At 39.4% G+C, this 72089-nt stretch overlaps 3 protein-coding genes across 3 annotated transcripts; 1 reads left to right on the top strand and 2 right to left on the bottom strand.

The window, feature by feature from the left end:
• Positions 1-29959: 29959 nt before the first annotated feature.
• Positions 29960-34748, top strand: LOC141647656 (membrane magnesium transporter). Its single transcript, XM_074455937.1, has 4 exons — positions 29960-30308; positions 30408-30460; positions 30558-30658; positions 34345-34748. Exons 1-4 carry the CDS (start codon positions 30236-30238, stop codon positions 34436-34438), a joined length of 321 nt encoding a protein of 106 aa, XP_074312038.1. The 5' UTR covers positions 29960-30235; the 3' UTR covers positions 34439-34748.
• Positions 34749-35255: 507 nt separating this feature from the next.
• On the bottom strand, positions 35256-37083 carry LOC141646104 (transcription initiation factor TFIID subunit 8-like). The gene has a single exon (XM_074454160.1). It carries the CDS (start codon positions 36699-36701, stop codon positions 35700-35702), a length of 1002 nt encoding a protein of 333 aa, XP_074310261.1. The 5' UTR covers positions 36702-37083; the 3' UTR covers positions 35256-35699.
• A 6119-nt stretch (positions 37084-43202) lies between these two features.
• On the bottom strand, positions 43203-44048 carry LOC141649105 (uncharacterized). The gene has a single exon (XM_074457803.1). The coding sequence runs from the start codon at positions 44046-44048 to the stop codon at positions 43203-43205; it is 846 nt and encodes a 281-aa protein (XP_074313904.1).
• Between the last annotated feature and the right edge of the window lie 28041 nt (positions 44049-72089).

Below are 72089 nucleotides of genomic sequence, written 5' to 3'. Positions count from 1 at the left end.
CGAAGTTCCCTGAGACAAAAGAAAGAAAGACTAAAATTAAAAACAACTAAAAATTAGCGCTGCCTCCCCGGCAACGGCGCCAAAATTTGATACCCGTCGTAAGGTGTCAAAAATAATATTTATATTCCGAACTAAAACTATAGATAGTGATAGTAAGGGTCGAACCACAGGGAGGTAGGGAATTATTAGTTGCTTTCTATTTCAGTCTAAGGGTAACAATGAGGGGGGTTTTGATTGATTTATAATTAAACTAAATGCAAATAAATAAAAAGGCAAATGAAACGACGATGTAAAACGATGATAAAAAGGATGCTAAGACGATCGGTTCATTGTAGCTACGACGACGCAAGTCCTAGGTAAATCTGAAATAATCACGTAAGGTGGGAAAATAAGAAGTCCTCTCGAGACCAACTTAACAAGTAGCGCCGCTCGACTAAGCTACTAGTCCCTAGGTCTCACTAATACTAGCTCACGCCCCGAAAAGTGATTCCTAATGCCTAAATTTTACTTATCTTACGATCTTAGTATAATTTAGTCGTTCAATTGGTAGTCTATTGCCCTCCCCTCTCTTTCGATCTATTGGGTCGGTCAATTCCTAAGAATTTAACAAATAGCCTCTCGGTCTTTTATCAAAAATTGCAATTAAATCAATTGAACAATGCTAATTCTTACGCGATGCGATCGATCAACTAGTCAAGCGATCGATCGACCAGGTTTTCGATCGATCGACTATTGACATCGATCGATCGATCAACCCCGAAAAAGGTCTACCTATTCTACGTCGTCTACGCCACAAATTCCCTCACATCTTAGCAAAGGGTGATTACCTACGCATATTAAAATTGATAACAACAACGAAATTGAAATAAACGATATGGGAAAACATAATTTGAATGATTAAAGCAATAAAACGCAATAAAGAGGCTAGGGTTCGGGATTCTAATCTATCAATTCTATGCTAATGACAAAATAAAGTAAAAACTGAGATTAAGGGCAAAATAATACCGAAGTAGAGGGCAAGAATTGAATTCGAAAGCAAGCAAGGAACTTTATTGAGAAATTAATGTAAACTAAAGAACCCTAAATTTTTGATGATGAAAACTGAATGATAAAACTGAAAGCTAAAGCTACGTTATATAGGAATATCACGCAACTCTTATTCCTAAACCTAATATACAATGGGCTTAAGCTAAATCTCGTCTTTAAATTCTCGTCAGACTCGTGGAGTGGTCGATCGACCACTTGGACAAGTCGATCGACCAACGGCGCTGTACAGAATTGCATTCTGACGATTCCTGCAGCGCGCACCGATCTTAAAACAGCTGCCATTTATTTGTTACTTGGTCAAATCAGGTATTCTACGCGGCGTTGGAAAGCTAAGAGGATAAGCTTTCACCTCCAATTGGAATCACTCGATTATCTGCTCTATAACTCGAGATATAGCCATCTGAAGCAGCCTGCAATGTCGTGAGGTGCTTCTTTGCTTGTTAAACTCGTACGCACCCATGCTTTTGCTATCTTCAGGCCTTGAAACGCACACCAAGCTCATTCCTCGAGTCAATACCTCATGTCAAATCCTATGCTAAACACTTTGGGACAGATTTGGCTCATTATCTACTCAATTCCGCAATAATCTGCAATATTACATAAAAAGGCGGAAGTCGACGAAAAGGGGCAAATAGTAGAATAAACTACTAATAAAAGACATAAAATGCATGGAAATAAAGATGTAAAACATCATATTATAGACACGCATCAATTGGTCGAAAGGGTTGGGTTGGGTTGGCCTAAGAAGGCCGAATAAAACGACCTAAGAAGGTCGAGTAATGAAAACCGACAATTGTCTCATATAAACTATTCCCTAACCTTGTTCAAGTTTCACCCTGGGTAACACGTAAGTGGATGATCCCCAGCGGAGTCGCCAAACTGTGGACACAGGGGCGCTTGGGACAAGCGTTTGCATTTGTGGAGTCGCCACGAATTTTTGTGGGAAATCGAAACCGTTCGAATACCTCGTGTCATGTCAAGACACAAAGTAGTGACATGAATACTAAGAACTCGTTACCCTTAGCATTCTATGTCTAGAATGACTCTCGTGGATGCCAATGAACACGGATGTTCACAAAGATCTGGAGTAAGAGGTGAGGGTACCTATTAGGAAGTCCTTTTACTAAACACCTAATCCTGCCCGCCTCGATAGCGGCCTCTACTAATGATTAGGGAAATCGTTCGTATTTGATATGTTGTCGATTATATGCATGCAATGCAACATCCAACGTTTTGATCCTAACATGTGAGAATTAACTATGTCGGTGAACAAATAATTAGCACTTATTAATGTCGAATTTAGAGTTTAGAATTGATTACATGTGAAAAACGAATAAACATCCATAATAAATACAAGAAATAAATAGCGATAATTACAAAGAATTACAATGAATTAATTGATTTATGTCAAAAATATACTTAAGACGGACGATTTGAGGAAAATAAAGGAAAACAAATAAGGTTGGAAAATACGGATAGATTAAGGGCGATATTACGGCTTATAGTCAATTAATTACGTGATTATAGGATTAAGTCAAAGAAAGAACGGAAATTCAGAGAAAGAACTCATCTCGGAACAGGCGCAGCATTGCTGCGTCCCTTGGAAGAGGCGCAGCTATCACTGCATCTGTTCTTGGGTTGAGTTCTGGCTGTGAAGTCAGAACTGCGGGTAGTTAATATTCGTTGGTATGTTTAATGATTGATTATCGATATTTGACTCAAGTGAAAGTGATTTAACATATTAATTACATATGAAACCGTCATAAAAGCGATAAACACAAGTTAAAACGGATTAAAACGAGTTAAAGACGAATTAAAACGGGTTAAAACTAATTAGGTTTAATTAAAGACGGAAATGATTTTGAAATTCGTAATAAACTGAAAATAAACAATGAAAATATGTACAAAGGTCGAATTCCAGAAACTTGATATGAACGAATCGAGTCTCAAAAATCCGGGTTTGATTTAATGACGAAAACCCGCAAATATTGATTATTAGGGATTTAAGTCGAAATAAAACGTGATAATTATTAAGAATGTATTAAAATTTTATGTATGAAGAAAGAAAAGAAAATAAGAAAGCTAAAACAAAAGAAACAAAATCAACAGAAAAACCGAGGAAGAAGAAGAAGAGCAGAAACAGCAGCAGCCTCTGGAAGAGGCACAGTAGATGTTGCGACTCTTCGAAGAGGCGCAGCTGTTGCTGCGTTTCTTCTCGACGTCTGTTTGCTGTTGATCCGTAAAAACGGTTTGATAATAGGGTTTTAGAAGTAAACATACTTTTGACGTAAATCTTACAATAATTAGTACAAAAAAATAAAATACAATAAAAGATGGGATTTACACTCTCAGACTTACATGTTTGACGAAACGAGATTAACTAAGTTAACGTTTAGTGATTGCTCGACTCGAATGTATGTATAAAGTGCCCTCGTTAGAGGATTTAGATTAAATTGATTGATGTGTAGTGGTCAAATTGGTCGGTCATGCAATGTGACTGGAACTCAAAATGATCTGAGCTTACGTGGTCGATTGATCAAGCACGTAGGCGTCGAAATCTTAGAGCACGGTCATAGAATGCAAAGGGAGAAGAGAAGGGCGGACACTCGCGTGAAAAATATGTGGAACGAAGGTCCCTATTTATACTAAAAAATATGAAGAGTTATGGAATGACTCAAACTTTGGAAACAAATCATGAAAAAAATCTGAAAACAGACAGAAACGAGCTGGGGAAAGGGTGCAGCAGCTGCTGCGATCTTTCCAAGAGGCGCAACAGATGCTGCGTCATTTCCCCAGTGGTTTCCTCCTGCGGAAGAAAGAATTCCGCGTTTCTTTTAGGGAATTGCGGTATATCTCTACTTCCTTATTTCGTAAAATAAAATTTATGGGATATATTTTACCAAAAGATATAAAATTAATTTATGTATTAAATATCCGGAATATTCTATGACATTCCGACTCGGCATTTTAAACGATTTCTTAGAAAATGAAGCGGTTTTTGACCCGGACTCCAAAAGAACTCTAATTACTGTCAAAATGACCGTATCGGCGCATAGATGAGGACCAAGGAGTAGACATAAGTATTTGAGCTATCACTTGACGATAAACTTACGGACTGTCATAAATCGTTCCGCGTACCAAACATGCGGTCCAATCATCACTGGGTGGTTGGTAGAAGGTGTAGAAATGAGGTATCTACACTCTACTACATTTTATAGAGACCGGTTGGTTTTATTTTTGATAGGGTTGCGACAGCCGTGTCAAATTTTGGCGCCGTTGCCGGGGAGGCGGTGTTATTTTATTTGCTTTATATTAAGTTTGTCTCTAGTCTCAAGGAATTTATTCCTTGAGACAGTTCTCATATTTCTCTCTAGTGTTATCGTTGTTTTGCAGGTGATCCGTCTTAGAAGAGGGCATTGAAATATCTGTTATTCTTACAATTTCATTTGCTAAAATGCCTAACATCGCTAGTCACTCGGAACCTACTGTAGATTCTTTACCCAAGGGTTTCCTACTTCCTACTACAGATGCTGGTACCTTTGGAATTCATCCATCTTACATTCAGTTGGCTGAGAAGAATCTCTTCAGGGGAGTAGTTAGTGAGGATCCAGGCAAGCATATGGAATTGTTCACTGATTACTACTCCACCATTCCTTTAGTTGCTGGGGTGACACAAGATAGGGTCAAAGAAATTCTTTTTCCATTTTCTTTGACTGATGACGCCCGGGATTGGTTGAGAGATATGGATAGGAAAGCTGCTGGTGTGACTAACTGGAATTCTCTAGCATTAGCCTTCTACAGAAGGTACTTTCCTCCACGGTGCACCAACGCATTAAGAGGCCAAATCACTAATTTCACACAATTGGCCACTGAAGATTTGAGTGAAGCTTGGACTAGGTTCAAGAAGCTAGTTCGTTCTGTACCTCATCATGGCTTCCAATAATGGTTCCTTTGCAACCAATTTTACAATGGGTTGTATGACGATCGAAGAGTCATGCTGGATGTTGCAGCTAAAGAAAGATTTCAGAAAAATATTGAAGACAATATGGGATGGTATCTTATTGAAGACATGGCCATTTATGTAGCTGAGTATGGGAATCGCAGAGGAGGTAGGCGAATGAGCGGAAGAGATAGTGATACCCTTGCGGCTGAATTAGAAGTTCTTAATGCCAGGTGTGACAAGTTAGAGAGTCCGCCAATTTTGGGTGATCAACAGCAGGTCCATGCTATGATTGAGCAAGAGGTGTTTTGTGGTAGATGTGGCGCGGAAGGACATGATCCTATTACTTGTATGGCGGAAATAGAGCGAGTCCATGCTTACCAACAATATAAGCGAGGAATTCCATTCTCCAAATTTTATGAAGATGTAGCCATATCAAGTATTTCTAGTCCTATTAATTCAATGCCGCAGCAAGATAATTCTTCTTCTACAAATACAGAGATAGCGGAGCTTAAATCTTGGTGCTATCTTTGGCACTTCAATTCCAGAAAAATGTGCAAGACAATGAGAATTCTGTGAAGAAGTTGGAGGATCAATTCACACAATTTGCATACGAGCATATGAATCAAGCAAATCGATCACCTTCTTGTGACCCGATTAATGCAATTAATCTCTGAAACGGTCTTACTTACGACGGACTAAAAATGCTGGAAAATGCCGATTTACCTGTTGATGGAAATCCAGAAACTGTTTTGGAAGAGCTATTTGATGTTGACGCTGCTGAACCTCGTCAAAGTGCTCGATCGAGTGATTTAGATGCTCGATCGAGCAGTTCTCCCTCTGAAAGTACTTGATCGAACACCCCCGAAAATGATGAATTCGATCGAGCAGGTTGTGTCCCTCGATCGACCAGATCCCGTGAGCAAAGTGCTCGATCGAGTGTTAAAGTTACTCGATCGAACGCACGCGGTGGCGAAGACACTGTTTTGAGGTCTAAACACGCTGGTGGGTCATCTTCCTCTGTTGCGGAGATGCCAAGTTTAGTCAAAGGTAAAGAGAAAGTCGCAGAACCGCTCATTGTTACCAGAATTCCTTATTCGGGACGACTTAAGGATGCTAAGGTTGAGCGACAGTTCGGTAAGTTTGTGGAGGTGGTCAAGAACCTTCAGGTGACTGTTCTTTTTACCGAGCTAATTACCCAGGTACCTTCTTATGCGAAATTTATGGAAGATATTTTTACACGTAAGAGAGAACTTAGTGAATTTGAGACTGTTGCTTTCATGGAAGAGTCTAGCATTTTAATTCTAAATAAGGCTCCACCCAAACTGAAAGACCCGGGTAGTTTTTCTATTACCTGTATAATAGGAAATGAAGTGATAGAAAAGGCTCTTTATGATCTAGGAGCTAGTGTCAGTGTCATGCCTTACTCTGTTTGCAAGAAACTTAATATGGGTCACCTTAAAATGACTAATATCACCCTCCAGATGGCTGATAGATCGGTTAGACGACCCTTAGGTATCCTAAAAGACGTGCCTGTCAAGGTCGGCAAGTTCTTTATTCCAGTAGATTTTATTGTCTTAGACATATCTGAGGATGCCCGAACCCCGATTATATTGGGAAGACCATTCTTGTGTACAACTGGAGTTATTATAGATGTCAAACAAGGGAGTTTGACTCTTGCGGTGGGGACGATGCTATCACTTTCAGTTTGCCTGGTACACTTGCTAGACCAATGATAGAAGATACTTGTTATTCAGTTGATATCATTGATGAGTCTGTTTATGAGGTCTGGTCGGATTCCTTGATAAGGGATCTACTGGAAGCTTTGATGTTGCTAGATGAGTGTGCAGATAACTCGGAGAACAATGACGATGTGTTGGATCTGCTTGAAGCTGTAATAGATGAGCGTGAACTCACCAACGATGAAGGAGAGAAGGTAAAACAGCTGGTAAACACTTCTTGCGCTATTGAGGTAAAGGTACCTGAGCGTAAGCCTCTTCCTTCTCATCTTAAATATGCATTTTTAGATGATACTGAGCAGTATCCAGTCATTATTAGTGCTAAGCTTAATGATAACCAGCTAACTGCTTTGTTAGCTGTTCTTAAGAAAAACAGGAAAGCCATGGGTTATTTTTTGGATGATATTAAGGGCATCAGCCCTAATATTTGCATGCACGGGATTGAGCTAGAGGAAGATCACAAGCCTTGCAGACAAGGTCGGCGCGGGCTGAATCAGAAGATGCAGGATGTTGTGATGGCTGAGGTAATGAAGCTACATGATGCAGGAATTATCTATTCTGTTGGTCATTCTAAATGGGTGAGTCTAGTTCAGGTAGTTCCAAAGAAAGGAGGAACTACCGTGGTTCAGAATGATAAAAATGAGTTAATTCCTACTAGAGTTGTGACTGGTTGGCGGATGTGCATAGACTATAGACAATTGAATGCTGCCACAAAGAAAGATCATTCCCCCCTTCCTTTTATTGATCAGATGGTATAAAGGTTAGCCTCTCATAAGTTTTTCTATTATTTAGATGGATACTCAGGGTTCTTTCAGATCCCTATTCATTCGGATGATCAGGAAAAGACTACTTTTACTTGCCCTCAAGGTATTTTTGTTTATCGTAGAATGCCTTTTGGTTTGTGCAATGCTCCGGCTACCTTTCAAAGGTGCATGATGGGGATATTTTTCGAGTATATAGAGTCTATTATGGAGGTCTTTATGGACGATTTCAACGTCTATGGGAGTGATTTTGATAACTGTTTGTCTAACCTTGATAAAGTGTTACAGCGCTGCATTAAGATTAATCTTGTGTTTAACTGGAAAAAGTGTCACTTTATGGTCAACGAGGGAGTTATTTTAGGGAACTTAGTCTCTGATAGGGGCATCGAGGTCGATAAAGCAAAAGTGAAAGTGATTAAGCAATTACCTCCTCCTCTTAATGTTAAACGAGTGAGGAGTTTCCTTGGACATGCTGGCTTTTACCGCCAGTTCATCAAGGATTTTTCAAAAATTGCTAAACCACTTACACAGTTGTTACTAAAGGATGCCCCATTTGTATTTACTGATGAGTGTCTTTCTGCTTTCAACAAGTTGAAACATGCCTTAATTTCAGCACCGATTATCCAGCCTCCCGGCTGGGAGCTTCCATTTGAGATTATGTGTGATGCTACTGATTATGCACTAGGAGCGGTGTTGGGCCAACGGAAAGACAAAGCTTTGAGTGTGATTTACTATGCAAGCTGAACTCTGGATGAGGCTCAAGTGAAATATGCTACCACTGAGAAAGAGTTGTTAGTTGTGGTTTATGCGCTGGAGAAGTTTCGATCTTATTTGATAGGCTCGAAAGTTACTGTTTTTACTGACCATGCAGCGCTGAAACACCTTCTTGCTTAGAAGGAAGCTAAGCCACGATTGCTAAGGTGGATACTCTTCCTCTAGGAGTTTGATCTGGAAATCAAAGACAAGAAGGGCGTCGAGAATGTAGTAGCTGGTCACCTATCGCGATTACCGCAGCAGGAGGGAGAGGATCCTTTACCTATTGATGATACTTTATTAGCGATTACTACTAACACAAGTGTTGATCCGTAGTATGCATATTTTGCTAACTACGTTATAGGTGGTGAGCTGCCACCTAACATGTCTTATCAGCAGAGGAAGCGATTTCTTCATGATGTGAAGCGATATTTCTGGGATGATCCTTATTTATTTAAGGAGTGTGCTTACGGTCTTTACAGACGGTATATTCCGCAGTGGGAGACCAGAGTAATCCTAGAGGGATGTCATTATTCCTCTTATGGCGGTCACCACGGTCCGTCGCGAACCGTGGCAAAGGTACTTCAGTCTGTTTTTTTCTGGCCTACTTTATTTGCAGATGCTAAAGTGTTTGTTTCAGCTAGTGATACTTGCCAGCGCTCGGGAAATATTTCTAGGAGACATGAGATGCTCCAAAATGGCATTCCAGAGGTCGAGGTTTTTTATGTCTGGGGCATTGATTTCCAAGGACATTTTCCGTCTACTAAAGGTAACAGGTATATTCTAGTAGCTGTAGACTATGTGTCTAAGTGGGTAGAGGTTGTTGCTTCACCTAACTGTGATGCCAAGACCGTGATTAAACTGTTTAAAAAGATTATTTTCTCCCGATTTTGTGTCCTTAGGGTCGTCATTAGTGATGGGGGCATGCATTTTAAAGAAAAGCAACTTACAGCTTTATTGTCTAAATTCGGTGTCCAACATCGGAGACTTATGGGGTATCATCCCCAAACTAGTGGGCAGGTTGAGGTCTCTAATAGGGAACTAAAAGAGATTTTGGCTAAATTTGCTTCTAAATCACGGAAGGATTGGAGCTTAAAATTAGATGACACATTATGAGCATATCGGACTGCCTTTAAAACACCGATTGGTGCATCACCATATCAGTTTGTTTATGGGAAGTCTTGTCATTTACCTGTTGAACTAGAATATAAGGCTTGGTGGGCCATACGTGCATTGAATTATGACTCTAAGTTGTGTGGTGAGAAACGTTTATTGCAGCTAGATGAGCTAGAAGAGTTTAGGCTAAATGCCTATGACAGCTCGCGCATCTACAAGGAGAAAACAAAGAGATGGCACGACAAAAGGATCATACCGCGAGAATTCCATGTCGCGCAGAAGGTGTTATTGTTTAATGCCCGACTGCGCTTGTTTCCTGGTAAGCTGAAGTCCAGGTGGAGTGGCCCTTATACAGTGACTAGTGTCACCAAGTTTGGGTCCGTTGAGTTAGAGAATTCCGAGGGCAGAAGATTTAAAGTGAATGGCCATCATATGAAGCATTACTATGAAGCAAATGATTTCGTTGGCAACGTTGAATTTTTCTACTTCAACCATTTAGATGAGCAAGATAATTAAAGCCAGAAGGTCGTGCGGGACCTCCTAAACCTGCGCTATCCGGGAGGCAACCCGGCTTGTAATTTATTATACTTTGCTTAAAACATTTAGTTAGTTTCGTGTACTTTAGTTTCTAGTTTTACAGGCGATAGACTGGAACGTTTAGACTTGTTTTATTAGTTCTGTGGGTCGTTTGTTGCGTGTTTACAAGTGCCACAATTGGTGCCTAGGAGTTCGTGCATAGGGGACTCTCGATCGAGCACCCTTAGAAGACGACCTCTCGATCGAGCACCCTTAGAAGACGGCCTCTCGATCGAGAACCCTTAGAAGACGACCTCTCAATCGAGTACTTTGATCTCTCGATCGAGCGCTTTCGCAATCCAATTATCCTCGATCGAGAGCCACCTGCATCGAGTTCGCTTGTCTTGGTTCGCGTCCAATGATGTTGTTATGAGGCTATTTGCGACCTCCCTTGTTGCTGGCTGGTTTGGGGAGGTCCTTACTTCGCGTTATCTTGTAAGTTTTCTGAGGCTACACTCTTCTTTTTAGTTTGCATTTCCTTTCCTTATATTTGGGTACAAAGAGGGCATTGTACGGTTTGGTTTGGGGAGGGTATATGCATCCATATCCTTGTGTCTGCATATTGTTATAATTATATAAAAATCAAAATCAAAATAAATAAATAAAAAATCATGAAAAATTTCAAAATAATCACGTTTTTTTAGCATATAGGTTGAGTCGGAACGGTGAACATTTTATGCTACATTGAGTCTTTTTACCTTTGCCCTGCAATTTTTAACATTTTACTGGGATAGTTATTTGCATAATCTACGAGTTTTTGTTTAAATTTAGCTGAATGAATAGACTTGACTTTAATATTGGCAAACTACATATACATTCTAAGATTTAGAGCTCGATAAACTGGTGACATTCATGACCGGTTTCATCTAGGATGTGAGTAGTACTCCTTATAAGACATGTAATGTCAAATTGCACAAACATAACACTCTTTTCTTAGTACCTGTATGCATTCGGGTTTGTAACAGTGACACATGTGAAGAGGTAACTTACGACTCCTTTCATTTCTACCCATGAGCCTCACATAGCCAAATTGACATGTTTTGACCCATTATTTAACTACGATCCCAAATTTAGCCTACCCTAGTCAAGCTAGTTTAGCAATTATTTTAGGTATGTTGTGATTATCAATTTGGTATTTTATCTTGAATTAAGAAGATGAGGAGAATGAAAAGGGAAAAAAAAAAAAGAAATGGAAAAGATTGAAAAAAAAAATGAAAAATGATGAAAGGAAGTTGAAAGAAGAAAAAATGAATCATATGAAAAAGATTGTCGAATATTACTCACATGCTTATTATTATACTTTATGGGGAGTCTTTTGATGGTGTGAGTGATATTTTGCCACAGTGGCACTATTTTATATTTTGTATATTGAGTAGTGAAGCGGAATGGTTTATTATTTGGTTGCAGCATTATTAGCTTGGCTTTACCTCCACATATCCAAATTGTTTTGCCCCTTCTGACCCAATTACCTCACCTCACATTATATGTAAGTCCTCGGTATGTGTCTTGGTCCTGTTTGGTTGGAATGCATATGTACGGTCGGTAGAAATCGGTTTCATATTAGGTTACATGCATGTTCTTATAGGTCAAAGTTAGGTGAGCGGCTTTATTTCTTTCTATCTCACAAAATTATACTCACCTTGTGCTTGAACTATGTGATAAGCGACCCGTGAGAGTCCAATATATATGAGTCTTGCAAGGTCGACGGTTCAGTAGTTTTAAAACATTGATTTAACTCGTTTGCATTTGACCCATTGCTACTTTGTTAATTGGTTGCATTAAATTGGTTTAGGTAGACAATTTGTAGCTGGCTTAAGTTGGTCATGTTCTACTAGTTGTTTTTAGTTGCATTTATAGTTTGCTTGGGGACAAGAAAAGGTTTGGTTTGGGGAGGTTTGATGCGTGCATTTTATATAGCGTTTTTATCCTATATTTACACGCATTTGTAAGCTATTTTTGTAGCATCTAGCTACAATTGCCCCCGAATAGTCTACTTTGTTTTGTTTGGCGTCATTTGCAGGGTTGGACCTGAAGTGAGCTAAATCAAACTTGAACCTGTCCCGTTTGCATGCATTTTGGATATAGAAGAATTGGAGCCTAGAATTTGTCACCTAGGGATGCGTGAAGTGGTTTCGGAAGGTGTTTTGAGTTCACCCGTGCTGACACGGTGGTAGCTGACTCGATCGATTAAGTTGACTGACTAAAACTGGTCGATCGAATACCTTTTGTGCCGAGAACTCTCGATCGAGAGGGGTGTATGATGAGTTCCTCGATCGAGTACCTGCTTTGCTCGATCGAGGGGTTTGACCTTTATATTGCTCGATCGAGTAGTTAGCTTTTACTCGATCGAGAGGTTTTGACGCTAGAGTATTTTGACGCAATCTTTAAGATTTACCTATCTTGTATTTTAATTTTATCTTGGGAATAAAATAGAATAGGGTAGAGAGGATTTGGGAGGATTCACAATATTTTTGAACGGACGGCAGGAAGAGAACTCTCCTCTCCCTGGCTCTTGACTTCTTAGATCTAAAACTCTAGTTATTTTCCAATTCATGGTATTGGGTATTTTCCATCCTTAATTTCGATGATTAGTTATTGCAATTGTTCTTATTTTCCCTCTCTTCCCTCTATTACTTTAGTTCTTATTTTCTTTAGTAATTAATTTCTAGTATTAGGGTTCATAATTTATCACATTATTAACATGTTCAATTTAATTGTTTCATTTATTATTCTTAATTTCTCAATTTTCATTATGTATAGCTAATCTCCTAATGCTAGGACTTAGGGGAGCCATGTAATTAAGAAGGTTAAAATTAGGTGATTAGGCTTGGCTAGAACTAGGTTTGTGTTGTTAATTACTGCAATTAATAGCAATTAGCTGCTTGAGTCGACGCATTTAGCTAGTTGATTTGGTACACCTTGACCTAGATCGGAAGATTAGGAGGGGTGAGACCTGCAGTGAACTTTAGGACATTCTAATGAGGGCGGAAGCTAAGTTAGTAGTGTTTTACGGCGAATAGCGGACCGGAAGGAACTTTTCATTACCCTGTAGACTGAGTTTATGCCGACCTTTGAGCCTAGGTTAGATCTCTAGAAAAACCATGGTGAACCGACTGTCCTAGTTGTATCTCTTTATCCGGTAATTTCTTTAGAACTTGTTGCTTATTTCTTTACTGTTCCTTTTCTCTAGATCTCTGTAGTTTAGAATCAAACAATCGACCCCCAAGAAACGGTTACCTAGGCAGACTTAGCTTAGCATACAGAATTCCCATCTCCCTGTGGATACGATACCCGACTGCTTCTACTACATTTTATAGAGACTGGATGGTTTTCTTTTTTATAGGGTTGCGACAGGCGTGTCAAGACTGTCGATTAGTATTTCATCAACATCTTATTATATGATTTAATTACACCAACTCCCAACTACCAAACTCCAACTCAGATCTATTATCAATTTATCATTACCGTTTTCGACGCCTCCATCGTTCTCTGACATCTTTCTCCCTCGGCCTTTGTAATATTGTGGCATTTGTTGGGCTGCTGTGAACTCCTTCGACATCATTCTCCTGGTCGTCGTACTCATTGGAAAGTGGTGGTTGTGTGCCTCCTGGAGCGGTTCTTATACCGGTTCGTTAATGGTGATGCTGTTAGTGCTTGTTTGGGCGGTCGGCTTTGCTCGGTGGGATGGTGATGGTGGTGGTGATGATGATGACGTTAGGCCGGCGTTGTATTGAGTTTCTATATGGGGGAGTTCAAAGGGTGAAATTGTAAATAAGTTTATTTTTCATAAGATATAGGGAAAATGATATAGGAAAATAAAAAGATTGCTAAAATTATTAAATTAGTACTGTAATACTACGGTTTTATGAGTCTCTGGGTACTCTATCGAGTAGGCCTTACTCTGTCGAGTAAGGGTGTGTTGCATTTTAAAATAGTTTCTGACCTGTTGGGTACTCGATCGAGTAACGTAGATACTCGATCGAGTAAGGGGGCACTCGATTGAGTACCTTAGCTACTCGATCGAGTAGCCGGTTTACGGGGAATGATTTGACGGGTTTTGCTAATAACGCGAGTTTGATATAAAAGGTTTCCGTCAGTTTATTTAATCACTTTTAACCTTTCTAAACCCTTCAAAAGAAAAAGGAGTTACGTAGTTCTCTCTCGTCGCGTTGTTGGCAAATCCCCAAGGCTAGGAGTGTCGGATCATCTTGTTCTTTGCATCATAGTGTTCCTTGCATCAAGGGTAAGATCTACATACCAATTTTATACTGTTTCTTTGAGTTTGTTTAAAACCCTAATTGGGTAGATTTGGGGGTTTTGGGAGGGTTATGTTGATTGGGTGATAATTGTATGATTATGTGTATAGGAGAAGGGTTCGTAGAGGAAAGGTTTTGAGACAGCTGCTAGATCGTCTGATGTTTGTGTTGCATTCCAGGTAGGGTTTCCCTACTCAGTATTAATTACATAATGTGTGGTGATTGTGCTGTAGTTAGTGATTGTTGATTGATTCAGACGGTTGTGATTGTATATTGTTGATTGATTCAGACGGTTGTTGATGTTGTATTGTGATTGCTGATTGTTTGTCTCTGGTTCTCGAGATGATCGTTCTCGGTGAGTGGAGTCACTTGCGGGAGTGGCTTCACGCCCTAGTTTCGCCCTTCGTGGAACCCGCCACGGAAGGGGATGTGCACATTAATGGGACGGGGTTATCGCTCGGTATGATGAGCGGGGCTTAGGTGGGGCACGGCTGCGGTCCCCCACTCGCGTGGCGGTCCAAAGGACGATCGATGACGAGATTGATTGGAGTGGGTGTGATTGTGTGTGTGTGACTGTTTGAGCTATGTTGTTTGTTGTGTTATTGGATCATATAAATTGTGTGATTAGTACTCGACCCCGTTTAAATGTTTTAAAAACGTGGTGATCCATTCGGGGTGGTGAGCATTATTGAGCGTATGAGACGATGCGTATGGGATAGCCGGGATGAGTCACCACGTTGCGCTTTAGAAGTCTTCCGCGTGTCTGACGCTTGATAGTATTTTGATAGTAGATAGTTTTGAGAACTTGTATTTCCTTTTATCAGTTTTGGTTTTGAACATGTAATCACTTAAACTATAATTACTTTTAAAGTACGTTTCTTTATTGTCTTATGATATTCATTTCCTTGGGCAACCGAGATGGTAGTATCCTTATACCTGAGTGGTCCTGGTAAGGCACTTGGAGTATGGGGGTGTTACAAATGGTATCAGAGCGACGATCCTGAAACCTGTAACCAATGAACCCAATAAACATAGGGAGTCAAATAAAATGAACCCGGGGTAAAAGTTGTAGGAGCTAATGCAAAGACTTGGGAGACGTCCTAAAGTCGCGAACTCGCCCTACAATTTTGAACCGGTCACTATGAGATATGAGTCGGGATCGCTATGTGTTTACCTTGTGTATTGTGTACCTATGTAGTGATGTGTGGCATGAATCAGTGGATGTATGTAGGTTGAGAATGGGGAATGTGTAGAAAAGATGGTGATGATGTGATTTCGTAAGCTATTGATTGAAAGCATGATAGTTGTTTTACGATATGGCATTATAGAAATACGGAAAGAAAATTTGTTTGATTGGAGTTATACATAGAGTTATGTATACATATATGTTGTTGGTAGTGTTGTACGAGTTTATATAGCTGAAAGTTTGAGTAAGAGCATGAATACTTGGTGGAAAAAGATGATAATTGTTGCATGATAATATGTTATTTTTTTTATAACGCATGTTGTATGATAGAAGAGATTTTATAAGGTTGTTATGCTAGTAACATGTGAATATGATACTTGATGTCATATAATTGTGATTTTGTTTACGTAAAGTTATATAATAAAAAACATGTGGGTAATATGTGATTGGTAAGTTGAATGATATATGTGCATCGAGTTATTTGTTGCTTGACTTTTGAAGTTAGTAACATGTGGTTAGGGATACTGGTTTTATGAGCATCGAGTTGTTTTTGTTTACCATGTTGTCGTCTAAGTTGTTGGGAAGTAAAATCAAGTAGTTGTGTTTTCGATTATAGGGAGGTTGTCTTTAAACTATTATAACTTGAGATGCATAAATGATTTTAATGTGATTCCAATTGGAGGTGATAGCTTGTTCTTTTACGATTCTAACGATAGGTCACACGCCCAAAACGACCAAGAAATGAGTGAGTTATGACTGTTTTACGAAAACTGGACAGTGCTGAAAAATGCGTAGGTACTCGATCGAGTAGCCTTGGTACTCGATCGAGTAGGGGGTGACTCGATCGAGTACGTTAGTTACTCGATCGAGTAGCCCTGGTAATTTGTTTTACGTGCTTCTGATCTTCACCTACTCGATCGAGTAAGTCACTTACTCGATCGAGTGTCCTGTACTCGATCTAGTGACCCCTGTTTTGGGTCATATGCTTATCTTTTGAATTCGTTGCATATTATGTTTAATTCAAAGTTGTTATTTTGCTTCTTTATGCATTGTTTTACATGTACGTTGGTCTTGACGCGTAAGTTACCCAATCTTGTGGTGTAGTGAGTGGCACCCGTGGTGAGTATGAGTTCGGTGGGAGGACATGAGTTATACGTGGTTGTGATAGATAGTGGAAAAAGAAAAGGAAGATCGTTATGGTTTATTGAGACATAGAGCATGTTTTGTGAGATGAGATGAGCGATATGTTTGTATGTTGAGTAATGCAGAAGTAATTGAATGGGGCAAGGGATGATGTGAGTTTATGGAACGTGAGAATGAAAAGATTGAAATGAGGGACGCAAATGGTGGCAGCTTGAGATGTGTAAAGAATCATGGAGGGGGATGGTTAGGAGTCGTGTGGGTTAGGAATATACATAGTGAAAGTTCGTTTTAAAGGGGTTGAGAAGAGTAGTATATAGTGAACTTTGTGGAGACATGTCTCGAGGTGGATTTGTAGACAGTGAGTGAGGTTGGGAAATTTGGTTTATTAAGAGATGAAACTATTGTGTGATTTCCTTGGGCAATTAGCGGTATGAAAGGAATTTTGATTTCTAGGGATGTTAAAAAAAAAAAAATGCAATTGTTGAACAGTAAACGTTGATTCTATGGATGGATTAGTGGCAAGGGTGATTGATGACATAATAAGAGAATATTTGTGGTAAGAAAGAGTGATATGATATCGATATGAAATAATTAGATGTGAGTTTTGGAGCAGTGAGAAAGTAACCGGAACACTAAAGAGTTAGGTAGAAGTGATAAGGAGTTGAATGGTTAATTGATTTTGTAGAGTGTAAAAGAAAAGAATGAGGGGAATAAAACTAAGAAAATGTTGACCGGAGTTATGTGATATAGAGGTAAGGAGTCGTCGAGATGTGTGCTATCAATCATGAGGATGTTAGTTAATGGTTATAGAGGAGTTTCGGGACAACATGATTAGTCTTGAGTTTTGAGGAATTCAGGAAAGTAAGAAGTTGGTAGAATATCTGCATGATATGAGATTTTGGTGGAGATTTAGATGATGATACAGTTAAGAATGGTATTGGGAAGAATGTTGAAGTAATTTTGTTGATGGATTTGATGTTCGTTATTTGGGATGTTAACCAAAGATAGGAAAGAAATCGTGATATTTAGAGATGAGTGTAAGAGGTTTGATGTCCGGACAGTGGTAGTGTTATGGTTTATGACTAGTGGTTAAGGGTGATGGTATATTAGAAAGGTAACAATTAAGGCGGTTGATTTTGCAGAGACCAGGTTGATATGTATGGTTGTGAGAGAGTGTAAGATGTGGTTATATGAGGCGGTTGTTAGTAGTTGAGTATTAATAGTATGGTTACATTTGGCAGGGGGTGATGGATATGCGAATGAGAGAATATGTTATGAGGGGCATATGAGTTAAGCTCGGGCGACAGGTAACCTTTGTTGAGTGGTAACTTACGTGATCAGGATTGACTAGGTGGATGTGATTACGGGTCTATGATACGAGTAAATGTTTGTGTGAGGTTCTGACCTCACAAGAAGTGGTATGGTGTGATAATTATAAAGTTGTTATATGATTGTTTTGTAATTTATGTTGGGTACGGTATACTAATGGAATGAGGTTCAAAAGGTAATAATGTGATTGATCTGGCATGGATAGTTAAAATTGTATGTGTATGGATGATACTTGTTTATTCCGTGAAATGGTAAGGATGATGTTCATGAGATTATTATCTGTTTAATTCATATAACATGTTGTATTGTGATTTAGTAAAGTGGATTTGAGTAAGTTTTTCTTGTCCGAGAAGTTATGTTGAGTCAGTGTTTATGGGATTGTGTCTGTTGTGATGTCTATCGGTGTAGTTGTGGTGCCTCGGGTGATGATCCGGGCACGGTACCTAGTGTTGTGATGCGGGTATTTTCGCACTGCGGTGTGGCTGTTGGTGGTGGTGTTGCGATGTCGTCACCGGTTGTGGTGGAGTAGGCGGGATGATTATGATTCGAGTTTCGAAAGTACATACCAGTTACACATAAATTGTTGTTTTGTTTGATGTTACTTCCTGTGAGTTTCAGTTTGTACAGATAGACAGTTGTTTTGTTTATTGATGTTTCTTATCAGTTAAGTTTTGGTATGAGGGTAGAGTATGATATGAAAGAGAGTTGTATATGTTTTCGTTGTTGTCATGGTATAGTGACATTCTGTTGATGGGACACAGTTGTTAGAAGTTGTTACAAAGATTTTTGATCTTGTTTTAAGATGTGGCTTTAGACATAGTCATGGTAAGTGATTGGTGGAACATGTGTTGTATTGATCCGGGCCTGCAGTGGTTCATAATCGAGATTTTGGGACAAAGTGAGTGTAGGGTGTTGGGAATTAGTGTCATGTTAAGTTTTGTATGAGTTTTGCGGTAATAAAGAAAAGAACTTGAGGATCTAGTGTGAGTGTACGTAACGAGTGTAGATCGTGAGTTATGCTTTTGGGAGATATGTGCCTTACATAGAGAGGTATGTTGTTTTGCAGTAAGAATGGAGAGTTAGTATGGTGATTTTGCTACGAGTTTTATGGTATAGGTTAGGTGGTGTACCGTATGAGTTGAGGTATGAGAAATGTTTAAGTAAGAGAGCCTTGGATATGTGCATGGCGAGTGTTTAGGTTATAGGTGGTTATCTTTGACATGCGGTGGTGATGAGGATAATGAAAAGATATATCTAGGATTTAGTATTAGTGAGTTACGAGGACGTAACATTTATCTTAAGAGGAGTAGGATGCGATAAAAGAGATTTTGATGGTTGTACATATGGTAGTATATTTGGAAGTAGAGTGTTGGTGTAGCATAAGGTATGGATTTGTATATGTTGTGGTTGATAGTGTTAAAAGGTCATGGACGTGCTTGTAGTAGTTCGATGTTCAGGAATGCGAGAATACTTCGATAGTGTTGACAGTTGGATGATGAGGTTATGAGTGTGAGTAAACTTCGAGGACGAAGTTCCTTTTAAGGGTGGTAGAATGTAACATTCCGTTTGATGTTTATGTAGTTGGTTATGTATGGAGTTAGTGTCGGGAGAGTTTAGGATGTAGTTGATACGACATCGTTAGCGAGGTGTGGAGGTAGGAATAGTTGGTAGAGTTGGTGTTAAGAGTTCGTGGTTTCATGTTTTGTAAGTTGGGGTTTTGTTTTGAGTTCTTAGTAGCTTTGTTGCGTCTTGACCGAGTTAGTATGTTTGTTTTTATGTATGGGTTGAACTTCGGGGACGAAGTTCTTTTAAGGAGGGAAGACTGTAATACTACGGTTTATGAGTCTCTGGGTACTCTATCGAGTAGGCCTTACTCGTCGAGTAAGGGTGTGTTGCATTTTAAAATAGTTTCTCGACTGTTGGGTACTCGATCGAGTAACGTAGATACTCGATCGAGTAAGGGGGCACTCGATCGAGTACCTTAGCTACTCGATCGAGTAGCCGGTTTACGGGGAATGATTTGACGGGTTTTGCTAATAACGCAAGTTTGATATAAAAGGTTTCCGTCAGTTTATTTAATCACTTTTAACCTTTCTAAACCCTTCAAAAGAAAAAGGAGTTACGTAGTTCTCTCTCGTCGCGTTGTTGGCAAATCCCCAAGGCTAGGAGTGTCGGATCATCTTGTTCTTTGCATCATAGTGTTCCTTGCATCAAGGGTAAGATCTACATACCAATTTTATACTGTTTCTTTGAGTTTGTTTAAAACCCTAATTGGGTAGATTTGGGGGTTTTGGGAGGGTTATGTTGATTGGGTGATAATTGTATGATTATGTGTATAGGAGAAGGGTTCGTAGAGGAAAGGTTTTGAGACAGCTGCTAGATCGTCTGATGTTTGTGTTGCATTCCAGGTAGGGTTTCCCTACTCAGTATTAATTACATAATGTGTGGTGATTGTGCTGTAGTTAGTGATTGTTGATTGATTCAGACGGTTGTGATTGTATATTGTTGATTGATTCAGACGGTTGTTGATGTTGTATTGTGATTGCTGATTGTTTGTCTCTGGTTCTCGAGATGCGTTCTCGGCTGAGTGGAGTCACTTGCGGGAGTGGCTTCACGCCCTAGTTTCGCCCTTCGTGGAACCCGCCACGGAAGGGGATGTGCACATTAATGGGACAGGGTTATCGCTCGGTATGATGAGCGGGGCTTAGGTGGGAACGGCTGCGGTCCCCCACTCGGTGGTCTGTCCAAAGGGACGATCGATGACGGAGATTGATTGGAGTGGGTGTGATTGTGTGTGTGTGACTGTTTGAGCTATGTTGTTTGTTGTGTTATTGGATCATATAAATTGTGTGATTAGTACTGACCCCGTTTAAATGTTTTAAAAACTGTGGTGATCCATTCGGGGGTGGTGAGCAGTTATTGAGCAGGTATGAGACGATGCGTATGGGATAGCTGGGATGAGTCACCACGTTGCAGTTTAGAAGTCTTCTGCTGTGTCTGACGCTTGATAGTATTTTGATAGTAGATAGTTTTGAGAACTTGTATTTCCTTTTATCAGTTTTGGTTTTGAACATGTAATCACTTAAACTATAATTACTTTTAAAGTATGTTTCTTTATTGTCTTATGATATTCATTTCCTCGGGCAACCGAGATGGTAGTATCCTTATACCTGAGTGGTCCTGGTAAGGCACTTGGATGAAATGACCCAGAAAAAATCTACTTGGCCCCCTGTTACGGATGACCGTGAGAAAGAAACCAAAGTCACCCAAAATCTGCCTTAGTCTCAAGAGACAGTCGATAGTCAAAAGAATCGACTCTTAGGATCACCATGGAGGTCCTATCCACGACCGGGCACCGAATATTGTAAAACATTTAGGACTCCACGTTGATGTCACAATTGTGTCCTACGAGATATCCGTATAAATCGCCTCTGTGATTGGTCACAACTTTGTTGACTTATGGCTCGTTGAACCCACCATCAACCAACGTCACAAAATAATTACCTTGAGTTATCAGCTCACGTGGGCAATTAAGGACCAAAAATATTATGTTTGTTCAGTTCACTTTGTGGTGTTCAAAATTTGTCGTACAAATCCACATGAAAAACAAAATATATATAAAATATCAAAACGATGATGTCGTATAGAGTACAAAAGAGAATGAATCTAATCCATAAAAGAGTACTACAACTTAGGAACACGTTTAATTCCCATGGAATTAACATGCCCTTCATGCTTATCTTGTCGTAATGGTTTAGTGAGAGGATCTGCTATGTTATCATCTGTAGCAATCTTTTCTATCACTACTTCCTTTTGCTCCACGTAATCTCGGATTAGATGAGCTTTCCGTTGTACATGTCTAGACTTGTTGCTAGACTTTGGCTCCTTAGCTTGGAAGATGGCACCACTATTGTCGCAATAGATGGTTATCGGGTCATTCGAACTAGGCACTACGGATAGTCCATGTAAGAATTGACGCATCCATATCGCTTCCTTTGTAGCTTCAGACGCGGCATAGTACTCGGACTCAGTCGTAGAATCTGCTGTTTGTTTGGAACTCTTCCAGCTGACTGCAGCGCCATTAAGAGTAAAAACGAATCCAGACTGAGATTTAGAGTCATCCCAATCCGTTTGGAAGCTAGCATCTGCGTAACCGGTTGCGCATAGCTTTTGTTCGCCTCCATAAGTCAATGCCCAATCTTTAGTCCTCCGTAGGTACTTAAGAATGTTCTTGACAGCCATCCAATGTGATTCACCTGGATGCTGTTGGAATCGACTTGTCATACTCAATGCATATGCCACGTCTGGACGTGTGCATATCATGGCATACATGATTGATCCTATAGCCGAGGCATAAGGAATCCGTGTCATGCGCTCTTTATCTTCCGGTGTCTCTGGTGACTGAGACTTGCTCAAATGCACCCCTGGAGCCATAGGAAGAAACCCTTTCTTGGAGTTAGTCATGATGAATCTCTCTAGGACTTTGTCTATGTAAGACTCCTGACTGAGAGATAACATCCGTCGTGATCTATCTCGATAGATACGGATGCCCATAATTCTTTGCGCCTCACCCAGATCTTTCATCTGGAAATGGTTTTTCAACCATACTTTCACCGAAGTTAAGAGAGGTATGTCATTCCCAATCAGGAGTATGTCATCGACATACAATATTAGGAAGACAATCTTGCTCCCACTCGACTTGATATAAAGACATGGTTCCTCGACCGATCGAGTAAATCCATTTTCTTTAATCACTTGGTCGAAGCGATGATTCCAACTCCGAGATGCTTGCTTAAGTCCATAAATGGAACGCTTAAGCTTGCACACTTTCTTAGGATGTTGTGGATCGATGAAACCTTCGGGTTGTACCATGTACAACTCTTCCTCCAAAAAACCGTTTAAGAAGGCGGTTTTCACATCCATTTGCCAAATTTCATAGTCATGAAAAGCGGCAATCGCTAAGATAATCCGAATGGAACGCAAAGATGACTACGGGTGCGAAAATTTCATCGTAGTGCAAACCTGGCACTTGGGTGAAACCTTTAGCAACTAGTCGTGCTTTATAGATATCTTGTTGACCTTCCACAGAATGCTTTATCTTGTAAAGCCATTTGCATTGAAGGGGACGAACCTTAGCAGGTAAGTCAACAAGATCCCATACGTTGTTCTCATACATAGAGTCCATCTCGGATTGCATGGCCTCAAGCCATAGCTTTGAGTCGGAACTAGTCATGGCCCCTTTATAGGTTGCGGGTTCACTACTCGTTAAGAGTAGAACGTCATCTATGTCATGTTCCTCGACCATACCAATGTATCTGTCTGGAGGAATAGAGACTCTTCCCGACCTCCTAGGTTCCTCAGGAATATTCACCGCAGCCGGGATTGAAGGAATTGGTTCCTCCAATGGTTGCTCGGTATCTGGTTCTGGAATCTCCGACAGGTCGAAGGTTCTATCACTCTTTGCATTCTCGAGAAATTCCTTCTCTAAGAATGTCGCACTAGCCGCAACAAAAACACGTTGTTCGGTTGGCGAATAAAAGTAGTGACCAAGTGTTCCTTTAGGATAACCTATAAAGTATGTCTTGACCGATCGCGGGCCGAGCTTATCCTCGTGTCTCCACTTGACATAAGCCTCGCAGCCCCAAACCCGTATAAAGGACAAGTTAGGGACCGTTCCCTTCCATAGTTCATATGGAGTCTTGTCAACAGCTTTAGACGGACTTCGGTTAAGTATTAGAGCAGCTGACAAAAGAGCATAACCCCACAATGAGTCAGGCAACACGGTGTGACTCATCATGGATCGAACCATATCAAGTAGTGTTCGATTTCTCCGTTCGGACACACCATTCAATTGAGGTGTTCCAGGTGGAGTTAACTGTAGGGCAATCCCACAGTCTTTAAGGTGTTGATCAAACTCGTGAGAAAGATACTCGCCACCACGATCTGAACGCAGTGTTTTAATCTTTCTACCCAATAGGTTCTCAGTACCTATTCTCGGTATTCCTTGAATTTTTCAAAGGATTCACTTTTGTGCTTCATTAAGTAGACATAGCCATATCTACTTAAATCGTCCGTGAAAGTGATGAAATACCTATAGCCTTCTCGTGCGGTGATTGACATAGGTCCACATACATCCGTGTGTATGAGTCCTAATAGGTCACAGCAGACGCATTCCAACACCTTTGAAGGAAATTCGAGTCATCTTACCGATGAGACATGATTCACACGTGCCAAATGATTGAAAATCAAAGGCCGAGATAGCTCCATTTTTAATGAGCTGTTTTACGCGTTTCTCATTAATGTGTCCCATACGGCAGTGCCATAGGTACGTTTGATCTTTGTCACCAACCTTTAACTTTTTATTCATTACGTGTAATATTTCGGTGGTCTGATCTAAAACATAAATTCCGTTCATGGAGACTGCCTTGCCATAAATCATATTGTGTAAAGAGAAAATGCAAGTATTATTCTCTATTACAAATGAAAAACCAAGTTTGTCAAGTGCAGAAACTGAAATAATGTTTTTCGAAAGACTGGGTACATAATAGCAATCATATAATGACAACTCAAATCCGCTAGGAAGCTGGATCACATATGTCCCCTTTGAGACGGCAGCCACTCGTGCTCCATTCCCGACACGCAGTCCACCTCACCCTTTACGAGGGGTTCGATGTTTCGGAGCCCCTGCACATGATTACACAGATGAGAACCACAACCAGTATCAAGTACCCAAGTTCCGTAACTTGCGTGGTTAATCTCAATCATATGAATAAAAGTAGAAGAAGAAGACATACCAACAGGTTTAACACGACCTGCCTTTAAGTCCTCATGATAAACAGACATGTACGCCTCCAATGCCCATCTTGTGGCGGTGATGGCATTCCATGTTTTCGGTTTTGCTCTTTGTCGCGCCTGATGAGGTGCTCGACTCACCAGGCCCACTCTTACCCGAACCCGACTTCTTGAACTTCGGTTTGCCTCTGCTAGGCCTGGGCTGAACTTTGCCCTTACCCTTGCCCTTGTTTGACACAACGAGAACATCTTGTTTCATGCTCCCACCGAACTTCATGTCCTTCTCGGTGCGTACGAGAAGGGAGTGCGATTCATGGGGACCTTTCTTCAAATCATTCATATAGTAATTCGCTCTAAATTGCGAAAAACCATCGTGGAGTGAGTGAAGCATGCGGTCAATAACAATGTTCTCGCCGATCTTACAATCAAGCGTCTCCGAGCTTCTCGACATTCTCAATCATGCTTTGAGAATGTGTGGGCTAACCGGTTGGCCCTTTCCGGAGTCTCGCATCAAAGAAACGAGTGGTATGCTCATAGGTCACGATTCTCGGTGCTTTCGAGAATTCCTTGGTGAGCGTGGTGAAAATCTTGTTTGCACCTTGGGCTATGAAGCGTTTATGCAAATTGGGTTCCATTGCAAAAATGAGTACGTTTTTAATCGCACCCGCTTCCAAGGCGAAATCGTTATACTTGTCGATCTTGTTAATTCCAGCCGTGGGGCCTGGTTCGACGGCATGGGCTCAAGCATAAATCCGAGCTTCCCGTCGCCAGCCGGCAAGATTCCGTAATGCGGCCTCCCGATCCGCGAAGTTTGATCCATCATTCTTCGATCCGAGTTGATGATTCATCGATTCATGAAGATCCGAAGCCCGGACTCACGGTCCAATGTGGCACTTGGCATTGGGTCGTTCAAGTGACCACCATATTGTTATTAGCGAGTTTATGTGAACGTGATCTACACCGAAAAGAAAGGAAAAACAAAACGAAATAAGCAACTCATCGAGGTGATTTAAGTCTATTAAAATTCATTTTAATCGTGTAGACTCATTGCACTTGTATAATTGATCTTCCTCAAGAATAATACAAGTGATCCCAAGACTCAATTTCCGTAAATTGATAAGCCAACTGTTTAGCTAGTTCTTCCGTAAAAACTCTTGGTCGATAGATTTCTGGAAATCCTATCTATAGTACACCATAATCACAGGATCGCATTTAGTGACCATAGTGTTGAGATAAAATAAGTCAATCGGTTCCAACTTACCCGACGTAGAAGGGGTCATATTATGCCTACCGACGAAGAAGGGATTCATTGGAGTTTGACCTATAAAGACCGTTCTCAATTTTTTGTTTATACGAGGAAGATCCCATCAACTAAGTTTCAATTCATTTTAAGTGAACGAATAACTAGCAACTGCGTGAATGAATTAATTTAGATGATGGCTTAAATCGTGTGACATGAGAATGTCAAAGAAAACTAACTCGTGACCTCTATATGTGTCAGTTTTCATGCAAGTATTAGGTGGTTTGGTTTTAGGCGGAAAATGATGCATACTATCGTTACGATAAAATAAATAAATGAATGCAATACGTAAATAAAAATTCCTAGTGTGGCCTATCCTAGTAAAAAGAACATAATACAACTTTGGAATCCACCGTTGGACCCGAAAAGCTTGTCTTGATGTTCCATCTTTGTCCATGTAGCGGGAGTGAGCATCCGGTCTCCTTCTTTAGTCTTCTCAAAATTACAATAAAAATTTACAAAATATAAACCTATTTACATTCTAAATAAAAACTGTAATTAAAAGAAATAAAGGGAGATACGAAATCTCAAAATACAACCAAGACCGTGTTCCATCATTACGGTAACACGTTCTACTAAGGCCACACTAAGTTACAACCGTTTGCAAAATAAATAAATACGTGAATAAAAGCATTCAAAACATTCAAAATAACGATAAATAAAATGCATCAACTAAAATTTAAATTTATTCGTGACATAATTCCGTAATTATGTTAAATTTATCCAAACCACCAAAGATAATTAAAATTATATGACAAAACCGCTTTAGTCAAGTTAATTTTAATCCGAGATAATCCGTTACTATAAATCGTTTTAAAGTAACTTAATTTTACGTGGGTGAACCGTTTCACTATCAAGCGAGAGCATAAATCCGTTTTATGCAAAATTGGCCGAAAGAAAAAAAAACAAAATTTTTTTTTTTTTTTTTTTTTTTCGCACCGCTTTGAACGTGAACAAGATTACCAGAAGAAATTTTTTTTTTTTTTTTAAATTTTTTTTTTTTTTTTTTTTTTTACAAGGCAGAAATGCCGAGAGCCTCTAAAGGCCAAAAAAAAAAATAATCGGGTTAAAAACGAGAGCAACAAGAGATCAAAACAAAACGGTTTGATAAAACACAATTGCAATTTTATTCTAATCCGTATAGAAATCAAACTACAATTGTTACATCTTCAACATATTGCAATAATTATCGGTTAAAATTACAACATGTAAAGAATGATTGAAAACAAGAGATCGAACGATCTAACAAAATTGTGTGGCACGCAAATCAATGCAAAAACAAGAAAAACAGGCCGTGACATAAGGCCACACGGTTTTCAAAAATTTTTCGAGACAAAAATTTGTGCCACACGAAATTTTATGCAATCATTTTGATAGATCTTTAACATATTGCGATGAATATCGATTACAAAACAATATGCAAAGATCAAAAATGAAAACAAAACAAAAGACAACCATCACCGTGTATACAAGACACGGATCCCAAGGCACAAAACAACAAAAAACCGCAGCAATAAAAAAAATGCCGAGAGAAAAAAAAATTTGTGCCGCAAGGATTTTAATCAAAAAAATTACCGATTCAAAATCCGTTTGATGAAAATCACATAGAAAAATTTACGTAACCTGGCTCTGATACCACTTGTAGGGTAATATCCGTATAAGACCCTTTAAATTTAAGGATTATAACGTAAATTTAATATGTGAAACATGGTCATAAACGAAAAACATAATGAAACGATAAAGATCAAGTAATAACCTCCGGTCCTAGTGCAATTCGGCAATGAGAGATCAAAGTAGATCTCCTCCTAATTGTTGCACCCAAGATTGTCCGAGAAATGCCCTTGTGCTAGAATGAATCCCCTAATTGCCTTGCAATATTGAGAGGATTGTTTTGTAAGTTTTCGTTGGATGTGAGATCCGAATTTTGAGAGGCACTTTTCTCAAAACCCTAGTTTTCATACAAATGAAAATGCTTATGTTAACCAAAGAGGAGATGGCTCCTTTTGTTTATGTTTGGCTCGGCCAAACCGAGTGAGAGGGGAGCTCATGGGCTTTTTCATTTCCTCTTCATATAAACTCGTGGTCCGAATCCAAATTACTAAATGTATATGACACGGTCTAATTATAAATCGTCATCGGTTATCGGTTATTAAAGCATCAACTAATAAGACGGATTAGTTGAATTATTAATACATGTCCGACAAAGACAATATTGTATAATTATATTCAATATACATTAATCAAATATAAATCGTTTATATTCAATTTTACGAATTAACTGCTTAATTCGCTTTAGCCATTATTATTTAATCCGTATTAAATAAAATATCTCAACATCACATTTTTGACTAATTAATAGTCAAATAACTCAGACTAACTGGTTAGTCAAATTTGGCATCTACATGACTGTATTTTCATACCGTCACATCTCTCAAACGTATCCTAGAGGTGTGACTTTTAGGGACCAGTTGATCACCGCCATCTGTATGACAATAACGTCAAACTTATCTAGCAAGCCAACCGTTATTGATAAACGTGGACCAACTGATTATGATACAAAAGTATACCCTTTGATCCTTTTAGAGATTTATAAGTCCTTGCACTAACTGTAAAGGACACCAGCCCCAACAAAAACATGTATAACCGGTTTCCTTTAACTTTAACCCTTATTTAATCTGTGAAGTACTCCATTTTATACACAAACAAAAACAACAGACAATATATTAATTTCCCCTAATCAAGCATAACACCTAAATTAATTTCCCCTAGATTGATTTGTTCCTTCAACCGTATCAAGTTCAGTATTAGTGTTATCTTCAGCAAAACGACATAGTGCAACCCCAATGTTTCTACTGTACCTTGAGTCCTTGAATCAATCCCTTATTTAATCAAAGTTTTTCCTTAATTTGCACATTGCATCATATTTCTTTGATTTGAGTTTGTTGCACCCATTTTTGAAAGATTTGGGGAAAAATCAGGGTTTTAGAAACTATAGAGCTGATTTAAACATGGTTATGCTTCAAGTTTTGATTTTTTGAAGAGGGGAGTTAAATTTGAGGTTTTTGGATATGGGTTTTAGGAAAAAAGATTGGTTCATTGAAAGAGAAAGGGGATAGTAATTATTGGGTAAAACCGTCTTATAAATGAGTATTTAAATAATACAGAAGACAGTCTTATTCATGAATTTGTGGAAATGGTAAATTATTGAGGAGGGTTTTTGGTTGAATGAAAAAGAAAGTTTTTGAAAAGATACATAAAACTGAATGGAAAAAAATGGAAATGAGAAAAAGACAGATAGTGGGATGAATATACAGTAACTACTCCCTGACAGTGAACTTAAGTAATGAAGAAAACCAAGAAGTTGGAGAGAATGAAGAAATTAAGAAGGAAGAAGGCAAAGCAGCAGAAGAATGAAGAAAAGGAAAACCAGAAAAAATAGAAAAGAAATGGACCCACAAAGTCACCTGTTGGAAAACCGGTGCTAATAGGTAAATTAAGGGTTCAGTTTAGTACAAGTTAAATGATGTCAAAGTTTGGACTATTCTCAGTTAAACATTAGTTTGGATTAATATGAGAAGATGAGGCTTAGTTTGGATTATTCCCATGAAATAACCCTAAAATATACTCCCTCTTATTTCATGTAATGTTCGCCTTTCCGTTTCCATCCAACTTCATTGTTGTTCCCTCTTTCTTTTTTTGGACAACTTTGTGTGGTGCAAAATCAATTTGATGTGAGGTCATGTATATTATGTGGTCCAAATTGATTTCTTTAATACGTGTGTTAAAGAGAATTATAGTTATATGAAATAGGAGGGAGTATATTTTATAGTATAAACTTCGATTTTTTTTAGTAAAAATATTTGATATTAACTTTAAATAAATGACGTTAAAACTCGACCTTGACTATAACTTTTTTAATTTCCCACTCCCTAACTGATGTCCAAATAACAAATACCAAAGACACGCGTCGGACACGTGCCTGAATAAATGAAGGAAGTTAGACACGGCTTGATAGGCGTTCGACACATTTAAACGCGTGTCCAATAAGTATCAATATTCGATACGGGACGGGTGGTTAAGAGGAGTGTCCATATTACCTAGGTATCCACCTTTGCGCCCTTTAGCCCATCGGATGAAACACATATCACCAAAACGACGTCGCTGATGGCAGATCGTTATCGTTAGTTTGGTCCAACTCGAGCAAAAGTCAAAAACACAGAGTGAACCCCGCTCTCCATTAAATTGGATCAAATCAAATCAAATCGAATCGAAAATAATTGACAAGAAATCGAAAGAAATGGGATTAGGGTTCATCGTTGGTACTCTCGGAGTTCTACTCCTCTCTCATGCCGCTTACTCCACCATCCTATGTAATTATTCTTCACATAGTAACTCTTTTTTTCTTCTTCATTCAATTTATTTAGTTTAATTGAGTGCAAAATTCTTACTTTGATTTTGATTAATGGTAGATAGAGGATTGTTGAAGATCATCGAGGAAGAATTTTCAGGACCTCCTATCAATGTTAGATATTCTTACTTTATTTACAATGTTTACTTTTGTGATTTGGTTAAATTGTTGATTTTTGAATTTTGATGATCGTGTGATATAAATTTGGCAGGTATTACTTGAATTAATCCTAGGGTTTGTGTTATGCGTCTATGCTGGATTGACTGTTCCAGGAAAGTTTCAATCTATTCATCCTGATTCTGAGGAGAACAGGTTTGTAATGTCTTCGTTTGATGTTTTCGACGCCATTTGCTTTCGGTTTTATTAGTTATCTTCTGATTGCTGGTGATCTGATGCACATTCTTTATGGAGCTTAGCTATGCTTAGTTGACCTGATCTGCATGCTTGATGTGTCTTATGGATGTAGGAAATACTTGGGTAAGGCGATTTACACAAATTTATAGTTAAACGGGATCTTTTAGTAACCACTTTTACTCACTAATAGGGTTGTGTTTGGATCCGTTTTACAACTATATTAGTGTAAAACCGCCTTACACAAGACTAATTCGCATAGAACGGATATAGTATTACTTGGTCGAAGTATAATTGATGAGTTATGGGAGTTTGGTTATGATACGATTGCGTAGGATTAGCTAGGTCATTGTAGAAGTAATTATGCATCATCAGTCAAAGATGATTATTTTAGGGTAGATGACACGTTTCTTTTCTTATTTTGGAACTAGTGTAAATCTCGTGCATAAATGCACAGTTTTTTTAGATTGGGATGTTAGAGAGTTTAGCAAATAAAGATGATAAAATTAAAGCGAATTTAAATATTTACACACTATGGATATAAAATTAAAGTGTAAGAATATATATTTATTCGTAAGTTTATAGTATGAATATCTTCCATAAACAATGTCAATTAAAATTACGTAAAACATTTAACGAAGAATATATGAATTTTCATATTTATAAAATTTAGATTAAATATATTATCACAAAACGACCTATACGAAATGCCATTAATTATGGAGTAGCGATTTGTGGTACTACAATCATGTTTTATAGGTAGACTAATACATGATATAATAATAATATCATATAAATCAGATGTAAGACCCAACTTTTACGGAATAATGCCAATTAATAGAGGTTCAACTTCTTCCTAAAATAATTGAGCGGGAAAATTTGGAGCAAGACTTATTCTTTTAGTGAAAGGGAGATTTGAATTCAAATTTGCACCCATAATTTATGGGTAAGATTTTTGGAGAATCATTAAGGAATTAATTCCTTGTAATATAATTTTATAATATAGGTAATGTAATATTGACATAGCAAGAATTGGGGCCAAGTTTAGTGAAAATTGAAATATTTTTTTATTTGTCTTTTACATTACATTGTAGCGTAGGTGTTTAGTTTGACATCCAAAAAAGAGATGGGCTAGTGAAAGTAGGGCCTCATATTATATTAGACATGTTTATTAGTTTAGCATCCATAAAAAACCCACTTTTAGTAGAGTATGCATTTAGGCGGGAAAACTCTTAAGAGTTTTTATTCTCTTAGTAGTAAGAGAGATGGCCTTAAGTACGTAGTATGACTGTGTTTTTTGTTTTGTGAGAACTGGACTACACATATATTTTGTTGAGTGGGAATATGTGATCCTGATCTTTTGTTTACCCAACCCCTTCATCTTTTTATCAATGTCAAGCTCTGCTAGAGTGGTGTCTATGAAGTATGAACCAATTACGTTAAGCTCCGCTAGAGTGTCTATGCAGTATGAACCAATTCATATATTCTAAAAATATTAGTGTGTTATATCTTGTAAGTCTTGCACTTTGTTTCACGAGAAAGTGGGTCACATGGTCATATTTTGTAGGATTGAACTTTAAAACTTGTGCGATTAACTTGTCAAGAATTCGGTATAGCATTTACGGATTTATGTGACTGGCTTTTAGAATTTACAATCCAAAAGGGGTTCCCTCATTTATGTAGTACGATATCTCTTCACATATCCCAAAACTGCACTTCTATATTCATTAGCCTTCTTAAATATTTTCAAGTTTTCCTTACTTTAATCTTGAGGGCCCTTTTCCGCTAAATACTCAGCTTTCTATGTTAAAATTTTCTCATAGTTTAAAGGGCTTAATAAAGAGGCGAAGCCAGGATCAACTTAGCGGGACGAAAATTGCTCTTTTAGGTTGTAGGAATCGCCATATGCATAATTGTCCAAGTTTTATTTCTGATGGAGTAGTTTAGTTCCCGAGGCATTTGAAAGGTTTTGTCCAAGTCTCTTTCAGGGAGTACAGACCGTGGTTGAGGTGTGGGCTAGAAGATGCGTACTGTTTAGTAGACGGACTAGATGCATAAGGGTTGACTTCCCTGTTCTTGTAATCTCATCCCTGTTCTTCCCTCTTATTTTAGACTCTTATTAAATCTTCTTTTAGCCCCGAAGTAGTTATTCCAAAATCATTAAGAATTTCTTCAATATCTCAACAACTGGATGCTCATAAAATTTCTAGGAGAGCACATAATAGACGTCGTAGTGAACCTAAAAGATTATTTCTTGCTTGATTGTGATTTTTCTGTAACTCTTACTCTGCCTTTCCTTTGTCAAAATCAAAACTAATTTAAAACAAAATGAAAAATTAGCAGCAAAAACAAGTAAAATTGCACATGTTTTTTCGAGTGCTGACTATTAATTCCTCCACTTAAGACGTGTCATATCTGTGCCTATAAGTTAAGTGAATACACTTTTATGACCCTATCCCCATGTCTTTAAACTCTAAATTTTAGGTTCCAACTTCCAAGCAATGAAACAAAGGAAGAGTAAGAAACACTAGGTAGACAACGAGTCATTGGTAAGATTAGTCGGTGAGGGATTATCAAACGGCCTCAAGAGGCTCATCTAGCAAGGCCAACTACTATCAGTTTCCGATTTTCACCTGATCAACATATGAAGTGAGTGGATTATGCATTTATGCATATTTTGGCTGAGTCCTCTCTCTAAAATATTAGAGAGAGAGAGAGAATCCTCTCTAAAGCAAAAAAAAAAAAAAAACCCAGAAACTTCCCTAGCTTTTTGTTCCTCTTTTCTCTTTGAAAATGGTTCTTCAGTTTCATTTTCTTGTTTTACTTTTTACCTTCTATAAGATCTGACTGATTCTACTCCCCATCTTTAGCACCGGAGAGTTATTTTCAGTCTTATATCTTTAGTTTGAAGGTTTAAATTAAACAGAAATTTAAACAGAAACTTTTGAGATTTACTCTTTTGAGTTGATTTTAGCAAAATTCAATTAGAAATTGTGTTGAAAGTTTTTGGTTTTTGGGTTTTTTTCTCCATTTTTAGGGTTGATTTGGAATGGAGATCTAAATCTTTAAACTTTTTTTGATGATCATCCAATCGTTTTGAATGGTTTGATTGTTGCAGCATGATGTTTATGGAGGTTTGGTTTTAATTTGACCTTCCCTTTTCCTGCATATCTTAATGATATTTTTTTTTTCTTTTTTTCTGGGTTTTCAAAGTTTGGCAGTATTTTCTTTGAAAGTATTCTTTGCCCCCTTTGTTTCCCTCTGTTATGTTCTTTGGGTAATTTGAAAGTTTTTTTGGCTTTCGATTACTGCTTTCATCCGCGAGGATGTTATAGGTCGATTACGATTGGCCTAGTTTCCTTTACTTATCAAAAAAAAAAAAAAAAAAAAAACTACTATCAGTTTCCATATATCCTTTTCTTCTAGTTCTTTTATCATGCTCTTCTCCTTGCCACACTATCCATAACTTTTGCTGAATTACATGTTGGGCCTCTTTAAAATCCAAAAAAGGTTTTGTTGCACAAATTTTATTTTGAACTTGCTGTTGATAAATGCTCTTTTTAAAAAAAAAATAAGTTGAAAATTTAAGTGTGGCATATTGTCAGAAAGAAGTAGCTGATGGTAGTTCACTGTTTTATTGAATGCAGGATCGTTTCTTTACCTGAAAACTTGGACTTCATGATCTTCAACCATAGAGGTAGAGTGGTTCTTTCAGAGTCAGACTTGAAGCTGAAATTGTGAAGTACAGAAGAAGATAACTCTGGAGCCTCTTGTGAAATCTTCAAGAGCTTTATATTTTTGCTATAGACTTGATTTCCGATCTCTTAAATTTTCTTGATAGGCTGTCATCTTCCTATTTCCGATTATGTTCTTTTCACGCTGAGGTTTTTCGCTTCATGTATTGAAATGCTGAGCTATGGAGTAGATCGAGCTTGTGTGACCTAATATCTTCGGATGTACTCAGTTGTTTCCATATACAGTGAGAATGTATGGCAATATTCTAGTTTAATATGATGGATGGTTCTTAAATGAAATGTGCGTAATTTTCTTACATGGCAATTGTCAGACATCACTTCTCATAATGTCAAGTCTCGTACAGTACTCATTGCCTTGATTCTGGGGGGTGTAATGAAATGGAGGTGAATGTCGGTTATCCGTACCCGCATCAGAGAAACCCATCCATGCAACTGGGAAGTGATTTAACCAAGTAAAAAGAACAAAGCCTTCAAGGAGATCATTAGTCTAAGGACATGAGCAACTAAAACTAATGTCGATTCTCGTGGGAGAAGTAAACTATTTCCCAAGACAAATCATTTTACTTGGTTAAATCACTTCAAAATCACATATGTTGCCAGGATCGAAAAGAATAACTTGGCCTAAGCTCACTGCACATCTTATACCTATTTCGTTTACTCAAGTTTAAATATTTTTACCCGAAAGGGTAAAAAGACAACTTTATGAAATCGCAAAGGTAATTTGTATCGACTTTACTAAGAAAAATACCAAGTACTACTTATACTTACATGGAGGTTGACATGAAGTAGATACAATACCCAGTTAGCACAAGCCTACGAAAACACTACATGCCAGATTGCCAGAAACACCACAGGACCAGCCTACTAAAACAGCACATGCCAACTCTACTTGGGGAGTTGGGGGGCATGGGGTGGTTGCTCCTTTTAACACCCAATAACATCCCTTTTGCCAACTCAGCTCGACATGAAACTTGACGTAAAAATCCTGCTTACAGTGACGAATTAATACAAATTACCATGTGTTCTACACCCTACAGTGCCATGTTCAAAGGTAACAGTATCATCAGCAAGTATGCTAGATTGCTGCATTCGAAATATTGAACAATCAAAGAATCGGAGTAGTACTACTGATTACTGAACTACTGTCTACAGTCATTGTGAATGGGTAATATGGCTACAATGCTCTAAAATGGTTACCTGCTAATGTCAATCCATCAAAAACTACTCTGCATCTACGACTGTTCTTTTCATAAACATACCCCATAAGACTGCCTTAGAATTAGTTCAACTTTCCTTTTCTTCTTATCCTTTTCTTCATTCCTTGGGAACCAAAGCCTTTTCTTCTCATTGCCCTTGTTTCTGAGATGTACATCCAAATCATCAATTGACATTTTTCTACCAATCTTTAGTTTGAAATGAACAACAGGCCACCTTCCAAGAACCACCCTTCTATCCACATCCATCTCATCTGATGATGCCCTGCCCTTGAAAGCGTGAATGATCTGTGCAAACGCCTCCTGCACAGACATGTGTTTCTCGTCTTTTTCTCTTGCCGGCAATGGTGGGCAACGATACAGATCATCCTCCATAGCAACATCACCATCCTTTCCGTTAGCTAACAACCTTCGCTGAAAATTCAACCAAGACTGCTCTCCCTTTTTTCTCTGCTTCTTCACCAACTTGACTTTATCATGAATATTTCTCTCCTGACAAACAGGTGAGTGCATATAAGTGTGGGGATCAGGGAACGCGGGCAACCAATCCGGTATGTGCTTACTACTCTGACTTGTACCCATCTCGGAAAAAGTGACGTCTAATCCTGAAGTCTTAATGACGGGAAAGCGAGGAATCGACTGAGCAAAGGGGATATCCTCCACCTTTCGCATAAACTGAGAAATACCCTTAACAATTCGATAATCGACCAAACATTCCTTAACCCGAGACCCATCTGAAAACCCTCTGATAGAACCCAAATCTTGTAAACCCTTAACTATGTCAAAAACATTACATTCTGTTCTGCAAGATAAAGAAGCATAAGAAGTAGCCAATTTTCCCAAGTCACATATGTATTGTTTAACAACACTCGATAAAGCTTCCAATGACCATTTCTGAATACAATCGAACCCAACCCCTGCACAAATCTGTGCAACCACGATTTTCGATACATTTCGGCCAAAATCATCAGGCTGGGCTCTTCTTAGGGCAATTTTCTCAGTTTCACTTTCTTGTATTACTCTACTCAACTCCATTACTTCAATTCAGTTTGCAAGAATTGAACTTTTTGCCGCATTACTCGACTCAGGATTGAAAACCCACTTGAGGAATTTGACAATATATATTAGAAACGTCAAGAAGAGAAGATTTAAGAGGTACCCTGAATCGATAAAGCGCGCCAAAACAATAACAGACTTCTTGAAGTTGGTTGTTAGGAACAACTACTGCCAAGAATTGTGGAGTAATTAGTACAGAGTTATTAACTAATTACCAATATCTGAAGGGGGGAAATATTATTATGGAACCCAAACAAGCTTCTGCTCGCCACATATATTTAGTTTCACTAGACGTTCTTAACTCACAGAGTCACAGCCCAGCGGTGACAATAAAACAAAGTTGTGAGTTTTCTCTAAGTTAAATACAGTTTTTAAGCAAGATCAACCGAGTTTTTTTTTTTACTAATATATCAGGTCAGCCGACCCCAAATCATTTTGGGATTAAGGCTCTGATGTTGTTGTTGTTGTATATTACGAGTATTTATAAACTTTAAATTAAAAAGGGTAATTTTATTAGTGTTGGTGCTCGGTATTGTACTGTTGTGTAGTCTATTTAAATTTATCCATTAAAACTTTATTTTGTATGAAATATAATTGTTTTGACTTTATTTTGTATGACATTTCTTAAAATTTAGTTTAACATAAAATTTATCCAGACATATTTCACTATTTCCGTTACTGCTATTCTTACTTTCTCTATTCTTCATGTTATTATTACTACTATTACTTTCTCTATTTCCGTTGTTACTACTATAATTTTCACTACTCCCGTTGTTTGTGCAAACCTGGCAAACTGGTTAACCAGGTCGGGTACAAGTTGGGTCAGTTTGGGCCAGGTTAATTTTGGGTTTGCCAGAGTTCAGTCATTTTCGGGTTACCAATAATCAAGTTTGCCTATACTCAAGTTATTTAAGGATATATATCATTGTACAACAATAAACATTTGGGTGAGGTTATACTAGGCCGAGTGAATTCGGGTTCAGTTCAAGCATATGTCTTAAGTTCAGGTGTCGAGTCGCGTAGAGATGGAAGTGGACACGAGGACCGTTGGGCCAACACGTCCTAGCACGGCCGATGACTCATTTTAGCATGACACGAGATTGACACGACCTAGTACGGCACGACAAGCCATGAGTCGTGGACCGTGCCTGGGTCGACGTTTGAGAGAAACGACCGTACCTAACTCAGGCACGACACGGTCCACTGAACAGCCAAAATTGACCCAACCCGATCCGAAGTCAAATCGACAACCGAATATTACCTTATTTGTCCCAATCTAAACACAATTTGAACCGACCCATGACCGATATAACCTGACCCGCTTTAAGCCGACTCATAACCCTCCCGAGTGACTCAGATTACCACCTTTATTGTTTTGGTAAATTTCTACCAATTTAGGGTTAAAGTGGTCTTAGTGCCTAATCAAATTACGACTTGTTGGTGATTGTATTTTGTGTGTTATGACGAATTGAGTGTAAACGTAAATAAAGGACACAAGCAATTTTGGTTACGCGGAAAACTCAATATGGAAAACAACCGCGGAGGGGAGATGGAATCCCACCAATATTTGCACTATAATTCGGTGGAGAGTACAATGTAAGACGGTATTGCTATTTCACGGAAGTTAGGGTTCTTTTGTGTATTTCTGGATGGATCTTTCGTCTTGCGCTGATGCCCCTTATATAGTGAAGCTCTCCCATCTAGGGTTCCTTGCTTTCTTATCAAGTATTCCTAATTCGACATAAGTTGGACTTTCCTTATTCAGAATATGGTAACGAGTAGGATTTCCTTATTTTACCCATGAATATGCGAGTGTCCAAATCCGGGTCCAAGTCTTCAATACGCGTCACTCTGTCTCTGCCTCATGATTATTCTGCCTCTTGATCTGCTTCCCTGGCTTAGCCCGTATCCAGAATTTGGGCCTAACAGTTTGCCCCCAATTTTTCGCGAAAATCATCTCTTGATATTTGAGCGGGAAATTGCAATGTACCGTTGAATGACTTTCCGCATACTCTTTTTTTCATTCTACATTTTAAATCCCCCAACTACCTTCCCTTATTTAATCTCATCCGGTCCCCCCTTCTCTCTCTCTTCAAACATTTCAACTCCTCAAAACTCTCAAAACCTCGATTCTCCTAAATTGCCTCCCCGTATTCTTCTCGCCGTCAACGCCGCCTTTCCTTTCCGTCTCCCAGGTACTTTCACTTCCTCCTTTTCTTCAATTTATTATGGCAAAAACTCGTTTTGCCGCTTCTTCGTCTGTTACCGTTGATCTTGTCAAAGACGACGTCTTCCCTTCCCAGGGTATCCTCAAAAAACCGCACTTCTGTGACTCCACCTTGACTCAGGGTGACATCCCAAAAATCAAAGCTCTCCTGGGTCTAGGCGATGATGTGGAGATTCACATCCCTAGTCCCGGTCAGAAAGCTAACACCTCCCGTGAGGAGTGGATCTGCTTGTATATGTTCCCATTCATCCTTGGTCTCAAATTTCCCTTTCCTTCCTTGATCCAAGAGTTTATTCGTTTGAACTCTCTCCCCATGGCTCAAATTGCTCCATACGCATGGAGAATTCTCCTATCCGCCGTCGCTCTTAACAATAGCCTAGATGCTGACATCAGGCTGTCAGATATAGCCCATAGGTTTGAGTGTCGGTCACTTGGGAATGGCCAATATACTTTCAAGGCCGTGGAGAAGACTGAAAATTTCCTTCAGTCTGCGGCCAAAGGCAAAGACGACGGCTGGTATGAGGGCTTCTTTTACATCAAGCTTGACTCTATTCCTCTGCGTGCCAACTACCTCTTCGAACACTGGATCCTAGCTAGGAGTAAGTATGCTTGCATGTCTCTTTACTCGATCTCTTCTGCTACTTACCTTTCTTACCCCGTGATTTATTGCAGAACTTAAGAACCCTAAAAAGTCTGAGGACGAATATACCTCCGTTGCCAAGCTTTTTTCCATCCCTGAAGAACAAAGGACGTTCCCTGCACTGCTCTCCGGCCTTTACAATCCTGTTGCTGAAGAAACCATGTCTTCTGGTGAGCATCCATTTCTGACTTCTTGCTTGTTTTTGCAGTTATTCACCCTGAAAATTCATATCTGTCTTCTGGCGTTTTTGTAGGAAGCACTCGGCCAACCGCCTCTGAGATCCTAATGCGTCAGGCCAGGAAGAGGATGGCTGAGTCCACCCCCTCACCTGCTTCCTCGAAAAGGAGGTCTGCTGCTAGACCTACTCCTGAGCCTATTGAGGTCACTCCTATATCCCGTGCCCCTGGTTCTCCAACTCGTGCTGATGACCAACTGATCCGTCTTCCTGCTGGCTTTGGGGACGCAGAGCGCGTCAACTACTGGCCCTCGTTGGAGCGACTCTTGACTCCAACCTGCACCCAGATGTTTGATGAAATTGATCCTCAAGAGATGACTGATCTGGCTGCTGAGCAGTGCTTTCTTGTAAGTCTATCATTTGCCCCCCTCTATATCTTGCTTTCATTATTTCGACTTTCTTACTGACAGCCTCCTTACGTCCCCCAGGCTCTAAAATCTTCTATTTACCTCCGCAAGATGCTGAAGAGAGCCAAGGTTGAATGCTTGGCATCCGTGGGGAAGAACAAGGAGCTCACGGCCACCTGCACCAAACTGAGGGAGCAGTTCAATGCGGCTAAGAGGGAGAAGGAGGTAGCTAAGGACTAGCTTGCTAGGACGCAGGAGGCTAACCGTGTTCTGACCACTGGGCTGACCAAGGCTGAAGCTCGTGCTGAGGAGATAGCTGAACTGGCCAGAAACGTGGGAGCCTATACTGCCTTCGAAGGGAGGATTGAATGCACCCGGGCTTACACTGAGGGGAGGCACACTTCCTGGAATATGGAGGAGGAGCAGGCTGAATTTGCCCGTGTTTTTCCCAATGGTATGGATTTGAGCGCTTTGTTCCCTGCTGATGCCGAGGTTGCCGATCCTGGGCCTGAATTCCTTGCCATGGATATCTCTGGAACAATCTATGAGGCAAATGTTGTAGAGGAGATCCTGGCGCAGGCGGTTGGTGGTGATGCTACAGTGGCTCCTGGAGCTGATCAGGTACCTACGTCAAGGGAGCAGACAGAGCATGGGGAGCAGGGCAAAGGTCAGAGTGCTGCCGTTGAGAGGATTGACCTCTGTTAAAAAATTTTAGTCATATTTCTGGGGACTTGGCCCTGTGTGGTGCAAGTTTTGTAATTATACTTTTGAAACTCTTTTTTTTTTTTTTTTTTTTTTTTTTTTATTTATTTATTTATGTTTGCTTGCGCCTGCTGGTGTGTAGGCTTGAAACTATTTTGGCACCTGCTAGGGGTAGCAAGTGTCTTTATTTTGGAAATGCTCTAGGCCTGGTCTACAGGCCCCTTTTGCTATGTTTTATGATGTGCTTTCTGCGTCTGGGGCTTAGTTCCCATTTTTGATTTTCCAGGAGGCTGACCTGGTTCCAGGTACACAACCTCTGCCCCTGGTGGCAGATGCTTGATAAAATATTTTACCCATAACATAAAATATTTTATCAATAAGATAGCTAGTTAAAGCGTACCTCTCATTGTCCTTTTCCGGTTAACAAGAAATGTTGCGTTCCTTGTGGTTCCAGCGTTTGTATTTTCGTGCATGCACCTATGTATATGGCCCCGGGATTTTAGTACCCACATCGTAGCTACGGTTTTATCTAGGATTAACGGTGAGGTGTAGGTGGTCTTAGTATCGACGTGCCCTGCCACCTTTAGACCGTACGCCCTCCATGTGGCTGACTTAGCAACGTCTCGTAGCCCACATGGCAGGGATAGACCCTCAAAGTTTACTCTTCCTGACAAGTAACCAACGTTAGTACTCAAAGCCTTTCTTCCTAGAAGCGTAAAACTCCCAAGTAGTACAAATTACCTGGTGCTATTTCATGGTGTTCCAAGGCAACAACTGGATCCAGGAAGCCACAGCCTGGACTACTTGGTTTTAAAAACGACTCAACTTGCTTTAAAAAACGAAAGAAAACAAAAACAACTAAAAGTAAAAAACAAACCATAACCTAAATCATATATTACCCCCACCCCCTTTTTTTCGTTTTTTCGTTTTTTCTTTTCTATTTTTTTTTTTTTTTTTTTTTTTTTTTTTTTTTTTTTTTTTTTTTGCTTCATGGACTATTGAAAGGTCCTCTGTACACTAATGTTTCAGCACTTTGTCAGACAAAGTACTATTTCAGATGTCGAATGTTCCAGGGTTTGTGAAGGATCTGACCTGGCATGGTCATCAACCTGTATGCCCCATTCTTAACAATGCTTTCGACCTGATACGGTCCTTCCCATTTGTAAGCAAATTTTCCTGCCTTGTGATTTTTGGTATTTTCAAATACCCTTCTGAGTACCAGGTCCCCTACCGCGAGGGTCCTCACATTGACATTCTTGTTATACGTTCTGGCTACAGATTGCTTGTGTGATGCCATGCGTATGTAAGCACTTTCTCTCAGCTCGTCAACTGTGTCCAGGCTCATGGTCATTTCGATTTGATTCTGCTCTGCTGTTTGGCAGCCATATCTATGTGTTGGTAGTAGAACTTCCGATGGGATTACTGCTTCTGCCCCAAATACCAAGCTGAATGGTGTCTGCCCCGTTGCTACCTTTGGTGTTTTTCTGTCTGACCAGAGTACTAGTGGTAGCTCGTCTGTCCACTTACCCCCCAGCTCCTCCAGCCTCTTCCTGAGGTTCTCCACAATGATTTTATTGCTGGATTCTGCTTGGCCGTTTGTCTATGGGTACCGGGGAGCAGACTTTCTCAACGTTATGTTCCAACGTGAACAAAACCCTTCAGTGTTATCGGATATGACCTAGGATCCATTGTCGCATATGATTTATGACGGTATCCCAAATCTACTGATGATGTTACGTTTTATAAAAGAGATCACCTGGGCCTCCCTTACCTCTGTCATTGCTTCAGCTTCAATCCACTTTGAGAAGTAGTCGGTTATGACCAGCATATACACTCTGTTTCCTGGAGCCCTGGGTAGCTTCCCCACTATGTCCATTCCCCACATCATAAATGGCCACGAGGAGATGATCGGATGCATTGGTTCTGCTTGCTGATGAATGGCTTGGGCTGCCTTTTAGCATGAGTCACAGCGCTTGGCGTGGTTTACAGCGTCTGCCCTCATAGTAGGCCAGAAATACCCCTGCCTTAAGATTTTATTAGATAGACTTCGTCCACCAGCGTGATTCCCACATTCTCCGCTATGTACATCCTGCAGCACCGTGCTAGCTTCCTCTTTATTCAGACACCTAAGATAAGGTCCTACCAAAGATCTTCTAAAGAGCATGTTATCTATTAGTACGAATCCGGAGGCCTTGATCCTGAAACTCTGTGCTTCTTTCTTGTCCTCCGGGAGTTTCCCATCTTTCAACCACTCCATATAAGGTTTTCTCCAATCTGAACCCACTTGTTGGTTTTCATCTGATACCAGGATTCCTGCTCCACTTACGTGTTACACGTGCGTTGCTTCCCCTGGCTGATTTCGTTCCAACTCTTTCTGTATAGCTGGAGTTAACACATGAATAATTGGTATATTGGAGAGTTTCGTGGGCTGGAAGGTGGCTCCCAATGTGGCCAGGGCATCTGCCTCCACGTTCTGATCCCTTGGCACCTGAGTAATCTTGAAAGACCGGAATTTTAATTTCTGCTCTGTGGCTATCTTCAAGTAGGCTATCATCTTTGAGTCACGCGCCACGTATTCATTGTTCACATGATTTACCACAAGCAATGAGTCACTGTAAACTCTCAGGTTCCTCACCTTGAGCCTCTGCGCGATTTGCATCCCCAGTATAAGTACCTCATACTGAGCTTCATTTTTAGTTGCTTTGAATTCGCACCTGACTGCTTGTACCATCATGTCCCCCTTTGGTGACCGGAGGACCAGACCTACTCCAGCTCCCCGAGCATTTGAGGCTCCATCTATGTACAGGGTCCATGTCCCACTTTCCTGGTCCCCTAGTAACATCAACATCCCATTTTCTGCCTCCACATGGGTAGTGGGACAGAAATCTGAGATAAAATCCGCCAGTGTTTGGGACTTGATCGCCGTCCTAGGTTCAAATTGTAAATCATAGCCACTTAGGTGTACCGACCACTTGGTCATTCTTCCAGATAATTCAGGCTTTCTCATGATCATTTTCAGTGGGTAATTAGTTACTACATAAATAGTATGAGATTTAAAATATGGGCGCAGTTTGTACAAAGCAGTGACCAGAGCTAAGACTAATTTCTCGAAAGGTGTGTATCTGGTCTCTGCAGGCAGCAGAGACTTACTGATATAGTATACCGGATGCTGCATCCCTTCTTGCTCTTAGACCAGAACAGCACTTACCGCTGCTTCTGTAACCGACAGGTATAGGAATAGTGGCTCCCCCTGCTCTGGTTTCGCCAACAGTGGTGGTGTGCTTAGGTAGCACTTGAGTTCTTTGAATGCTTTCTCGTGCTCCTCCGTCCACTCGAACTTCTGGCTCTTTCTTAGTATATCATAGAACAATTTGCATCTATATGAGGCTTGTGAGATGAATCTACTTAAGGCTGCCACTTTTGCTGCTAGCCGCTGCACGTCCTTTGGCCTCTGTGGCGACTCCAGCTGGAGGACTGCCTTGATTTGCTCTCTGCTGGCTTCAATCCCCCTCTAAGTTACCATGTATTCTAGGAAATTTTCAGAGGACACCCCAAACGAGCACTTGGATGGATTAAGCTTCATTTTATATTCCCTTAACGTTCTAAAGGTATATGCTAAGTGTTCATGTGCATACCAACTTTCATTGATTTAACTACAATATCATCTATATATACCTCCATGGTCTTCCCTATCTACTGTTTGAACATCTTTTTTACTAGGCGCTAATACGTCGAGCCAGCATTTTTCAGGTCAAAAGGCATTATATTGTAACAGTATATGCCTCGTTCTGACATGAATGTCGTCTTCTCTTGATCTTGGGGATGCATCTTAATCTGATTATAACCACTCCAGGCCTCTAGGAAGGTTAGTATTTCGTGCCCGACCATTGCGTCGATATGTGGTAGCGGGAAGGGATCTTTGGGATAAGCTTTATTTAAGTCCGTAAAGTCTACACACACCCTCCACTTTCCGTTCTTCTTAGGCACTACCACTTGTGGACAGCGGGGGCCCACGGGGGTCGCTTGGGAAATAAGCGTTTGCATTTGTGGAGTCGCCACCAATTTTTATGGGAAATTGGAACCGTTCGAATATTTCGCGTCATGTCAAGACACAAAGTAATGACATAGACACTAAGAACTCGTTACCCTTAGCATTCTATGTCTAGAATGACTCTCGTGGATGCCAATGAACACGGATGTTCACAGAGATCTAGAGTAAGGGTGAGGGTACGTATTAGGAAGTCCTTTTACTGAACACCTAATCCCGCCCGCCTCGATAACGGCTTCTACTAATGATTAGGGAAATCGTCTATATTTGAGATGCTGTCGATTATATGCATGTGTAGATACCCGTATCCGTCGATATTGGAATTTATAGAGAACCCGACAAACACCCGATGATGATAGGACACATGTATTTATTTAGTTGTCATTGTCATTATTTGGGTTCGTTTTACGATGTAGAATGAGCGTTGTCGACGGAGTATTTTAATTTAAATGATATTTAAATTAAGGTCTTTTTTAAGTGATTTCAATTTATTTTATTTTATTTTGAATTTATTTTCTTAAATTTATTTTACTGAAAATAAAATAAATATTTGATTTGAAAAATCATTTTATGAGTATATTTGATTTGAAAAATCATTTATTTTAATGTGTAATTGATTTGAAAAATCGATTTAAAAATCGAGAAAAACTCGTTTCAACCACGCGTTTTGGAGCGCGATTTTAGCTCGGTTTTTGAGCCCGTTTTCTTTACGAGTTGGCACGAATATCGAGTACACTAACCAACCTAGACCACTACCCATCCAACCCCAGTTCGAACCCCATAACCACGGCCCAAATCATGCCCCAAATCACCCCCAACCAGCCCGCATACACAAAGCAGCCCCCTGTTTTGCGTGCCAAATCCCGAGCCCAAAACCCGCTCCAAATACCACCAAAACCCGTGCCCATTAACCCTAACCCATACCCTATTATCCTACCCATATTACCTTACCTTAACCACCAAGAAAACCCCCCATACAAACCCTAGAAAACCCCATAAAAGCTGCTGGACAGCAGCTATGCTCAGCCGAGCCCGTCTGCCTCTCCTCCCTTTTACCCTACTTTAACTCCTTATAAATACCCACCCTTCACCATACATTCATTCCTCTAAGTTCTCCATATATACAACCGTCACTCACAAGCTTTAAACCCCAGAAACAAACCCTAATTGCCTCTCAAAAACCCTTCGCAAAACCGACTTGCAAACTGGAACAGTTTGTGTGTCCTCTTCGAAATACAATTCGTTCCTCCTTCAAACATCCATTAAAATTCGAGTTTCTTGTTCCTAATTAACCATACAACATCCATATACACATTAGACAAAGATTTACGAGCCAAATTGCCCTTGAGAGTACACGAATTCCCTCGAAAAACAGAGTGTTATACACTTTGTTTTCGCGGTTTTTCCTGTCTGTCCAGTTCTGTTTGTGCTCGTTTTTCGTGCCCAATAACTCAAAACGAGCAGGGGTTGCTTTAAGATATCTGTTCTACTCTCTTTCTAGTTTTCAAAACATCTTTTAAATCGAATTTTCATCGTGAAACGAGAGAGAAATCGCTGTTTGAAAGTTGCTGTCCAGATTCGATAAAAACGTGTTGTTTGCTTTGTTTCTTCGTCGACGACGGCCTCTCGAGATAAAATCTACCATCGATTACGACCCAAGACGGTGTCAACGATACATGTAGGTTGAGGGTGCATCAAATCCTCCTCTTTTTCCTTTTATTTCGTTTTTTTTATGTTTGTTTTTTATTGTTTCGTTTTATTTCGTTTATCGTTTTATTTATCGTTTAAATTAACTATGAAACTAGTTTAGTCCGAGTATGAGTTAAAGTACCACCATGAACACCCACGTTGACTTGAGATGGGAAAGAAACCGCTACATCAGTCGGTCGTACACCCCCGTCTCATTTACATATCCTCGTGTTCAAGGTAGGGCATTAATAAAACGATTTCTGACTTCGCTCTTCGCTTTTGACCCCTCTTTTGTTTCATGTAATTCGACCCACCTTATGACCATTCACATGTTAGTTTGACCTCTGATTGTTAACATATAACTCGTTTAGATGACATTAGATCATTTTAATAACCTAATTAGACACGTTAGGGTACATCGACATAGCTTTAAAAATCAACTGACGATTCTGTAACTTAATTGAACGCATCTCTCTCTTTCACCTAATTTCTCGTTAGTATAAGAGTGCGTGATTAGCACCTTCTTATTAACACTCGATGAGTTAAATTAATTAGCAAACTTGACCTAATTTGACATCTTTAGGCCGTGTAGAATGCGCGTTTGCAAGGTATCTTTTCAAATCGATCCACGTCGTTTCTAACTTGTTTTCTAGCCCGCTTTCGAACTTGTTTCACAATCATCTATTTAACCTAATGAATCTAACCTAAGGATTAGGGTATGCTAGATCGTGTAGGCCGTGTTTGGCCGTGTTCTTGTAGTCCCTTTTCTCGTTATTTCTCATCTTTATCTCGTTATTTCGTATCTTGTAATTACTTTGTTTATCGAGTCGTGTTTGGTAGTTTGTTTGTAATTTTCAAGCTAGCTTTCTTTTATCGAGTCAAAACCTCTTTCAAAAACCTTAGTCTCGTTTGGTTAGATGGTTGTGCCCCCATGTATGTGAGAGCGTAGTAAATCGCATGTTGTTTAAAGCAACATGGCCCGATTTATGCTAATGCATGCTTTGGTGTGTGACCCAATGTCTAATTCGATAAGATTAAGTGAAAGCAGGCATTACGAGGAGTGACCCAAGGCCGTGAGTCATGTGAGCCGTGGGCCACCCCTTCGTGCACGTTTTCCTAGGCCGAATGGCCGTGTATTGCGTCGTGTGTATAGCGTTGTATTTTAGATCGAGTTGTATCTTTAATTTCTCGTTGTGTCGGCATGAAATGCTTGGGTTGTAATAGGATAGATCCCAACGGCTCCCCCATTCCCATCAAGCCTTGTTTGTTCCGTTTATATGTTGTTAGATCAATCAACTCACATGCTAAATTGCAACTTTGACAAAGTTAGTTTAGTTGCATCTAAATCGACGTAGAAACTTCACATGTTAGGGTTTTGAAAACGATGTTTGCATATCATATATCGTAGTAGCTATGACCTTGTTTGAAATCCGATACTTGACTTAGTAGAGGCCGTTATTGACGGGCGGGGTTAGGTGTCCTTATGGGCTTCCTAACACGTACCCTCACCCCTTACTCAAGATCTATGGTTTGTGGATCCGTCTAAATACCATTGGATTACGAGAGTCATTCAAATCGAGTGATATAGGGTACAAGTCTTTATCTTTAATCACTCGTAGTCGATTGGCTTTATGCTTTTCGATGAAAGGTGTAAAGTTGACTTGAACGGTTCCAAGTTCCCAAAAAACTTGGTGGCGACTCTAATTTATCTTAATTCGATTCGAAAGAACCTCGAGTCGATTATGCCTAGTGTGGATCCCGCGGACGCAGCTTCCCGAGGGCCTTGTCCACGCTTTGATTTGGCGACTCATTGGGAAAAGAGGACTAGTTACACTTTGTTTCTAGGGTCTTTTCCTCCGAGGTGAAACTTGAAAAGAAAGTATTGGAAAGTAAAACATTACTCATAGTGCTACGATTCATGCATAAACCCTTAAGGATTTTCCCGGGCCGTCCCAGCGTTTCTTTGTGATGCGTGGGGGGCGACGTCCCACTATGCCAGGAACTCGCACATTGCTTGCTTCCGCTCCGCCTCGCGTGGTTCTTGATGGTGGGGATGCTCTTCTAGGTACTCTACCTAAAGGCCCTTGCTCTATAAGACCGCAAAAGGATAGAGGGCATAGACCTTCTTGTAGAAGACTTGCCGAGACTTAGAGATGTCTAGGAGCATACATCCTTATAACATGAGAATGACAATGTGCAAGGTGTTTTTTCCCAAGTCTTTTCAAAATTTCCATGTCAATTTCAAAACCGAACTTTTGAACAACTTACTTTCAAATAACGTGATTTTCAAAACGCGGAATGCTGCCAAAATAGGACTAGAATTTTCGGCCAAAATAAGCTTTTATAGCCGGCATGCTGCCCATTTCAAATCTCATTTTCAAATCGATCCTTCGTTTTTTTTTCAAATTCAAATCCAAAATATTTCTCGAACCTTAACCAAGCATGAAATGCGTCGAGTCGTGTCCGGATCATGGCCGTGTTAGGCCAAGCGTTTTTTCGTTCCAAGAGTCTAGAACACGACCCTGTTGGGTCACCCAAGCTCACCTCTTGGGCTTTGAGTCATGTTGGTCGACCAATTGGTCTAGGATAGTCCACCGAAACGTCCAAGCTAGGCCATTTAGGGCGTTTCACCCGAACCTATGGGCTATGTTAGTCCAATCACGGGTTTAGTCACACCGAGTCCAGTTTAGAATCAAGCTATGACAACTTGAGTCATGTCGTCTTGTCAAGTCTAAAATAAATCGAGGTCTAAATCCAACCGTGAGTCGAACTTTTGGTTAGTCGGTCATAAGTCGAGTCTTTGTTTGAGTCAAGTTGGTGTCGTGTCCCTAAGTGTGCAGGGGCTCTTACATTTGAATATTGACTCAGTTCGGGGTTTTCTTGTAGAAAGGCCGCCAAAAACCCGACTTCAAGCAATGGAAGATGTTGTTAACAAACTCACTGAGGCCGTGAACCTCATGATGACCCGCATGGATGCAATCGAATCTAAGCTGGGTGGAGATTCCCCTCTATCTACCCCACCTCTGACTGATCTGGAGAAACGGTTCAAGTTCATCGAAGACCGTCTGAAACTCTCCCAGGGGAAGAACATCCACTATGAGAATGCTAGGGCCTATGCCCCAGTTCAGGATAAGTTGCCCACGAACATGGTACTCACTGACATCCCAAAGTTCAAGGGCACTGAAGATCCAGTCCACCATGTTAAGGCCTATAAAGGGTACTTAGCACTGAAGGGAGTACCTGCTGACATGCTCTCTGAAATTTTTGCCCAATCTCTGGGTGAACACCCGAAGGCGTGGTTCTATAATCTTGACCTTAAGAACTTCCCCACTTTCGAAGATATTACGGTGGAGTTCTGTAAGCACTATGCTGACAATGTTGAGACTCAAACCAACATAAGGACTTTGGAAGTGATGACACAAAAGGAAAAAGAGGGCTTTACTGAATTCCTCGCAAGATGGCGCGCTGAAAGTGTAAAACTAGCTAAGAAGCCTGATGAAGTTGAAATGGTAGATAAGTTCGTGAAGAATCTACGACCTGTTTACCGTAATGCTCTGAAATACCAGAATTTTGGTTCTTTCAAAGAATTGATAAGAATCGGGATAAAGGTAGAGGATGATGTCCGAATGGCTGAAGCTGAGAAGCCGAAAGGGTACCAAGGGGCCTCATCGTCTAAGACTAAAGCCCCAGCAACGACCCATATTGATGAAGCCATCAATCTCTTAGAAGGGCAATCAAAGAAGCCGCAGCGCCAAACACCAAGGGCATTCACCGATATCGGATGCACTTATACATACGCTCTCCAAAGGCTCATAGCCCAAGGAAAGCTGAAGCCTATTGGTCCAACTCCGGACCCTCCCGCTGATCAACAAGGTAAATGGTATAAACCAAATGCCTACTGTGCTTTTCATCAAGAGAAAGGCCATGATACTGAAAGGTGTTATCGACTGAAGCACGAAATTCAAGACATGATTGAGAGTGGAACACTCCCGATCCCAACTGTTAAACCCAATAACATCACCAATCCATTTGGCGATCACGCCAACTTTGTTTATGTCGAAGACAATGTCGATTATTCCCATCTTATCCGCCCATGTCACTTGAAAGGGGTGTTTCTCGGGAAAATATTTGTGGATTGCTTTGAATTCTTGCCAAACCCGAAGAATGAAATTCAAGTCGGGAGTCTTGCTCTAGAATGTACTCCTCTTGTTAACGAAGTTAATAAAAGACAATTCGATTCACCAACCTTCATCATTGGCGTAGATCCTCAGAGGACTACCTCGGGATGGAGGCAAACCATCACAGGGATCAAGGACAAGAGCCGAGCATCTAAGCTGACAGCTGAACAAGGGATAGCTCATGACCAGATTTGAAATTATGAGTCGGGATCTGTTTTCTTATCTTAGTTGAGTCGAGTCTAGCACTTTCTTTTTCTTGAATTTGAGTCGTTTGTTCCGCGATGACCTAGGGTATGTCCTAGGAATCGTTCCTTCGAGTCTGTTAAGCATTTGTCATTCCAATAAAAGTCGCAGTTTCGTTTCCAAATATGTCTTGTTTCCAATCCTCAGTCCTTCCGAAAACATGATAAAATGCACAACACACTCAAAGGCTTTCTTGGGGTGGAAGTATGTCCCGTTTCAAAATGTAAGGATACTTTAGGACCCCGTTTCTGTTTTCTTTACCTATTCCATGTCTGGCGGTAGAAAACCTCCATCTGAACCAATGTTTGTGACAAGCTTTTAGATGATTCTATGACGAAACCGGACTAGCTCCTTGTTTCCCCTATCGATGATAGAAGGCAAGCCTTTTCCCCATAAAATCATCCCCTCTCGAAGAGAGAAGAGACCAACCCATTCTAACAAGGAATTGTTAGTTCTAACCCAATTTAGTTGGCGAAGCCCAGTTTTCAAGATGTATCCATTTATGACTAATAGAATGAATAGAAGATCATTTTCAAAGAGAGAAAAAAGATGAAAAAGAATGAAAAATGAGAAAAAGAGAAAAATTGGAAAAACGAAAAAAAAAAGCAAAAGAAAAAAATGAAAAAAGATGAAAGAAAAAGAATAAAGAAAAAAGATGTTGAAGTTATTGCGGAATGCTTTTTGGTTGAATGTCGAAGTTACGGAAGCCAGAATTCAAGTCAAGTACCCATAGTTGAGGTTCAATGGGCGAAGCCCAAAAGCGTAAGTAGTAACCTCTTTACCCTCTAAGTCCTTCCCGAGACGATTCTGGGGATAGTCGGGAATTTTGAGAATCATTCCGCTTGTGCTGTTACACCCAGCCTTTAGGATCCAGATATGGAGATTTGAACCCACATTGTTTTCCAACCCATTTGCACTCGTGGTTCATCAAACCCGAGACACCCATTCCAACCACATCAGCAGCCATAGCCCTTGGCCTTAGCACCACAGAACAAACCTTCAGAATGATGGTTAACCATTCCAACTTGTTATTACCAAGCTCCACATCCCAAAAGATCCAAGCCTTTTACACCTAACCCTAGACACAGGATACAACGGTACCTTACAGGCTAGAATGGGATATGACATGATACCTTAGGTGAAACCTTTGAGTGTGTACACACAATCAAAATGCCATGTTTATGCACCATGATCGAACTACGTCGGATTTGATTTCGCTCCACGCGAATACGTAGGCAGTCCTTCAGAATAAGGGATTTAATCCACTCATCAACCAAGTTGTCATCTTGTCGGTTTCTTACGGGTCTTAACCAAGTCCAAATGAAGCCACCTTTGTTTGAGTCGGTCTTAGCACTCGATGTAGGCTAGGATAAGGATATAGGTTCAGATGAATAGTGTCAAGTCTCAGAATGAGCTTTATCGAACGGTGTAGGCAAAGATGCTGAGTCAAATAGATGTGGGTTTTTGTTGGGAACAGAAAATATGAAAACCCGCTGAAAAGAAAGAAGGCGTGGAAGAAAAATAGTAAAAGCACGCTGAAAAGAAAGAAGGCGGTGGCAAGAAATGATGAAAACTCGCTGAAAAGAAATGAGGTGAGGAGAAGAGTGACAGAATGTTCCCAACAAGAGTGATGTGTGATGTCTAAGTGTTCTCTTAAAATAAGTCTGTGTTTAGTGTCTGGGCGAAGCCAACGTTGGTGCTCCATGAGTTTAATCCACCTTATCAATGCCAAGTGATCTTGATTCCCATGTGCCCTCGGGAGTACGCCCATGACATACGATATCTCTGTCTCAAGTCCGATGGCCTTGTGATTCCAATTTGCCATCTTTTGGCGCCAGAATGGCCAATTTACATTTCTACCCCCAACAAGTCAATAATTGAATTAAATATCGTGCACACTTAGGGTTTTATTTTCCTTTTTTGTTTTACGGTAGCGGGCTACGCCCACGTTGTTTACGGGTCATACGGAGTGTTTGAGTTGTATTTCATGCTCACCCATCAAGGTTCGATTTCAAAAAATTTCAAAATTTCAAAATTCCAAAAACTTTTTGCGAATTATGGATAGATGATCCAAGCAGTGGAATCTTTTCGGGTCGATGACCCCAATCTTTCGAAATTCAAAATTTCAAATTCAATTTTTGAAGGGTCGATGGCCTAACATACCAAGTGATGTCAAATTTAAACTTCGGGTCGATGGCCCAATTATTCAAAATTTTCAAATTCAATTTTCGGGTCGATGACCCAATCTTTCAAATAATCCAATTTTAAGATCGATGATCCAAATGTGCTTATGTGATGATTATTGCTAGTGCGTTTTTGTGTTTCAAATATAGCAGGATATGCTTCAACTGGGGGTTCTAAAGTCTTCGACTTTAGAGCCATCACAAACTGGGGGCTCTGAAGCCGTTGGCTTCAGAGATCATTATCAAGATGAAAAGGATGACATCCACTCAGAATTCAATTCAATACAAGAGTATGAAATGGAAGAATTCCGTAGCTGAAAGCAAATGATGAAAGCGGCGGCAACCTCCTTGGAAAGTCCCGTCCCATTTGGGCACCTGCCAGTAGATGATAAGCTTTGGCCAAATGTCAGCAGATGATGAATTTTGGGCAAATGCCGGCAGATGATAAACTTTGGGCAAGTGTCAGCAGCGGCCGAACTACGACGCGGGTTTGATTCCGTCAGAAACGGATACGTAGGCGCCTAAGGATAAGGCTCAATCCACCATATATGCAATTTTATGGGTCGATGACCAACGATGACAACTTGACACAACAGAAGCAAGAGTCAATCCCCAACGAAGTCTCAGGTATGATCTCTTCTTATGGCTGGCGAGCTTATATACGCATGTCTAATGGACTATAAACGACCCGCAGAATCCTCAGGTCGAGAGGGACCTGGGGTATACTTTGACTTTCGCCTTGTCCAAGCCTCAGTCAAAGTGGGGGCTCTTTAGATACCCGTATCCGTCGATATTGGAATTTATAGAGAACCCGACAAACACCCGATGATGATAGGACACATGTATTTATTTAGTTGTCATTGTCATTATTTGGGTTCGTTTTACGATGTAGAATGAGCGTTGCCGACGGAGTATTTTAATTTAAATGATATTTAAATTAAGGTCTTTTTTAGGTGATTTCAATTTATTTTATTTTATTTTGAATTTATTTTCTTAAATTTATTTTACTGAAAATAAAATAAATATTTGATTTGAAAAATCATTTTATGAGTATATTTGATTTGAAAAATCATTTATTTTAATGTGTTAATTGATTTGAAAAATCGATTTAAAAATCAAGAAAAACTCGTTTCAACCACGCGTTTTGGAGCGCGATTTTAGCTCGGTTTTTGAGCCCGTTTTCTTTACGAGTTGGCACGAATATCGAGTACACTAACCAACCTAGACCACTACCCATCCAACCCCAGTTCGAACCCCATAACCACGGCCCAAATCATGCCCCAAATCACCCCCAACCAGCCCGCATACACAAAGCAGCCCCCTGTTTTGCGTGCCAAATCCCGAGCCCAAAACCCACTCCAAATACCACCAAAACCCGTGCCCATTAACCCTAACCCATACCCTAATATCCTAACCATATTACCTTACCTTAACCACCAAGAAAACCCCCCATACAAACCCTAGAAAACCCCACAAAAGCTGCTGGACAGCAGCTATGCTCAGCCGAGCCCGTCTGCCTCTCCTCCCTTTTACCCTACTTTAACTCCTTATAAATACCCACCCTTCACCATACATTCATTCCTCTAAGTTCTCCATACATACAACCGTCACTCACAAGCTTTAAACCCCAGAAAAAAACCCTAATTGCCTCTCAAAAACCCTTCGCAAAACCGACTTGCAAACTGGAACAGTTTGTGTGTCCTCTTCGAAATACAATTCGTTCCTCCTTCAAACATCCATTAAAATTCGAGTTTCTTGTTCCTAATTAACCATACAACATCCATCTACACATTAGACAAAGATTTACGAGCCAAATTGCCCTTGAGAGTACACGAATTCCCTCGAAAAACAGAGTGTTATACACTCTGTTTTCGCGGTTTTTCCTGTCTGTCCAGTTCTGTTTGTGCTCGTTTTTCGTGCCCAATAACTCCAAACGAGCAGGGGTTGCTTTAGGATCTCTGTTCTACTCTCTTTCTAGTTTTCAAAACATCTTTTAAATCGAATTTTCATCGTGAAACGAGAGAGAAATCGCTGTTTGAAAGTTGCTGTCCAGATTCGATAAAAACGTGTTGTTTGCTTTGTTTCTTCGTCGACGACGACCTCTCGAGATAAAATCTACCATCGATTACAACCCAAGACGGTGTCAACGATACATTTAGGTTGAGGGTGCATCAAATCCTCCTCTTTTCCCTTTTATTTCGTTTTTTTTATGTTTGTTTTTTATTGTTTCGTTTTATTTCGTTTATCGTTTTATTTATCGTTTAAATTAACTATGAAACTAGTTTAGTCCGAGTATGAGTTAAAGTACCACCATGAACACCCGCGTTGACTTGAGATGGGAAAGAAACCGCTACATCAGTCGGTCGTACACCCCCGTCTCATTTACATATCCTCCTGTTCAAGGTAGGGCATTAATAAAACGATTTCTGACTTCGCTCTTCGCTTTTGACCCCTCTTTTGTTTCATGTAATTCGACCCACCTTATGACCATTCACATGTTAGTTTGACCTCTGATTGTTAACATATAACTCGTTTAGATGACATTAGATCATTTTAATAACCTAATTAGACACGTTAGGGTACATCGACATAGCTTTAAAAATCAACTGACGATTCTGTAACTTAATTGAACGCATCTCTCTCTTTCACCTAATTTCTCGTTAGTATAAGAGTGCGTGATTAGCACCTTCTTATTAACACTCGATGAGTTAAATTAATTAGCAAACTTGACCTAATTTGACCTCTTTAGGCCGTGTAGAATGCGCGTTTGCAAGGTATCTTTTCAAATCGATCCACGTCGTTTCTAACTTGTTTTCTAGCCCGCTTTCGAACTTGTTTCGCAATCATCTATTTAACCTAATGAATCTAACCTAAGGATTAGGGTATGCTAGATCGTGTAGGCCGTGTTTGGCCGTGTTCTTGTAGTCCCTTTTCTCGTTATTTCTCATCTTTATCTCGTTATTTCGTATCTTGTAATTACTTTGTTTATCGAGTCGTGTTTGGTAGTTTGTTTGTAATTTTCAAGCTAGCTTTCTTTTATCGAGTCAAAACCTCTTTCAAAAACCTTAGTCTCGTTGTATGTGAGAGCGTAGTAAATCGCATGTTGTTTAAAGCAACATGGCCCGATTTATGCTAATGCATGCTTTGGTGTGTGACCCAATGTCTAATTCGATAAGATTAAGTGAAAGCACGCATTACGAGGAGTGACCCAAGGCCGTGAGTCATGTGAGCCGTGGGCCACCCCTTCGTGCACGTTTTCCTAGGCCGAATGGTCGTGTATTGCGTCGTGTGTATAGCGTTGTATTTTAGATCGAGTTGTATCTTTAATTTCTCGTTGTGTCGGCATGAAATGCTTGGGTTGTAATAGGATAGATCCCAACGGCTCCCCCATTCCCATCAAGCCTTGTTTGTTCCGTTTATATGTTGTTAGATCAATCAACTCACATGCTAAATTGCAACTTTGACAAAGTTAGTTTAGTTGCATCTAAATCGACGTAGAAACTTCACATGTTAGGGTTTTGAAAACGATGTTTGCATATCATATATCATAGTAGCTATGACCTTGTTTGAAATCCGATACTTGACTTAGTAGAGGCCGTTATTGACGGGCGGGGTTAGGTGTCCTTATGGGCTTCCTAACACGTACCCTCACCCCTTACTCAAGATCTATGGTTTGTGGATCCGTCTAAATACCATTGGATTACGAGAGTCATTCAAATCGAGTGATATAGGGTACAAGTCTTTATCTTTAATCACTCGTAGTCGATTGGCTTTATGCTTTTCGATGAAAGGTGTAAAGTTGACTTGAACGGTTCCAAGTTCCCAAAAAACTTGGTGGCGACTCTAATTTGTCTTAATTCGATTCGAAAGAACCTCGAGTCGATTATGCCTAGTGTGGATCCCGCGGACGCAGTGCCCGAGGGCCTTGTCCACAGCATGAAATGCAACAAACAACGTTTTAATCCTAGCATGTGAAAATTAACTAAGTCGGTTAACAAATAATTAACATTCATTAATGTCGAATGAGGGTTTAGATTATTTACATGCGAGAAACAGGTAAATAAATCATCCAAAACGATAAATAAATAAGATAAATGAAATAATTACAATAAATGAAATTACAATGAGTTACAATGGGTTAAATGATTTACGTCAGAAATATAATTAAAACGGATAATTTGAGAAAAATAAAGGATAAAATAAACTAGGTTAGAAAATAAACAGATTAAGAGCGAATAATAGTCGATTAATACGTAAACTAAACGAATTAGGTCAAGGCAAGAACGGAAGTTCAGAGACATAACTCAACCCGGAACAGGTGCAACAATGCTGCGTCTCTTGGAAGAGGCGCAGTGGTCACTGTTGGAGTAGTGTCCTCCACAATAAGTGCGTTTACATAATAAATCTCGTAAAAGGAATATCAGGGATTTATTTATTTATTGTCAGCTGGTCATCGTTAATCGGTAATGATTGGCTGACTAGAGTTTGACATTACTGTCGTGTGACGGCGGTGATCAGCTGATCCCTTTAGGTCACACCTATAGGATGACACCCAAATAGAATAAATTAATTGTTTGTATGAGATACGAGATAATTAATTCCTTGTATTATTTGACTCTTAGTTAGTCACATAAATGTATTATTTGATGACGGGTTACGAACTCGGGACAAAGAGATTTATTATTTAATTATGAGATATTTAAATGATAAATGATTAGAATTTATTAATTAATTGTTAATTAATTAATTTTATACGATATGTGTATATGTTTTGAGGTGGAATTAATTAGCTATTAAATTTTACAAGAGGTTGTAAAATTAGCTAAATGGGTTAATATTGACACATTGTATGTTGATAAAATGGTCTTATGATTACTTAATAGTTAAGTAGTCATTGATAGTTAATTTATATTATTTAAGTGTTAAATAAATTAAATTAATATTTAATTATGTAAGATAATTAAATATACAACTTATAAGCATTTGTGGGGCAAATATCGAAAACCGAAATGGACCAAAAGTAGTCCACATATGCTGGTTTTTTGAGGACATCACAAGTGTCCTTTAGGTGGATTTTTCCATTTATAATTGTCCCCTCAAATTGCCTATAAATACCATTGAAACTCCACCATTTCTCTAGTTGGAAAAATTTGAAGAAAAATTGGTCTAGGTTCATATACACTACCTAAAGACCAAATTTTTCTTCTTATTTTGTTCATCTTTTATATCAAAAACATATATAAATATTAACTAATAATATTATCAAAGTAATAATATTTATTATTACATCATATATACAATTGAACAAGGTTTACTACTACATATATCTAGTTAGTATTGTAGTAGTATTTTGGGTTGATTCTTGGGTGTATCCTTAGGAGACCATCTTTTTGGTGGTTTGTTGTCTTGGAGGATCATCCATTTTCATAGCTCAAGAACAACATCAAGGAAGGAGTCCTTGAGTTGTGCCCAAAACTTGCCTTATACAATGTAAGGAACTTTTGTCTTAAGATGGTTTAATACCATCTTTTATACTTTTATTTGCATGCATGTAGATTTAGACCATTTTAAATTAATTTGTAATTTTAATATCATAAGATGAGTATTAATATGGTCTAAATAACTAACAAGTGGTATCAGAGCATTGTTAAATACATGCATGTTGTCTTAAGACGATTTTAGTAATTTGTGAGATAAATTAATAAAATTGATATTATGTTACTAAAATTCGTTTTATCACATAATATAGTCTTGCATGTAAATAATCTGGTCTTAGAATGATATGGGACGAAAATTTGATTTTTGTTAAATTTTTCCACTTTTTATAACTTAAATTGGCATAAAATTGAGTAAAAATGCATTAAAATTAATTAAGAGTTAATTTAATTTGGTTGCATGTTAATTTTATGCATATTTATTTATAAATAACCACATGCATGTTCTATTTATGAGATAAGTAGATACTTTAGGTTAATGTGATTAATTTAGGTAGTTTATTGATTTTTATTTGATAAAAATGGGTAAATAATGGTTATTTTGTAAATAAATATTGATTTAACTTTAGGGCTCGAAATTTCTGAATTTTTAGCTCCCGGAAATTGTTCCAAAATATACAAAATTTTATTTTAAGTCATTTCAATTTTTATGGTTTGATTTAGAATTAAATCGTAAAAATTATCGCTTTACCGATTAAATTGTGAAATCGTTTTAAATAAATTTCAAAAATAAAAATTTTCACTTGCATGGCATTTTTGGTGTAAGACCAGAATATTCATGGTTTTGAAATTTATTTTTCCATAAAGTTTTATATTAAATGGAATTTTTGTATGATAATTGTGAATTATTATATCATTTTTTGTCACAATTGTTTTTTTTAATTCCCATATAAATTCAAGATAATTGTTGAGAATAATTATTTTGATATTAGACCTGATTAGAATGATGAGTAAGTCTTAAAAGTGTTTTAAGAATTGATTATGACTTTTTTATTGGTAAAAAATTCCGTCAAAGCAAGCTCAAATGATCGTTGTTGGTAAGTTAGACGATTTGGCATGTCATTTTTCATAATGCATTTTATTATTCATTTAGATGAATGTTTCTTTTAGAATTATAATTATGTAATTTTTCCTAATATGGCCATAGGTAGAAGTTGGTATTTCCCGAAATATAAGGGAATATTGACTTGTTTTGTAATTAATTGCGATTACGTATCGCCTAATTTGTAATTAATTAATAGTTTTATTTTAATTTTATTACAAATTGTATAATAGGGTATTGTTATGTAATTTAATTATTAGTAATTAGATGAAGCTTCTAAAGACGGAGTTTTCATTAAGACGGTGTTTTCGGAAAGGCGTTCCGAAATCCTAAAGAAGGAGGCCAATTTATGAAGACTCAAGGGACCAAGGAGTTGGTTTCCGAAGTGTAATAATTTTAGTTAATTAGATTAACTAGGTGGCCATATTAGGACTTGTTTGTTTTAATTCTTCTATGCATTCATGCCAAATCGTCACTACATGTTTTATTTTTTGTTGTTATCGATTTAATCGTCTAGCATTCACTAATTTTGTTCACTTAAAAGTGATAGACATTTAAATTGATAAGATCTCTCACATTTGTTTAAAATTGAGATTAAGCCTTACCAAATAATAGCACCTATGAATCCCTTCTTCATTAGAGGTAGGTTCGGATCAACGAGGTACACTCTTTTTACGTTGGGTAAGTAGGGTAATAAAGGTTATTACATGTGAAAATTGGTTGGACTCAACGGGATAAATATGGGTTGAATCGGTCCACCGTGCCCATATTTATTTCTGGGGCTAAAAGATAGATTTTAAGAAAATCCGTCAACCAAGAGTTCTAGTAGTAGAATCAGTCAAAGTTGTTGACTCACCAAATTTATATAAATATGGGTTGAATCGGTCCACCGTGCCCGTGTTTATATAAAATTGGATCTTGGAATCATTTATATAATTCAGTGGGAGATCATTATATAAATGGGAACTTGTTAAATAGTTTCACAAGTTAAATATTTCTAGACGATAAATGTTAATCTTTCCTTTATTTCCTTTGTAGTAATCACGATGACTTCTACTAGTGAAACCGCCACCATAGCTAGAGATTCATGGCTACGTTCTTTTATGGACAAATATGTATTAAAAGCCGACGGTAGTAATTTTAAAGATTGGGAGGAACAGCTTCGATTACCTGCCGCAGGTGATGGCAAATTACGCTACCTTGTCGATCCCTCTCCCCCTTCACCTAGTACTAGGGCCACTGCCGATGTAAGGGAGGCTTTTTCAAATTATCAAAAGGAATCCGCTGCAATAAAAAATGTTTTGATTTTTTCAATGGATCCTGCTTTACAAAGGCAATGTGTCAAGTTTCGCGATGCACATGAAGTATTCTCGAGGCTTTCTACTATGTTTTCTCAAGCCCCGAGAATAATTCAGTATGACACCGCAGTTCGTTTCTTTGAGGCTAACCTCAAAGATAGTCAACCTGTAAGTTCACACGTACTTAAAATTATTGAGTACGTGGAAACTTTAGAGGGGTTGGGATGTAAAATCCCCGACGAACTTGTGGTGGATCGAGTGCTCCACTCTCTCTCGCACGTCAAGGGATTTACCCAATTTAGGGTAAATTACAATATGACGAACATGAAAAAGAGTTTACATGAGCTCCATTCTCTGCTTGTACAAGCAGAGAAGGACATGGGATTGAGTGGGAGTACAAGGAAGGATGTGCTTGCGATTAACGTGAAGGGGAAGAAGCAGTTTAAGAGGAACGCATATAAGAAGCCCATTCAGGTGGAGGGCAAAGGTAAAGCAATTGCGAATTGCTCTACCAAGCAAAAACCTATAAAGGGTAATCCTCTTAAAGATACTTGTAATTATTGTAATAACAAGGGACATTGGAGACGTAATTGTACAAAGTACCTGGATGACATAAAAGCTGGCATTGTGAAGCCGACATGTAATTTCTCAACTGAATCTTTTATGATAGACATAAATTATGCTTCAAATACAACTTGGGTATTAGATACTGGTTGTGGTTCTCACTTGTGTAATCATTTGCAGGGCCTAAAAAGCATAAGAAAGCTAAACAAGGGTGATGTCGATCTCGGAATGGGAAACGGGTCTAAAGTAGTCAGCCCGTCTGTGTAGGAACTTATGTACTTAGTTTAGCTTCGGGGTTGGAGTTACATCTTAATAATTGTTATTTTGTACCAACGCTATCTAGAAATATAATATCCGTATCTGTGTTAGACACAGAAGGGTTTTCCTTTGTAATTAAAGACAAGTGTTGTACTTTTTCCCTTAATGGGATTGTATATAGCCAAGCTATTTCGATCAATGGAATTTATATTCTAGATACCTACAACGATGTTTATCATTTAGATAGTAAAAGACTCAAAACAGGTGATCCCGATCAATCTTATTTATGGCATTGTCGATTAGGACACATCAACGAGAAGCGCATTAAAAGACTAGTGTCGACTCGTGTAATTAAACCTTTTGATTTCGAATCATTTGGTACATGCGAATCTTGTCTTCTTGGCAAGATGACTCGTTCACCTTTTCTAGGAAAAGGATCTCGAGCTAGTGAGTTATTGGGTTTAATACATACCGATGTTTGTGGCCCAATGACAGTCACTGCTAGAGGTAATTATGACTATTTCATTATTTTTACCGATGACATGAGTAGATATGGGTATATCTACTTAATGACGTATAAAAGTGAAGCTTTTGATAAGTTCAAAGAGTTTCAGAATGAAGTAGAAAACCAATTAAATAAGAAGATTAAAGCATTATGATCAGATCGTGGTGGGGAATATTTAAGCAATGACTTTAAAGATCACCTTAAAAACTCATGCGGTATTGTATCTCGATTAACTCCTCCCTGGCACACCACAATTAAATGGTGCGGTGAAAGGAGGAATCGAACTTTATTAGATATGGTTCGATCGATGATGAGTCAAACAATTACCTAAGTCATTCGGGGTTTTGCCATTTTATCTCATTGTACAATCACTTAATAAAAGTTCCACTAAAGCAACTGACAAAACTCCATATGAGATATGGAAAGAGAAAGTCCCGAATCTGCGATACATGAAAGTATGGGGTTGTGATGCTTATGTCAAGAGCAAGTCTGATGATAAGCTTGCACCTCGTTCTGAAAAGTGTATTTTTGTAGGCTACCCTAAGGAAACTTGTGGATATTACTTCTACAATAGTAACGAGAACAAAGTGTTTGTGGTCGTGAAGCTTTCTTTCTAGAAAAAGAGTTTATTTCTAGAAGACAAAGTGGGAGAAAATTTGAACTTGACGAAGTTCAAGAGCCACAAACTGATATGACAATACATGAAGATGTTCCTTCTACGTCTGAATCAGTTATTGTTCCTTCTGAACCTAGGAGGTCAGAAAGGGTTAATCGCCAGCCTGATAGATACCTTGGTATTATTGAGGAAGATGGTGACTGTGAGGTTTTACTTTTAGAAAGTGATGAACCCAAGACCTATAAAGCAGCTATTATGAGTTCTGACTCTAAGCTATGGCTTGAAGCCATGAAATCCGAAATGGATTCCATGTACGATAATCAGGTATGGGACCTGGTTGACTTACCTAAAGATGTTCGACCTCTTCAGTGTAAGTGGATATTCAAGATTAAAATCGGCATGGATGGACATAAAGATGTCTACAAAGCTAGATTGGTTGCAAAAGGTTTCACTCAGGTTCATGGTTTACACTATGATGAAACTTTTGCACCAGTTGCTATGCTTAGATCTGTTCGGATAATGTTAGCGATTGCTGCATTTCATGATTATGAGATATGGCAAATGGATGTCAAAACCGCTTTCCTGAACGGGTTTCTGGAAGAGGAAGTGTTCATGACACAACCTGAGGGTTTTGTGGATCCTAAAAATCCTAACAAAGTATGCAAACTTAAGAGATCCATTTATGGTCTTAAGCAAGCGTCAAGGAGTTGGAATCATCTGCCTCTCTGTGGTTCGACCCTGCTACCGCTATCTATAGTTGTAGTTGGAATTATAAATATTATTTTTGGTGCACACAATGACAGGCATCATTAGTCATGCTTAATCTAATATGTTTTCATAATTAAATTGCTTGCTTGTTGTAATCTCAACTTTATGCACATGTTATGTTTGATGAAATGCTAAGCCTATGAATCCTTGCATTTACAACCATCTCTTATCTATTCAACTTGACTTGTAAGATATAAACCAACTCGAGTCTTGTTAGACCATGCATAGAAGTGATTAGGAGGAAAGTAAGTCGACTTGTAGGTGTTGTACAATCTAATCGATTCGGCTCCGGGACCCAACTCTTCCTAAGAACCGTAAGACATAAACCAATTCGGTTCCTTTACAACATTAATTGCTTGCAACTTTGGAAACATGTTTGTATGATCAACACCATGAATCCCCTATGAACCCATGACATCCTAGCACTTTTAATCAATTGTTTACATCCTTCCTTTTATTGCTTGTTTTACCTTATTGTATGCAGTAGTCTAGACACAACTACAAACCCAACCAAATTGTGACACTAGCATAAATTGAGATAGATAGACTTAGAACCCAAAGCACACCGTCCCATGGATCGACCTCGACTTACCGCTAACTAGTTGTTTGTTGAGAATTATAAATGTGTTTTGATTGGGTGTATAGGGACACGTCCACGTCACTTGCAGAGGGAGCGAGACTTGGAGCGCGATCTAGCGCGGTCCCAGGAGGAGACAACTCGCCTACTGAGGGAGCTGGAGGTCAGGGACGCTGAGATCGCCACCCTCGAGGCGACTGTAGCTGAGTTGAGTGGCGACCAGGAGTAGCTGCTCTTTCCCTTTTTTGCTGTCGTCTTGTATATACTTTGTACATTTTGGACTTTGTTTTGTATTTTCGGACCTGTTTTGGGCGAAAGCTCCCAATTGGTTGTACTTTGTTGCACTTTGGTTGTATATATAAAGGCCTTAGTGCCTTTGCTGATGGGTTGTATGTTGTTCCTGCAGGTTAGCTTAGAAACAGGTTTGGTAGATGATGGTTTACGTCGTCATGCTGCCGAAACTTACACAGAATTTACACGCGTGACACGTAACATACACATGGCTTTAATTAGCGCAAAATGACCGGAAAATGCGAAAAAATACCCAGAAATGGGCGAAAATGACAAAAGTGCCCAAAAATGACCGGAGGATAGGGAGGGATACCCCCTAAAAAAACGTAAAAAGAAATGTATAAGTTTAAAATAAAATGGGAAACGAAGAGTGAAATGATTCCCCTAAAAAAAGAAAATAAAACGAAACGGGTAAGTGTGCTCGTTTGGCAATAATGTCGATTTTGTCTCGAAAGGCATGCCCGGGAACTTTAGGAAACATAAAATTTGGTAATTGGACGGAATTACCAAAATAATAACCTATAGAAATACGAAATTATAACCGAAATAAATTAGGAAAGATCTAAAGCGGAAAACCACGGAAATCAGCCCGGGGAAGAGGCGCAGCAAGAGCTGCGACCCTTCGAAGAGGCGCAGCAGGTGCTGCGCCACTTCCCCAGCTGGTCAGACCTGACGGAAATTAGGAAACGGCTTTTAGTATAAATAGAGACGTCGGTGAGGCTTTTATTCTCATAATTCCTCCATCCTTCTTCCGTCTATTTCATAAAAACTCCCATATATTCCAAAAAAAATTCAAAATTATGGATGCCTTCGAAAACCATCTCAAGGATTGGACGAATGAGTTCACAAGTGTGGAGAAACACTGATGTGACCATTATTTGAGCATATTTAGTCCCCGAATTAGCCTCGTTCTCATGCTTTTTAGTGCATAATTGGGTCATTTACTATCTTTAGTCCTTTGTTTTGCATATTCTTTGAGGTTTTGTTTCCTTGGTAGGAGAAGAGTGCAAACCTTGCATTTTCATGGCAAAATAGAGCTAAATTGATCGAATCTAATGACCAAGCATCAAAGAGAAGACAAGACTAGAAGGCCTTTGTACATATTATAGTAGATGGGCAATGATGAAGAAATCCTTGTATCTCCGACTAAATCCCGGAGGATTATTGGAAGAACAGAGAAGAAAAGAAGGCTGGAACCCAATCCGCTCGTCCAACCAGGCAAGACGCCCGTCCAACACTATAGGAATCCGAGCGTCTTTGCCAAAGGGACGCCCGTCCAACTACGCCATAATCCGCTAGTCCAGCCATCAAGACGCCCGTCCAGCCACCCCAGAATCCGCCCGTCCCGACACATTGGACGCCCGGATTCTCTTACAGGCCCTTACGTCTTCTTCTTTCCTCCATGAAAGATGCGCATATTAATGAAAGACCGATAAAAAGGAGACCGGCATCTCTTTTGAGAGGAGCGATTCCTCAAGGACTTAATCGTCATTTAAGCCCTTAGTAAACCCTAATTTGTGTACCTAATCCCCACTATAAATACCCCATTAGTCTAATTAGGTTAATCATGTTCTTCTTATCAATCTTTAGTGTAGTTTATATCATTTTAATCTCTTCTTAATCTTGTAAGCAACTTCTAATCAAATATTAATACAAATCTCATTTCCTTAATTTCTCTTTTGTTCATCTTTTATTTTGGGTAATTGAAGATTATTTGGGTTATTATTGGGAGATTGACAACCTTCCAATCAATCATCAAGTACTTCTATTATTCTTTGCTTTATTTTGGGATCATTATTAGGTATAATTCTCTTAATCCCTTTTTAATTATTGTTAATCATCTTCATTTACTCATCATGTTTTGCTTTGTTAATGTGATTGACAACCTTGTTAACATGCTAAGCTTGATAATGAGTGAGTAGTTTTCTTAACTAGGGTTAATGGGTAATTAGGGGAAACCAACATGGGGGATGATTCATGCTTAATTTAATATGTTTTCATAATTTATTTGCTTGCTTCTTGTGATCTCAACTTATGCACATGTTATGTTTGATGAAATGCGAGCCTATGAATCCTTGCATTTTTTACCCATCACTTACCTTTTCAATGAGACTTGTAAGACATAAACAAACTCGAGTCTCATTAGACCATGCATATATTTGAGTAGGGAGGATTAAGTCGACTTGTAGGTGTTGTACAATCTAATCGATTCAGCTCCGGGACCCAAACCTTCCTAGGATTGTAACATATAAACCAACTCGAGCCATCACAACAATAATTGCTTGCTTATAATTTGAGAATATGTTTATATGATCAATTTCCGTGAATCCCCTATGACCCCATGACACCCTAGTGCCTTTAATCAATTGTTTACATCTCATTTTAATCATCTTGCTTGTTTACTTTTATTGCTATTTAGTTTAGTGATCTTCTCATCTCAACCCAAATCGTGACACCCCTAGACACCGCTACTTGCAATCGAAAATCCTACATCAATACTCGTCCCTTGGGATCCGACCTTTACTTGCCTCTTTACTAATAGTAGAGTTGTTTGTGAAGTTATAAATATTGTTTTGGTCTAGGTGCTCCTAACGACAAGTAACCGAAAATTAAGCTCCAAGTGAGTCCGACCAAAAATGGCTCCGTTGCCGGGGACGGTGTTAACTTGATTTGATTTTCTTAGATTGTTATTAGTTGTGTCTTTCTTTGCCTTGGGGAAGTAAAACTCCTCAAGGTTTGTTCTAATTGTTTTCAGGTTGTTCGATATTTTGCAAGATGGACATTATAGATTGTTTTGTTGAGGACCACTTGAGTATACCTTTCTTAAAAGACCCTATGCAAGCATTGGAAGCCTTGGAAGCAAGTGAGGCCAAAAATATGCATTGGGAATTAGAGGTAGATATTTTTGAGGCCGCTCTAGCTAACAAAGAACTTACTCATGAGCAATCCAAATTAGTACATAACATCCTTGTGGAAGCATATCAACCTATAGAACGTGAGCAATCAATCCTAGAAGATATTTTACAAGCCGAGGAGCAAGAAGAATTCGTCATGGAATTCGAGCATGACGAGATTGATGAGCTTGAAGAACAAGTTGAACATGCCATGAGAATGGAGTGTCTAATGGAAATGGAGCAAATTCTCAATGAACCTTCAAAGGAGGAAAGTGAGGTACAAATTCCAACTTTAAAACCCCTTCCCCCAAATTTGAAATATGCTTACCTTGATGAATCTAAGACCAAACCCGTGATTGTTAATAACAAACTTGATGAAAACCAATTGGGAAAATTGCTTGATGTGTTGAAGCAACATGAAAAGGCTATAGGTTATAATCTAGATGACCTTAAGGGGATAAGTCCCAACTTTTGTATGCATAGAATTCATCTAGAGGAGGACCATAGACCTACCATTCAATCTCAAAGGAGATTAAACCCCCACATGCAAGAAGTTGTCAAAGGAGAGGTTATGAAATTACTTGATGCGGGAATCATATATCCCATATCGAACTCTTTGTGGGTTAGCCCCGTTCAAGTGGTACCTAAGAAAGGAGGTACCACGGTGGTGACAAATGAAAAGAATGAGCTAATACCCACAAGGAAGATCACCGGTTATCGTATGTGCATTGACTATCAAAAATTAAATTCCGCAACAAGAAAGGATCATTTCCCCCTACCATTCATTGACCAAATGCTTGAGAGGTTAGCCTCCAACAAGTTCTTTTGCTACCTTGATGGGTATTCGGGATTCTTTCAAATCCCTATACACCCGGATGACCAACACAAGACCACCATCACATGTCCTTATGGTACTTTTGCATATAGGAGGATGCCTTTTGGCTTGTGTAATGCCCCCGCCACTTTTCAATGATGCATGATGAGTGTCTTCTCCGATTACCTAGAGACCATAATGGAAGTTTTTATGGATGATTTTAGCGTTTATGGAAAAGACTTTGACTCATGTTTGCATAATCTTTCTCTTGTATTGCAAAAATGTGAAGATGTTAGTCTTGTCTTAAATTGGGAAAAGTGTCACTTCATGGTCAATGAAGGAATTGTTTTGAGTCATTTAATCTCGGAAAAGGGTATCGAGGTCGATAAAGCTAAAGTTGAGGTGATAGAGAAACTCCCACCTCCCGTGAATGTTAGAGGGGTGAGAAGTTTTCTCGGTCACGCGGGTTTCTATCGCCGTTTCATAAAAGATTTCTCAAAAATAGCGAAACCCCTCACTCAACTCTTACTTAAATATGCCCAATTCCATTTCACTGATGAGTGTGTTGAAGCCTTTAATAGAATCAAAGAAGCACCAATCTCGGCACCGATCATTCAACCTTCAAATTGGCAACTACCGTTCGAGATTATGTGTGATGCTAGTAACTACGCCGTTGGAGCTGTTCTAGGCCAACGGGTAGGGAGAGCTCTACATGCTATCTACTATATAAGCAAGACTCTTGATACCTCCCAAGTAAACTATGATACCACCGAGAAAGAGCTTCTTGCCATTGTCTATGCTTTGGACAAATTTCGTTCCTACTTACTTGGATCCAAGGTGATTGTCTTTTTGGATCACCGTGCTCTCCGACATCTCTTAATAAAGAAAGAGGCAAAACCGAGGTTGTTGAGATGGATTTTGCTTCTTCAAGAATTCGACTTAGAAATAAGAGACAAGAAAGGAGCCGAAAATGTAGTAGCGGATCACTTGTCAAGGATCCGGTTTCACGATGAACAAGGAGAAACGCCGATCAATGACTCGTTTCCCGATGACATCTTGATGGCCATTCAAACACAACTTGAAAGGCACATCACCCCATAGTTTGCCGATTATGCCAACTATATTGTTGGAAGAGTACTCCCCCTCCCCCCCTCCTCCCCCCAAATTTGAACTACAACCAAAGGAAGAGGTTCTTATTTGAAGTAAAGAGGTACTTTTGGGATGACCCAAATCTTTACAAGGAGTGTAGTGATGGGCTCTACCGGAGGTGCATCCCTCAATGGGAAGTTCAAGGAATCTTGGAAGGATGCCACTCGTCACCTTACGGTGGACACCATGGAGCAAGGGGAACCATTGCAAAAATTCTTCAATCGGGCTTCTATTGGCCTACGATGTTCCAAGATACAAGGGAGTTCATCCTTCATTGTGATGCTTGTCAAAGGACGGGGAATATCTCTTGGAGGAATGAAATGCCACAAAGAGGCATACTAGAGGTCGAGATCTTCGACGTTTGGGGGATCGACTACCAAGGGTCGTTCGTGACATCCAAGGGAAACAAATATATCTTTGTGGCCGTAGACTACGTCTCAAAGTGGGTGGAGGCAATTGCCACCCCAACCGATGATGCAAAGACGGTCACTAAGCTCTTCAAAAAGATAATCTTCCCAAGATTCGGAGTCCCTAGAGCAATCATAAGTGATGGAGGAACGCATTTTCACGAAAAGAAGCTCGCATCCCTTTTGACCAAATATGGTGTTCAATATAGAACCGGCTTAGGATACCATCCTCAAACAAGCGGTCAAGTTGAAGTTTCAAATAGAGAGATCAAAAAAATTCTTGAGAAAGTTGTAAACAAGACTCGAAAAGATTGGAGCATGAAGCTTGATGATGCTCTTTGGGCTTATAGGACGGCCTATAAGACTCCCATAGGAGCCTATCCTTACAAACTTGTCTATGGGAAGGCATGCCACTTGCCAATCGAGTTAGAGTACAAAGCTTTTTGGGCAATCAAAGCTCTCAACCTTGATCTCAAATTAAGTGGTCAAAGGAGGATGATCCAAATTCAAGAGTTGGAAGAATTCCGACTACAATCTTATGAGAATGCCAAGATCTACAAGGAAAGAACAAAGTTGCTCCATGATAAAAGAATTAAGCAAAAAGCCTTGCACAAAGGAGATAAAGTCCTTCTATTCAATTCCCGGTATAGACTCTTTCCCGGGAAGTTGAACTCTAGATGGATGGGTCCTTATGTGATCACCGAGGTAGGAAGGTATGGAGACTTTGAGATCAAATCGGAAGACGGAACCAAATTTAAAGTCAATGGCCAAAGATTGAAGCCATACTATGAGGGAGCATTTATTGGAGAGGTCGAGGTCACCTACCTCGGGCCTCCTCATCCTTGAAGAAATCAACAAAGGGAGAGTTTGGTGGAGTCCTCCCTAAACCACCACTTGTAAATATACTAACCCTTCTAATTTGTATTTTTAACTTTATTGCATTTCTTTTATCATAAACATAATTCTTTCCATGAGAGTAAGTGAGGGAGGGTCACTAATTATTTTTGATGAAGGAAGGAACTAGTTTTAAAGTGTGGGGAAGCTTTTTATCGGAGTAAAGGAAAATCGAGGAGAATCCGCTCGTCCAGAAAGGCAGACGACCGTCCGAACAAGGAATCCGAGCGGCCGTCAAAGAATCCGCTCGTCCAAAGGAGCTGACATACAGATATTTTATCCTGATACAGAATCCGAGCGTCTCGGGAGGCAATCCGCTCGTCTTCTTTCAGACGCCCGTCTCTTCGAAATTCTGCTCGTCCTTTGTGCTGCAAGATTTTGGGATTTCTTATGTAAAGAAATCCGAGCGTCTCCTCGCAAATCCGCTCGTCCAAGCTTCTGCAAAGACGCTCGTCCTAACCAAGATCCGCTCGTCCTGGCTGCTTCACATTTTGGAAAAATCCGCTGTAAGATAATCCGAGCGTCTTCCCAAGAATCCGCTCGTCCCAAAACAAAGGAATCCGCGCGTCCCGTGGTCGAATTTGCTCGTCTCTCTGCGGCCTTTATTCCCGGTTTTCACAATTTTATTTCTCCCCCACCACACAATTTGTGACACTTCATCCTTCCTTCCACTTATATTATAAAACCCCCTCCCTCATGACTCCAAAACATATCCCAAACACTCATTCACTCCACAAAAACAAAAACCCCAATTTCTAGGGTTTCAAAAGATTCAAAAGCAAAGATCTAATCCACAAAGAGCATCTCCATATTTCAACAAATCAAAAATTCCAACTCTACAATCAAAGAATGGGACCAAGAGGATCTTCATTTAGGGAAATAAAGAGGCCAAGAGTGAGAGGAAGCTCATCTACTTCTCACATCAACACTCTAAGGAGGGAACATGAAGAGATTGTGGATCTCACCAAGCTTGACGATTTTTCCAACATTGAATTTGTGAACGATGTTCAAAGGCTTGTCTTTCACCGACTACTTGGTAAGAATATTCTTCCTACCAAATTTCTATGCCATAAAACATTAAGGAAGCTTGGAATATACCATCAAACGGAAGCCCTTTTTGAGTTGTTTGGTCTTTCTACCTTGTTCCACTTACATGAGGAAACCTACCGACCTCTTGTTCTAGAGTTCTTAAGTTTCTTAAAGATCACAACTTTGAACAAAACAATTTGTATAGAGTTTAGATTGGAGAATGTGACAAGGATGATGACTCTTGTTGAGTTTGCAAATGTACTCGGTTTGGATG

The sequence above is a fragment of the Silene latifolia genome, chromosome 3, assembly GCF_048544455.1.
Source record: "Silene latifolia isolate original U9 population chromosome 3, ASM4854445v1, whole genome shotgun sequence".
Lineage (NCBI taxonomy): Eukaryota > Viridiplantae > Streptophyta > Magnoliopsida > Caryophyllales > Caryophyllaceae > Silene > Silene latifolia.
The sequence above is the reverse complement of the archived record's forward strand: the minus strand, read 5'-3'. Positions and strand labels throughout refer to the sequence as shown.

Bases quoted from the DNA above. Each gene is read 5' to 3' on its own strand.
- LOC141647656 (XM_074455937.1), top strand. From the start codon at position 30,236: ATGGGATTAGGGTTCATCGTTGGTACTCTCGGAGTTCTACTCCTCTCT. The intron at 30,461-30,557 runs GTTAGATATTCT...TAAATTTGGCAG, and splicing joins TTTCAGGACCTCCTATCAAT to GTATTACTTGAATTAATCCT. The intron at 30,659-34,344 runs GTTTGTAATGTC...TATTGAATGCAG, and splicing joins CCTGATTCTGAGGAGAACAG to GATCGTTTCTTTACCTGAAA.
- LOC141649105 (XM_074457803.1), bottom strand. From the start codon at position 44,048: ATGCAGCATCCGGTATACTATATCAGTAAGTCTCTGCTGCCTGCAGAG.
- LOC141646104 (XM_074454160.1), bottom strand. From the start codon at position 36,701: ATGGAGTTGAGTAGAGTAATACAAGAAAGTGAAACTGAGAAAATTGCC.